Genomic DNA, 52,441 nt, shown 5'->3' with positions numbered 1-52,441 from the left:
AACGTTGGAATTAAATACCAAAAAGTACAAATAAACACAATGGACAAGAATAATGCTTTTATGGCAGACTGGGTGAAGACTTTTTTAAAGAAGATTACAAGTGAATAAAAGTTTAATATGCATCAGTAACATTTTTATTTTCATTCTTTTAAATAACTTCTGTATAGAGTAGTTTGAATGACAGAAAATGTAAGACCTTTATTATACAATTATTTGACAAATTAGTAGATGTTAACAGTTTCCAAGGACAGATTGGTTACAAACGCCTAATGTAGGGCTTTAAAAAGTGTATTTGGATGAATGCATTTTAGATATCTATAAAGTAATTTTGACTAGTAAGAATGTCCAGAACTAGTCCAGAAGACTATAATGAAATTCTTCCTAGTCGCCAAGCTAAATGAAGATATCTCCAAATAAAGTCAAAATCAGATTGAGATATTAAAAATTAAATTGCAGATTTCTTTAAAGGAGATTTCACTAGGAAGAATTCCAATCCAAGATATCTGTTATTAAGTTTTGCCTAGTCAAAAATATAATTCAAGATATCTTTAATTGTAATTTGTAATGGTAATCTTAGTAATAAATTACTTTCAGATATCTAAAAATGTATTTTGGATATCTTTAAAAATGATTCATTAAAGATATCTTAAATGTGATTATGACCAGTCAAACACCAGTTAGAGTTATCTTAAATTATTAATAATCCTGGTGATAATTCAGTTAGAGATATCTGTAATTGAATTAACACTAGTAACATTTCATTTAGAGATATCTCTAATTAGAATTATGCTTAGTACAAAATCAATAATAGATATATTTAATCGCAGTTTCTACAAGTCTACAAGATATCTGAAAATATTTTCCAATGGAGTTCAATGGAAGAATATGACTAGTCAAAACAGCTTTATAGATATCTCAAATGATAGACATCTTCATTGCCAATTATGACTAGTCATAATCAATCATGTTGTAGATATGGTAATTCCAATTATGACGATTTAAAATTGCAGAAGAGATATCTGATAATGGAATTTTAACTAATCAAACTAAATTATGACTTGTGCTCCCAGGGGAATTTTAAGTCAAAACGGCTTCCAAGTCTGTCCAAATGTCTTACGTCAACGTGCACTAAAGCTAAACCATCTTACCTCTTCAGAGCCCTCTTCACATCTCAGACCACTTCTTCATCACTTTCAACATGCTCCTTCCTACATGCACTACACCAACACCACCACCCATTCACTTTAGACGGAACCTTCGCTCTCTCTCCCCTAGCACACTCTCTGCCAGAGTGACATCCTCTCTTCCACTCAACTTTGCTTCTCTAGATGCTGACACTGCCACTCAACACTTACATCCTGTCTAGATAACCTCTGTCCTCTGTCCTCCAGACCGGCTCGTGCCACTCCCCGCTGCCCCTGGCTGTCTGACATCATCCGTGAACAACGTAGTACACTCAGGGCTGCTGAAAGGAAATGGCGCAAGACCAAGAACCCTGCTGACCTAGGGGACTACCAGTCACTACTCTCCTCTTTCTCTGCTAGTGTTACCACAGCAAAAATGTCTTTCTATACCACCAAGGTAAGCAATGCATCTAACACTCGACAGCTTTTCAGGACATTTAACTCTCTTCTTTGCCCCAGTCCTCCCCCGCCCACTTCATCATTGACTGCGGAAGACTTCGCTGTATTTTTCACTGACAAAACATCATCCATCAGCAAACACTTCAACCATCGAACTCTCCTCTTTCACCCCACTTAAGGACACTGAAGTCACCAGGCTTCTCTCCAGCCATCCCACCACCTGTCCCCTTGACCCTATCCCCTGCGATCTCCTTCAGGACATAACCAGCTCGCTCACACCTGCACTTACACACATCATCAACACCTCCCTGCTCACCGGCACTTTTCCATCCACATTCAAACAGGCCCAGGTCACGCCCCTACAGAAGAAACCAACATTGGACCCTTCTACTCCCGACAGTTACAGACCTGTCTCTCTCCTCCCATTTATAGCAAAAACACTTGAAAGGGCAGCTTTCAACCAGGTGTCTTTCTACCTATTCCAGAATAAACTGGATGACAAGCAATCTGGCTTCAAAACAAACCACTCCACTGAGACGGCACTGCTATCGGTCACAGAAGCACTACGGCTAGCCAAGGCATAATCTAAATCCTCGGTCCTGATTCTGCTAGACCTATCTGCAGCGTTTGACACTGTCAATCACCAGATACTGCTAGCAACCATGTCATCACTAGGAATCACAGGCTCTACCCTCCGCTGGTTCAAATCCTACCTCTCCGACAGATCCTTCAGGGTGTCATGGAGGGGCTCGCTGTCCACGGCTCACCACATAATCACTGGGGTCCCTCAGGGGTCGGTATTTGGACCGCTGTTTTTTTCTATCTACACGACATCACTGGGACCCATCATACAGGCACATGGCTTCTCATATCACTGTTATGCCGACGATACCCAGATCTACACCTCGTTTCACCCAGGCGATACCACTGTAGCAGCTCGCATTACAGCCTGACTCGAGGACATCTCAGCTTGGATGAAAGACCATCACCTCCAGCTGAACCCTGCCAAGACCGAACTACTCGTGTTTCCGGAGCACCCTACCGTCCAACACGATTTCACCATCCATCTTGGCAATACCACAATCACCCATTCCAAAACAGCCAGGAACCCTATGAGTCATATTTGATGAACAGCTGTCCTTCGATGATGACATTGCAAAGACAACACGGTAATGCCGATATGCCTTATTCAACATTAGAAAGATCAGACCATATCTCACGGAGCATGCGGCACAACTCCTTGTCCACGCCCTGGTAATCTCAAGGTTGGACTACTGTAATGCTCTCCTTGCTGGTCTTCCTGCAAAGGCTATCAAACCACTTCAGCTGGTTCAGAACGCAGCAGCACGCCTTGTCTTCCAACAGCCCAAAAGGGCTCACGTGACTCCCCTTTTCATCTCTCTTCACTGGCTACCGGTTGCAGCCCGTATCAGATTCAAGTCACTAATGCTTGGCTACAGGACTATCACTGGATCTGCACCGGCTTACTTCCACACTCTCCGGCAATCCTACACCCCATCAAGATCCCTGCGTTCAGTAAACCAGCAATGTCTTGTATTGCCTTCCCATAAGCGCAGTAAATCGCTCTCCCGCTCTTTCTCATTCACAACTCCTTCCTGGTGGAACATTCTTCCTAACTCTGTCCGTTCAACCACATCTCTCACAACATTTTAAAAACTACTTAAAACCCCTCTCTTCTGTGAATACTTGACAAACAAATGAGAAAAAAAAAAATTATTACTAAATGTAAATGTAAATGTAGTGTGTAGATGATACTCGTAGAAACTAGAAGAAACTCTTTCATTTGGACAATAATTGTTATACAAATAATTGACATTATTAGACATATATATGAATTTACTTATTTCATGTAGTTAATTATCTTCAGATGAAGAGATAGTTCAGCCATAATAAACTGTCATCATGTATGTATTTGACTTTCTACTGTGGACCACAAAAGGAGATACTTTGAGAAATGTGTCAATGGAAGTCAATGGTGTTCAGAGTTGTTTGGTTACAACATTCTTTAAAATATCTTTTGTGTCCTGCAAAGTCAGTCATACATGTTTAGAATGATATGAGAGTGAGTGAATTTTCATTATTGGGGAAAACTATCCCTTTAAAACACCAGAAAACATATTGATATAGTTTATATATATGTCGATAAAAATAGTTGATATATAATAATACAATAGAAAAATATATAAATAAGAGGGAAAATGGCATGTGATCAAAAAGTATAAATACACACACCCACTGGTATTCTGAAACGTGTTTTTACTTTCGACTTCAACTAGTGTACTTAAAAAACAAACCAAATGTGTTTTAAATAGAGTCCAGCGGGCTGAATAATAATACTGAAAACTTACATACTCAACTGTTACAACTGAAATGTTAAATTTATAATCTATATTGTGATCAGATACAGATTTAAATCCTATAGTTAATACTTCACTGAATCTATTTGTGTGATTAATGTCTTTTATCAAACGCTCTCATCATCACACGGTCTATGTCGCCCTCTGCTGGTGAAACACTGTAAACATCAGATCACAAACATCCTCACAGCAGATAAAAGCTGTGAAATGTAGACAGAAACAGACAAACATGAAGAATGAGTTTGTCGTTGGGTTCTCTGTTGGTTGTGCTCTTCTTCTCCTCTGGGCTCCTCTACTTCAGCATTTCTCTCTCTCTCTCTCTCTCTTTATGTTCTCCATCGCTCATGTGAGATCTCAAACGCTTCATTATACATTCAATACAATTCAACATTATTTATTATTTAATGTATTTATTCACCATAAAATCTCCCACATATTTATATTTATCCATCATAACTGCACTTATTTTTGTCAATTAACAAAAGACACATTTATTACATCTTATTACGTTAAACATTACATCCACCATGTTTTGAACAATGTACATGAAATAATCTGATGATATAAAATGACAGTTTATAATACATACAGATGCACGTAGAGTATACCATACATACACAATATACGCAATCAATAGAGTTGTTCAATTTAACTGTAGACTGTGTCATCTGTGATTATACTTCTGTTCACGGCCGTAGCCAGCTATGAGGTCACCGAGGTCCGAGGTCATTTTTTTATATTCAAAAATAAAATGTCAAGCTCTCTGAATGATTATTTTGCCATTTAAACCACCCCATATCATATGAGTGTTTGCAATTCATCATGTTGCTGCGAGAAGCTAGCGCAGTGAACGGGGCTTGAGAGCGCGTTGAGTGAGAGCGCGGGTATGCCTCCATTTGTTGCCAGATGCACCTATTATACGTGTTTTTTTACTCGATTTTCCAATTTATTGTGACACTTTGGGAGTCTTGGGACGTTTATAAAGAGTAAAGTTGAACGTTAGTGTTAGTGATATATTAATCTTATTCACAAAACACAAGCTTTGAACTTATTTCGGATATCTTTTTCTTTCTTTTTGAAATTGCTTGTTTTTCATAGCAATATCTGGCAACATTGTGCATTAATAAAAAAAAAAGCTTACAGACAAACTGTAACTTAATTGCTGACAGGAAGATACCACCATTGGTAAGACAAACGCAGTGATCATCTTTAATATCTGAAAGAAATGATTAACACCAACAAAAACAATAGCATAATACAAATATGTTTGTTACAGAATGAAATAGGCTATGCCATTGCCAAATAACGGCAATGTCTCATGCTCTTTAGTTAACCTTAAGTCATCAAAAAACATAAATTAAAGCAGCGTTTTCAACTGGTGGATCGCAAAAACGTTTTGAGTGGGTTGCGGATTGTGCATTCAAAGAAACAACAAACGTAATTCTGTTTTTTTCTGACGCTAGACTTTTATTTTGACAGACGTGCGTGAAAGCGGTTGACTATCAAAAACGCTTTTTCCTCATTCAGTACTTACGGTCAAATGAGATGTTGTCAAGTTTTATATCGGTGTCATTATTCTAACGTTTTTATATCTTGTTATAAAATAAAAATTCCCTCACCTAAAAAAAAACGAACTTTCCAGTCCTGTCAGTCATAGGCTACTGTGCTCGTTGCGCGCAAATGGTAACAGACCTTAACCCTCAAAATGCTACTTTATTTTCACTGTGTTTTTGTAATGTATTTCTAAATGACTGTGGTCTAGTCACACATACCAACTATTAACAAAAACTATTTTGGAACTGCTACCTTACCTAAGGTTACTTATACGGTACCTCATATTCATACAGTGTATCTATCTATCTATCTACTATATATATATATATATATATATATATATAAATGACTGAACTTAAATATACGAGCTTGATAAAAATGACCACTCTAGAAGAAATTTTCAGATGGCACACATATATATATATACACACACACACACACGTCTGTGAAATGTAAAACATTATTTTGAATAAAAAAACTTTCGCAATCATCAACATGTCTGTCTATTTTGAAGTTTAGGAGTGCATTTGTGGGTGTTATTATAGCACAATTCTTAACACCTTACTTTGGACCTCACTAATTTTCAAACCCTGGTTACGGCCTTGCTTCTGTTCTGAAGTGATGATCCATCTCTGATCATGTCAGTTTCATGGTTTGAACAGAAAGTCTGTTAAAGGGAAAATCTGCAAAAAAATGCAAATTCATGACAGAACAAGATCATGTGACTATCAGAGAGATGATCTTACTTTTGGAAGTAAATGTGTAGAGCTCATAAATTCTGTTTACATTCGTGACCATCTTGTAAAAGTGAAATAAAATAATAATAATGTTAATATGAAGTCATTACTTCAATGCTTTCAGGATTAAGACTCAAAGTTTCAATCTCTTTCTATTTCTGATCCTTCTTCAGATGTTGTGACACTTAAATTCATTTGTTTTATTGGTTGATAAAGTGAGTCACACACATGATGATCTTTACTGTACATCTCTGAACACACACACTAGATTTGCTCTATTTGATTCAAATCTACTGGAGTTTACACAACATCTGTGTGTGTTTACTGTCAATATTGTGTAACATCATTTTCTTTTGTTGAAGAAGTTTTTCAGTCACTTCATCAAGACTATCACAGGATTATGAAACTGAATGTGTGAATGATTGTTCCCCCTTCAGTCGGTCTCTCGACGTTGTATTGAGAGACAGACTGGGGTTTGATTCTGAGAACCTATCATCTCCGAGATAAAACTAAAACGCTAATGGGGATTGGCCAATGGCCCGCCCACGCCAGTCTCCGCCCCGTACATACGGGTATAAAAGGAAGATGGCGGCGGTCATTCATCACTCTTTGTTCTTCGGAACCTTCTCGGCATATGAGGTCGAGTTTATCTCTTCGAGTTCCTGCTGGATTTATGACGCAGAGCAGCGGACTTCTCCCTTCGGACAGCGGATCCCCCTCGGCGAGCGGTCTCTTTCCTGTCGACGGCGGATTTCTCCTCCGGAGCGCAGACTTCTCCTGCACGTCTCGGCAGCGAGCTGCAGATCTAAAAGAACAGGTCCTTTTCAGGACCAATATTCTCACAGTGTCCACTCTCATCCAGGGGGGAGGACGGACACAGCGGCTGCCCCGGATGTTGGGTTTCCAGCACGCTGGGGCGGCCGTTGTGGATCATTTCTGTCCGCACTGCAGGCGGTGTATGATTCAGACGTTGCGTCACGGGCGGCTGTGTTCCCACGGGACTCAGCCGCCAACTCCCTGCTTCCCGTTTCGTGACGGCATTGGCTGCGGCCTTGCCGTCCGTGGCGGGGAGGGGCGAGGGTGATGTGAGCATGTGAACGACTTCGTAAGCCACTGGCTGGCGGATCGTTCGCACCTCGCCTCGTCTGACCGTTCCCCAAGAGACGGTCCCACCGTCTTGATCCTACACCACGCGCCGGAAATGGTGTGTGGTGAGGATGAGATGCTGCAAGCTGTGTTCCTGGGTATGACAGACCCATCTTCGAGTCTGACGGGCACGACACCTGTACTGCGTATGGTTTGTCCTCAGGTGTGGCTGTCACAGCGGCTACGTTCTCCGGAATGTTGCCGCAACCCCGTCTGTTCCCTGTGAGTGACCGCCGCCACGGCGAGGTTAACGCTACGGCGAACGTCGGGGTGTGATCAGGGATTCCCTTGTTTGTTACTCCGCCAGCCTCGGCTCGCGGGTCATTCATGCCCCAACACGCTCACCTGGCTCGTCCCCGATTGGCGGTGGTGACCGTCCCATACGGGTAAGACTCGACAACGTGCTCTGTCATAACATCTGATAGCTACCTCCGGTCATCAGATGCGATGCCCCTTGGAGCCCCCGCCTTCGGGAGGTCGAGCCCAAGAGGAGGCAATGCAGAGATGACGGCCGTGCTTCACGGGCCGGAGATGCACGTTGAGCTCACTAGACGTGGAGTATGCCGTTCGCGACTTGCTCCTGTCTGATGCGAAGCCCCTTAGAGCTCCCGCCTCTGGGCGGTCGAGCTCAGGAGGCAACGCAAAGAAGTGAGGGCCGTGCGTCCCCGGACTTCCCCGGAGATCCACGTGGAGCTCATTAGACGTGGGGTATGCCGTCCGCGGCGTGCTCCTGTCTGAAGGGCTCAGGGAGCTATTACTTTCCTGGACAGTGAGGTAGCTAAGGGCTATGTTGACCACCCAGGTGGTCTAGCGGCCATGGTCCACCACGGATGCTGCCACTTGGAGGGGTCGACAGAGTCTCCCAAGCTGCTTTCACCCTCCACGCTATGGCGGTCAATAGGGTCCAAAACGTTATGGCGACCCATTGGGTCATATGCCAGAGCGTTTGGATCTGGTTGATGGGAAGGTCGACCCAACTGCGCACCGCCACAGGCCTCGCGACGAAGGTCAGGGTGTGTGCCCGGGGTTGGACGATGTCCACGATAGTGGTCCAAGGATCTGCAGCTCAACCTTGCGCGATGAAGCTCGGAAGGTCCGCCTTCTTTGGCAACGCGCAAGCTGGGCTGGATGGTGACACTGTGGAGATATTCTATGGTGAAGAAGCAGACTGTCCCGTGACCCGACCATCGTGGATTGCTGAGGTCCTGCGCACAGCCTGCCCTCCATCAGCCCCGCCTCCCCGCGGTGGCCCCTCTGATACTGGGCCCTCCAAGGATGGCCCGTCAGAGATGCGGAGCCTCGCAGGAGGAGGCCTCTACCCTGTTGGATAACCGCCTCAGAGCGGCCCGGACAGGAGAGCCGTCGGATGGTGAGTACACTCTATCTCTCCGGGCTTCCCCCCAGTGATATCGCTGCCTTCCGCAATCTCCATGTGACGTTGCGTCGGCCGGCGGTAACACTAAGCAGGTAAGTAGGCAGAGCAATCAACCTCTCTGGGGTCCCACCCTGTGTAGGTGACCGCTCTGTCAGCCACTAACCAGCCTCCCTGGCACGGTGAAGCAGATCATCCTCCGGTTTCGCTACCACGGCACCAGATCCATCTCGGTTATGCGATCCATTTTCGCCAGACACCCATGAGGTTGCTTCTGGCGGGAAGTGCGGTCGGACCTGTCCCTCTAACCGAGATGTCTTCCGGGCCGGACTTCATAGTGCCTTTAAGGGGGGGGAGGGTGCGCCCCTCTCTGTATCGAGCTGATACAGAAGCGCATCTTGGCGACAAGATTGGTTGTGGCAATCGACCCGTAGGTCCCTTACTCTTACGTCTCTTTCCTTCCTCGACAATTCGTGTTGAAGGAAGAACGTATTGGTACTAGGTCGGTCCCTGTCTCCACGGTCACGGGGACCTTGTGCTTCGGCACCTAGACCTTCTGGCCTACGGATTAACTGGGAAAGAGCAAGCTCTCCCCATAGAGTGGGAGCTCCTCTTATCTCGGTGTGGAACTAGACTCTGCCCTTATGCAGCATGCTCACCAGGAGTTTTCTGCAGTCGGTGTTGAACTGGATGAATCTGGTCAGCCGGACTCCGGGTCCCGCTGATCACTTCAGAGGCTCCTAGACACGTGGCATCCTTGACGGGTAATCCGCTTGAGTTGATGCACGTATAGCCATTTCAGCACTGGCATCAGAGTCAGGTTCCTGGGATGGTAGCACACCGGCACCAGGCGGATTGGGCTATGCCTCAGTGCCTACGCACCCCAGACCCTGGTCAGATCTGACCCTTCTCCGAGCTAGGCCCGCTCGGGCAGGTCCGAGGTGCGCCAGGCAGTATCTGGCAGTGACGGGTTCCCTACTGCCTAGAGTTTTTTGGCAGTCCCCTTGGCACTAGACCTCTAGTGCAGGACAAGCGTGCTAGTCCAGTCGGGCAGCACGACTGCCGTGGCGTACATCTATAGCATACGCTCACAGCAGATGCCACAACTCGCCCGATGCCTCCTCTTTCGGAGCCAGCAGGATTATCAATCCCTGCGGGCCAGTTTATCCATGGCAAACTGAACCAGACAGCTGTTGCGCTCTCTCGTCAGTTAACGCCTCGGAGAGTGGCCACTCCGTCCTCGCGCATTCCAGCTCTTAGGGGACTGGTGTGGCCAGGATCACATCCTTGCCCCCAGAACCCCCTTTTCCCCATTTGGTATCCCCTGACGGGTACCTTAGCGCACAGCTGGCCGCGGGACAAGCGGAAGCACGACTTCCCCCAGGAGCCTCCTTGCACAGGGCCTGTGCAAAGTCGGAGAAGAGTAGCTTCACGTACTGTTGTTGCGCCTTACTGGCCCAACCAGACTTGACTCTCAGACTCCTCAGTTCTGATGACAGCCCCCTCTGGCCGATTCCGCTGACGAAGCCTTCTCGCAGGGGAAGGGCACGGTTGGCACCCCAGGCCAGGCCTCTGGAATCTCCATGCTCCCGGATGGGACGAGGAGACCTAGAGTGGCTTGCAGAGACGGTCAGACCGTCCTGCCGAAGCCCCACCACTTGGCGTGTGCACGCTTAGGTGGCGCCTCTTCTCGCCCTAGTGTTCTCCCCACAGCGAGAACCCACAAAGTTGCTTGATCCGGTCAGTGTTGACCTTTCAGAGACTAGAGAGTAATCTCTCCCCATCCACGTTGAGAGTGTATGCAGCCGCTATTGCCGCTCATCACGATCGCCTGGAGGGTTAGTTTCTTGGTTAACATAACCTGGTCACTAGGTTTCTCAGGAGCGCGACTCCGGCCGCGCTCCGTACCCTCTTAAGACCGATAGGTCCTACATGGCCTTTGGGCCTGTGAGCCCCTCGGAGACGCCTCTCGTCCTTATTACGATGAGGGCCGCACTTGATGGCGCTTGCCTTTATAAGAGGGTAGGGACCTCCAGTATTCTTCGTGTCCCATGGGTGCCTTGAAATTGGGCAGTAGTCTCACTGAGATACCGGCCCAGTTACGTGCCCAAGGTTCCCACACTCCCTTCCGGGTTCAGGTGGTGAACCTGCAGGCGCTCTCCTCGGGGGAGAAAGACCCAACCTCCTACGTGATGTGTCCAGTGCACTGCGCTTCTTCTTGGACCGCACACAGAGCCTTAGCTCTGAGCAGCTCATGTCTGTTCAGAAGACAGCACCAGGGGAGGGCTGTCTCAGACAGAGGCTGGCGCATTGGATTGTGGGCGCCACGGCGTACCAATCCCTGGATCACCCGTCCACCGGAGTAGCTCCTCGTGGACACCGGCCCAAGGCACCCCTCTGGCAGACATATGTAGCTACAGGTTGGGCTACACCCAGTACCTTCGTGAGGCTTTACAACCTCCGAAAGGAACCAGTGTCCTACACCCTAGTATGTCGGACAGGCATCTGACCTGGGCGTACGCCTGCGAAAGTGCCTTCTTCCCTCTCTAGGTAAGTACAGTGCGCTATGTAGTCTCCCTACTTCCCCCCCCTTATTGGGTGAAGTATAGGCATTCCATCCATCACTAAGCAATCTGGTAACGGACTGGTGGCGGAGCGGTCTGTTAGAACCATGTCCAGTACTGGCAGTGTCGCCCCTACTTAAGTGGACCCCTATACTAGGACTATTGCCCCATACGTAGTGACTCCCCCACTGGGTAGTCCCGTATGTTGATTCCTCACTCCTGATTCCCCTGTTGGCGAATCTGTGACCTCCCTCCGGTGGCACACCCACCTTGGCTGGCCCCCTACGGCCGGGTATTTTTCGCATGTGATCTCCTTCGGGAGACCATGTCAGTTTTCCACATGTACGGCAGGATGTGGTCTCCGTAACACACTCTCCTAGGAGAGCAGTGTTCTTTCCCAGTGCGACGGCTCTGGACGGCTCCTCACTTACAAGGCGAACGCCCTGTCCGTGACGACTGTCAGTACAGGCATCGCAGTATGTCTACTACAGGCTTCGCAGTATGTCCACTACTATTCAGTGGAAGGTTACATCTCGCTGCACCGCTCATTGTGACTCGCTAGCCTAGTCAGTGTCGCTTAGGTCGAGGTCGTAATACGGCTCAGCGCTGTGGCGTGTTAAGATATATCTCCAGTCTGTCTTCATGCCACAACGCTTTGCCGATCCGCTGCAAGGAGCACCTCTCATGTTCCTCAGCACAAAGGGTGATGAATGACCGCCGCCATCTTCCTTTTGTACCCGTATGTACGGGGCGGACACTGGCGTGGGCGGGCCATTGGCCAATCCCCATTGGCGTTTTAGTTTTATCTCGGAGATGATAGGTTCTCAGAATCAAACCCCAGTCTGTCTCTCAACACAACGTCTCGTTCCCTCCATCAGGGAACGAAGGTTACAGACGTAACCGAGACGTTTTCAACAGTGTTATCAGTGTGAGGTGTTATTGTGTCTTCATTCTGTGTTGATTGTGTGTCTGTGATCTCATTATAGTGTCGTCTTCTTATTGTCCATCAGATGATACTGAAGATCACACACACACACACCTTTAAACACACACCTTACTGCCACCACCAAATCCTAAAAGAGAAACACAAAGACAGAAGTAATGTATCATCACTACACATATCAACAATAATAAACTCACTTTAATCTTCCTCTGTTGAACTTTTAACCTGTATTATATGCGTCATCTATCACTTTATTGTGTAGATGTTTTGTGTATATATTGTGTGTTGTTATTTCTACAGTCTGTCAGTATTCTGCAGTGTCTGAAGCACTCAAGACTTTCACTCACTGCACACGTGTGATGATGATGATGATGATTTGATCAATAATAATGATGAAGAGCATCAAATAAAAACATCTACCCATGTGTGCACAAACACTGAGGTGAACATCCATCAAACAAACAGCAGGAAATAAAAGAATAAAGCTCCACATCAATAATAATCATATGTTTAAGAAGAGTAAGATGACAGTATTAAATCCTGAAGTGAACAGACTCTTCATCACACTCATTGAATTGAATTCTTATTGTGCTGCACTTATAAAACATCAAGTGTGTTCATCTGTACACTTCACATTTACTCTTGTGTTTTATTATTCACAACTCATATGTGCTCCACAAACTGTTTTGAAAAATATCGTTTTTGTTTTCAGTTGGGCTAAAATCTCAGAAAAACACAAATGAAGTTTGAATAAACTAAGAAATATTTGTATTTTGACAAAAACTTAAACTAGTCAGAGGGGTAGAGATGGGTAGAAAGATTTTAACAAACAAATTATAAGGAAATAATAATGAGAAATGTCTTAAAACAGAAACACTGATCTTATAACAGCACCAGAGTCATTTACATTTATTTGAGTAAGTTTTTATAGTTGTTGAACTGATGAAACATTTATTTAAATGAGCTCTACTCACCACACTGTCTCTAGTTTATAATGTGGATCATCTCTCAGCTCAAAGAGAAGCTTCACTCCAGAATCTCTTAGTTTATAATTATCAGACAGATCCAGATGTCTCAGGTGTGAGGGGTTTGATCTCAGAGCTGAAGCCAGAGCAACACAACCTTCACTTGTGATCTCACACTGACACAACCTGTAGAGAACAATAACACACACTTCAGTCTCTCACTTCAGCAGAATGTCATGAATGAAACACATATTACACTGAATAACATTCATCATCATGTTAAATCTTCACCTCATCATTAAAATGCTGTTCTCACGCTCTCACACCACACATCTGTTTTCTTACACAGGACCGTACGCACCATTGTTTCTATAGTGTGTCATCAAATGTGTGTAATAATTGTGTAAAAGCTGAAGTGTATTTAATGCTCAAACATTTGATAACGTCTCAGTTGTCTAACAGCGCTCCTCAATGTCAAAATAAGTGAGGTGACCAATCAAATGAAAGAAGACGAGAGTTAGTGTTGACAGAGCCGAGCGCTTCTGTAAATAAAGTTTTTCATGTGCAGATGATCTGATGAGCTCAGAATATAAACACAACAAGTAAAGTTTCATGTTAAGCGTGTGTGAATGTCCCACATTAAACTGTTTCCTTATAATGGACTTCTATGGAGGAGAAAACACTTAACGTGACATTATTCACTTTATCTGTGGAATAACAACTCCTTCTGTTGACAGCAGCTTGTGTTTATTACAAGTAAGATTTGACAGAAATTGAGTTTTTTTCTGCTGGTTGTTTGGGTACGTTAAGTGCTTTTCACATTAAGCATTTTACAAAGTCCCAGTAAACTGTGTGGTGTTTAAAGTTTGTTTATTGGTTGTGTTTAATCTATTAAAATAAAAATCAGATTTCAAATACTTCAATGCATCATTTAACATAAATTCTAATACAAAAGCTCTTTTTCTTTATTTGTCTGTTTCTTTATTTCTGTAGTGTTTTTCTTTATGGCAAGATCTCATGTCTGATCTGTGCTCAACATATTGACAGCTGATAATGTCACCGGTACTGTGTGAGTTCAAGCATGAATATGATTTAGAAAATGAACTTGACCAAGCGGATTAATCAACTTTACCAGCAAAGCTTAACAGATCGGTAAGGTTTTATAAAAAATGTAATTAAAAAAACTATTAGGTGTAACAATGAACTAACTATATCTATGAACTCTATCTATACTTCTTGAGCTGCCTTTGATGCCGTGTCTCGACGCAAAGAGAACGAGGGGACATAGTTACTGAATATAATGACTTATATTTACTTTTTTGGTGTAGCATCACGCTAAGGGGAGAACAGAGGATACGAAGCTCCCAATGGATTCAGACTCATAAATATAAAACAATTTATGCATTTGTGATCGTAGGACCGACAAAAAGCTTTCGTTTGAATAGTCAGTTACAAATTCTTTAATAATGTAAATGTTCTTTCAGGCTGTGAGTGAGAAGCAGCAGATTGTCCTCACAAAGATGGATTTGCTCCATTTTTTAGAAACAGTCGTTGTGCACAACCAGGTGTTGATGTGCTGCACACACTCAGATTTTGGATTTGTGTTGTTTTGGAACAGTGTTGTTAATAAAACTTAACCACAGATTTATAATCATGTCCTCGTTTAAGAGACCCAACTAAGTAGCTTTTCTTTTGTAATAAAACACATGACGCAGCAACTTCAACTGCTTCTTCCTGTCGCTCACCGAACACAGTAATGTGCTCCTGCTCTTGTGTTTAACATTTATACAAACTCACCAGATTTATCACTACATGCTTTTATAATAAGACACAAAATCTAGAAACAAAGTAACTAAGCTGACAACACTGACTAGACGTCCTTCAGGACTGAGATAAGAAATGTTTTTAAGATTTATTTATAATTTGAAAGAGGATGAAATAAAATGTTTTATTAAATCTTACTCCAGTGTCTCCAGTTTACAGTGAGGATTCTCCAGTACAGTAGAGATCAGCTTCACTCCTGAATCTCCTACATTATTATCAGACAGATCCAGATGTCTCAGGTGTGAGGGGTTTGATCTCAGAGCTGAAGTCAGAGCAACACAACCTTCATCTGTGATCTTACACTCTCTCAACCTGTAGAGAAGAATAACACACACTTCAGTCTCTCACTTCATACACACAGATGTTTGTGTTGAGAGACGCGTTTAATTATAAAGAATAGAAAAAAAATGTAAATTAAGATTCTTTGGAATCTTAAACTTTGGATTAATTTAAGTAAAAAAATCGAAAGTATCGACAGTAGAAAACAATAACACACACTTCAGCAAAATGTCATTACTAAATAAACATTAGGGGTTTGTGATATTGTCAAAAAAGATATTTAGTGAAATTTTGCTGATAACAATACGTAGGCAATATTTTGCATTTTTTCAGATATTGCAATAGTCTTATGGTGTAGTAGCTTTAACTCACCCTCGTGTCATTTTAAACCTGTCTGATTACTTCTCCAGAGCTAAGAAGAAGATATTTGAAAGAACGCTGGTAAGCAAACAACATTGAACCCTATTGACTTTCATTATATGGACACAAAACCACGGAGACATTTCTCGAAACATCTTCTTAGTCATATAGAGGTTTTCAAAAATAAGCGTGAATGAATGATGTTGGAATAGATTTGAATGATAATAAATGATGATATGGTGGAGTGAACTTTCCCTTTAAGGAAAAAGTTCTTAAAGGGAATGTTTTTATGTGATTATGTGATTATGTTTTAGAGTCGAACGGCTTTCAGCTTTAAGTCTGTATGTTACTCATCAGAGCTGTCTATGTGGATTTGATCTTTTGAACTGAAAGTATTCATTAGGAAAACACTAAATAACTCCTCCATCGCGTAACACATCACGCCCTGAATGTGCAAACGCACTACTTGACTTCAGTATTCATGAACGCTGTTTTTTATTGGTGCTTGAAAGTAAGTGACATATGAACTCACACATCATTAAAACATCTTGGTTATGTATGTAACCTCAGTTCCCTGATGGAGGGAACGAGACGTTGTGTCGAGAACGACAGATAGGTTCGCCCTTGAGAACCAATCAACTCTGACTACTATAGAAAAGGCCAATGAAATTTGGCGAATTAAATTTGCATGCCGGTCTCAAGCCCCCGGATGTCCGGTATAAAAGGATTTCATTTACCTCTTGTTCTGAAGAGCCTGAGAGCCTCTCACGACTGCAGCAAATTACGATACATGTTTGTGGCATAAGGCACACAATGTCTCGTTCCCTTCATCAGGGAACTGAGGTTACATACGTAACCAAGACGTTCCCTTTCTGTCTGTCTCTCAACGTTGTGTCGAGAACGACAGATGGGGTTGCCTATGGAAAACGCCACAATGCTGTATCGCGTCACAATCTCTAGCGAAGCGACGGTAACAGGCCTGGGCGCGTCGGCTCGAATTTTTCGCGAAACTGTAACCTTCCAGTGTGGTGGTCGGGGGGTTCCAGAGCTTTCTAGGAGAGAGATGGGTACAGCCCTGACCGGTAACCTTTCCGGCTCGCACAACTCTTAATCAGGGATGCGCTGCAGAGGCCACCTCCTACCAGCAAGGAGGAATATGGTGGATATAGGTATGGTCTCGTCCTTCGAGGAGAACGCACGGAACGTGCGGACTGAATGGTTAACCGCGAGGTGGAGGCCCACCTGGGGAAGCTCATGGGTTACCAAGAGTGGGAACCATTCTCATGATGATATATCATATGGAACAACCCACGTGGGGGTGTTGCAGCATCCGGCAGCACTAGGTCCGGTTAGAGCTATCTGTGATAGGTCTCATGGTGTCCCGGCCTAAGGGGGAAGGCTGCACCCCCAGGGAGTGCTTGCTTAGTCATGGATGGAATGCCTGTTTTTAATCAATGTCTGGGTAAGAAGGAAGGTTGGTGAGGTACCAGTTTCTTAGCCATGGGTTTTGGGGAAGAAAAAAGGTAGATAGCAGACTGACCCAACCTCTTGGAGGGTGGGAAGGTGCTTTCCGAGGCATACGCCCCCCCCGGATGCCAGTCCTACATGTTCACCAGGAATGAGGAACACTGACAGGTCAAAGTGTTTTAAACATGAGCTGACCCGGTCTCTATCTATCTGGCCCTCAGATGTTTTTACCGCCTGATTTTTTGAACTTCAAGCACTGACTGATCACTTGATGTCGAGCCAAACAACTGAATTTAATGGAGTGTTTACAGTATTATTTATTTTTGTTTTAAAAGTACACACTGATAAACATGAATGAATGTTGTGTGATCAGTGTGTGTGACTATCAGAGAGATGATCCTACTTCAGTGTCTCCAGTTTACAGTGAGGATTCTCCAGTACATCACAGATCTGCTTCACTTCTGAATCTCTTAGAGTCTGAGTTGAAGTCAGAGCAACACAACCTTCATCTGAGATTGTGATCTCACACCAGTTCAACCTGTAGAGAACAATAACACACACTTCAGTCTCTCACTTCAGTAGGAATGTCATTATTAAATAAACATGTTCAATAAATGACAATCATCGTTTTCTTTTACAGAGATTTTATTCTCATCATTAAATTACTAGAAAAACCTTATTATTGTGTTGTTTAAACATGAATATGAACTTGTTTTGAAGAAATAGTCAATATGGAAAACAATTTTTTTTATTTTACTTAAACATCTACCCATAAAAACTGAAAACAGTTTTGAAATGGTCTGTTATTTTCCACGTCTGTAGGAAATGATTTACTAAGACTCAGTACATGTGTGACTATCAGAGAGATGATCTTACTTCAGTGTCTTCAGTTTACAGTGAGGATTCTCCAGTACAGTAGAGATCAGCTTCACGCCTGAATCTCCTAGATCTATCCCAGACAGATCCAGTTGTCTCCGGTGTGAGGGCTTTGATCTTAAGGCTGAACTCTGAGAAACACAATCTTCATCTGTCATTTTACAATCGCACAACCTGTTGAGAAATGAAGAAAAGTCTTGTGGGAAACATTGAACACACTGAACACCTGTGGAAACTTCATCTTTGACTGCGGAAGACTTCACTGTATTTTTCACTGACAAAACATCATCCATCAGAAATCAGTTCTCAGCACCTCAGACCTCGGTACACACCTCCCTCACTTCAACCATCGAACTCTCCTCTTTCACCCCACTGACGGACACTGAATTCACCAGACGTCACTCACCCCACCACCTGTCCGCTTGACCAAATACCCTCCCATCTCCTTCAGGCCATATCAAGCACACTCACACCTGCACTCACACACATCATCAACACCTCACTGCTCAGCGGCACTTTTCCATCCACATTCAAACAGGCCCAGGTCACGCAACTACTGAAGAAATGCACATTGGACCCATCTACTCCCGACAGTTACAGACCAGTCTCTCTCCTCCCATTTATTGCAAAAACACTGGAAAGGGCAGCTTTCAACCAGGTGTCTTCCTACCTATCCCAGAAAAAACTACTGGATGACAAGCAGTCTGGCTTCAAAACAAACCACTCCACTGAGACTACACTGCTATAGGTCACAGAAGCACTACGGCAAGCCAAGACGAAATCTAAATCCTCGGTCCTGATTCTGCTAGACCTGTCTGCAGTGTTTGACACTGTCAATCACCAGATACTATTGCTAGCGACCCTGTCATTGCTAGGAATCTCAGGCTCTCCTCTCCGCTGGTTCAAATCCTACCCCTTCTGGCAGATACTTCAGGGTGTCATGGAGGGCCTCGCTGCCAACTGCTTGTCACATAATCAGTGGGGTCCCTCAGGGATCGGTGCTTGGACCAATGTAGCAGCTTGCATTACAGCCTGCCTCAAGGACATCTCAGCTTGGATGAAAGGGCATCACCTCCAGCTGAACCCTGCCAAGATAGAACTACTTGTGTTTCTGGCTCACCCCACGGTGCAACACGATCTCACCATCCATGTTGGTGTAACCGGCAGAGTAATCACTGTCTGATTGAAGTTTGTCCCTCGGCAGTTATGGTAGCCCTCTGACGTCACCCAGCTCACCGAGAGTGGCTAAACAGCTCATTTGAGGCTAGGCTGGTTTCTATATAACCGTCTTTACTTTTGGACTCGGAGCGATTCACTGGTGTCCAGATTATTCCAGTCTTGTTACGGCTTTGGATCGGTGTCACTGTGTATGTCAACATTGAGGTAAAAGAAAAGGGTTTTTAGGAGATGTTTGGATGCAATGTGATTATGTATGTGTATATTAAGCACTAATGTTAATGATTTTGTCTGCAGGCAGATTGCTCCTGCTGCTTTGCCTTGCCTAAATTAAGTTTTCTTCCTAGATATAAATTTTCTTTTCTTTATTATGGTTAATTCACCGGGTATTGGCTGTTCAAGTAGTGTATAATTTTATATTCTTATCGATAATAACTTTTTTTGTCCTTTCTTGTAGCTGCCCACAAGGGAGGTTCCTGGTTCGGTTCTTACACATTGCTCCACGCGTTGTAGTGGTAAACTGCACTTCACCATATTGATTGAATTATTAGCTTGTAGTGGTTGTGCCTGTGTGTGTGTGTGTGTGGGGGTGTGCGCGCATGCATGCGATTGTGGGCCCTAGAGTCCAAAGCACGGGTGGTGAACGTCGTGGGTATTCCGGACAGGTAACTTGCCTTGATAGTGAGCCAGTATTTCTTTTGTTAATTTGTTAATTGTATTGTTTCTTGAACAGCCAATGCCAGGTCAGTTTTCTTTCTAGTCCAATCATTGTTGTTTGTACCTACTGTGCCTCTAGTGTGATGCCACCACTCTTTTAAATCATTTTTAATGTACAATAAAGTATTATTGTTTTTCTATTGAAAGCACGTCTCTGTTTAGTTCATCCTTGGTGCATTTCTATGAACCTACTTGCCTTAGATGATGTCTCAAGCAGTTGAGACTCAGAGTATATCCTGGTGTGAGAGGCACCAGGTGGCGTAGTCAAGAACCATTTAACCTAGATCCGGTTAGCGATCCCATCCTCGTCGCCAGGTCACATTGGCAACACAACAATCACTCCTTTCAAAACAGCCAGGAACCTAGGAGTCATATTTGATGAACAGCTGTCCTTCAATGATCACATTGCAAAGACAACGCGGTCATCCTAAACCCCATCAAGATCCCTGCATTCAGAAAACCAGCGGCGTCTTGTATTGCCTTCCCATTAGAGCAGTAAATGGCTTGCCCAATCATTCTCATTCACAACTCCTTTCTGGTGAAACATTCTTCCTAACTCGGTCCGATCAACCACATCTCTCACAACATTAAAAAAACTACTTAAAACCCATCTGTTACAAACGCTGTTCTGTGTAATTGTGTTTGCAATGTATAGTTGCGTGTGTGCGTGTCTGTACTCTGTTTCAGATTTGGAAATCTATTGGATGATCCGTCTGTCAAGCTGCGGGCATGGTGTTCTGATGTCAGAGATCGCTCCACAAATTGCCAGTCACAGAGCGGCTTACGAGTGGTTTTTAAAACGGATGGCAGCAGAGGGAAAACAGACTCTGGTTTGGGCAGAGTGCATGCTCTTTGAGGACTTTCTCATTGGAGACTTGTCTGAGAGATTGTTCCGTGCTCTGGGATTTAATGTTTTTACTGTTTGTAGTCGGATCACTGCTCTCTTGTTTTGTTGTTCGTGGTGGTGTTTGTTTGTGTGCTCGTGTGTTTGACATTTACGCCATGGATATATGCGTGGAAGCTTCAGCCGTTGTCCCGGCTCTAAATCAACTATCTTGGCAGGAGAGATTGGTAAGCAAGTCGCGACCTACATTTATGCACGTAGATTATGTAATCATATATTAGACACACCAGAAGTAGGAGTGGTGCTAATTATGTATTTTCTGTTTTGTTAGTGAGCTTAATTTTAGTTTTAGCGTCTTGTACGCTGAAGATGTTTCTTTTTACATGTTCTATTGTTAATCAGTAAGATCCTTAACATAAGTTAGCTTACTTTTGGGTATATTTTTATCTTTGATCTAAGCATCACTCTTGTACTCCATCCTCTCCACCACATTGTTTATTGATTGAAAACTAATATAATCATTATCTTCTTTACTTTGTACATATAGTATATATCAACTTTATCATTCTATTACTTTATCTTACGATCTGTAATGAAATTAAATCCTTGAAACTGTCTTTTTCCTTTGCCTTTTTTGTTACTACCATTACACACACATACAACTATGTTAATTTTGTGTTGTGTCTAATAAAAATCCTAGACAAATAAAATCTAAATAACGAGAGACGTAACATCATCTCTTCTGTGTGTACTTGACAGACAAATGAAAAAAAAAAAAAATCACACTAATTGATAATTGAAACACACTAATAATCACACCAGTAACTTTGAATTGGCCCCTACTGTATTATTGTTCCTGTTTCACATATCGTTTACTGCTCCCTGAACTCTTTGTAAGTCGCTTTGGATTAAAGGGTCTGTTAAATGATAAATGTAAATGAACACTAAACTCGGTTTGACATCTGCAGTACTGAAGATCTGTGAGACTTTTCTTAATGAATAATGTTTAAAGAGTGAAGTGACTGTTCACACTTACTGAACTGATCTGGATTCATGAATCACAGGCAGCAGATACTTAATAACCTTCTTTCTGTCATCTTTGTTTCCTCCACTAACAAAATCACTCAGTTTAAACTCCTTCAGCTCGTGTTCTGATGTCAACAACACAAAAGCTACAGCTGACCACTGAGATGAAGACAGTTTGGTTTGACTTAATGTTCCAGATTTCAGATGATGTTGGATTTCCTCCAATAATGAATCATCACCCAGTTCATTCAGACAGTGAAACAGATTGATGGATTTCTCTGGAGAGCGAGTGCTGCTGATCTTCTTCTTGATATACTCGACTGTTTTCTCATTGCTGTGAGAGCTTCTTACTGTCTGTGTCATCAAACCTCCTAGAAGATTCTGATTAGACTCCAGAGACAAACCCAGAAGAAAACGAAGAAAAAGATCCAGATGTCCATTTTTACTCTGTAGAGACTCGTCTACAGCTCTCTGATGCAGCTCAGATATTGACGTCTTTACTTGATATGATCTTCTAGATTTATTAAACACATTTCTCTTGTTCAATGTGATGGAGAAGTGAGCATAAAGAGCTGCGAGATGTTCCTGAATGCTCAGATGAACAAAGCAGTAAACTTTCCCCTGATACAAGCCAAACTCCTCTCTGAAGATCTGAGTGCACAATCCTGAGTACACTGATGCTTCTGCTACATCAATGCCACACTCTCTCAGGTCCTCATCATCAGGGCCGCATTAAGAGCTCACTGGGCCCCGGGGCTATGAGTTACTGCAGGCCCCCCCCACCACTTTAGGTCACCAACTACAGAGAAAGAGAAAAAAAACCCTGCTTTTTTCTAAAACACTGCTGAAGTTGTTTTACATAAATATAATCTCAGTTCATTATTATTTGCATCAACTTCAACCGAAACGTTATCTCCTAGCTCAGTCTCATTATCTCCAGCAGCAGATGTCGATGTTTCATGTTTCTGGTGATCTGGTTAGGATAATCATGAAACACATTTTTACACATGCTGTTAGATTAACACTAACCTGTCAACATGTCTTCTTGCTAATAGAGAATATATAGGGGTGAGCGATGAGCTAAATGTTAGCCTATATCATCATACGGAGTCATTTTATCGAACAATATACTTCACAGTCAAGTTATATTAATTTTAATATTTTTATCATATCAAAAGTAAATGGCACTAAAATTTCATAATTATTGTGTTAATTTTCAATATTACAAAAAATAATAGTAGCTTAAGAAATGGATATCAAGCTTACTGATGACAAGAATCACAAATAATAATAGAACAAAGGCACATAAGAAATCGACCTACTTGAAAAACCTTAAGCACTGAATAATATTGTATAAAGTAATCAAATATTCAATACATAGCTTTCAATATAAATTCAACATCCATTCTTATGTATTTTACTAAAGTGATTCAGTCAAGGACAGTAAATTACGTTCGGTTGTTTGATTAACATTATTGACACAATGGCGACAGCAGCTTTATTAGCAGCTTCTGTCACTTTAAGACCAAGTGCGCTGTGCAAACCGTCTCAAGTTCACCATGGTATCAAAACGAGCATTTACAAAATGAATCCTCTCCTGCTGCTTATTGTGCCTGAGCAGTTTAAAATAATTTGTATCTATACCACAATGCTTAAATACGTGTTTAAACTATAAACTTACATCATGATGATGGCGCAGCACAATTGACATATTTCATTAGCACTATCAAGCAAATTCAAACATTAGCACTATCGCCACTGCCAGTACTTTAGGCGAATAGTTTGATCAAACACAAAAGCAATATCATACATCCATCAAGTTAATAATCAAACTTAACAGTTAACGTTACCTGAAATATGTGGGGTCGATGATGACGCTGTGTCTTTATCATCAGCTCCAACATCCACCACTCCGTGATCATCAGCTTTAGTAAAATAACCCGATAGTTTTGGGATTTTACTGAGTAGCTCATGTTTCCTCTGCTGTTTAGCTTTTAAAAAAATCATTTTTTGAGCCCCACTCGCACATTTTTTTTTTTAAGATGACATTTTTAGCTGTCGAAGACTGTTTTTTGCGTGGCAATTTTAAGAATAGTCAAGAATGAAGTGAAGAGTGGAGGCGATTGATTGGTTGATGCGTAGGCTATATTCTAATAAGGCGCAGGCAGCCATCGCCTGATAGGCCTAAGCTGAATTGTTGTATATAAAATAAATGCATTTGATTTGGTATATCAAATTCAAACGTGATGTTTCAATTCACCGTGCCCTGCTGCCCACGGGGGTTTGATTGACATGCGACCTGACCAATCATAACGCGAATGCATGGAATATACGGCAAAGTGCTAGTAAATAACAGGGCTAATTTGTGGGGGGGCGTGGTAAGGCTTTGGCAATCAGATGGCTAGTAGTAATCAATCTGCTCCTCAGCCAATCACGGGCCCCCTCCTTGCTCGGGCCCCGGGGCTTTAGCCCCGCCTAGCCCTATTGTTAATGCGGCCATGCTCATCATAGAAGATCAGGTTCCCTTTCACAAGCTGCTCAAAAGCCAGTTTGGCCAGTTTGAAGATCATGTCTTCATAATTCTTCACTTTCTTCTCATAGTCCTTCTGATGTTTGATGTTTGTCTGAATGATCAGGAAGTGTGTGTACATTTGAGTGAGAGTCTTGGGGATCTCTCCTTCACTCTCTGCTTCACTCAACATTCTCTCTAGAACAGTGGCTGAAATCCAGCAGAACACTGGGATGTGACACATGATGTAGAGGCTCCTGGATGACTTCAGGTGTGAGATGATTCTGTTGTTCAGACTCTCATCACTGATTCTCTTGCTGAAGTATTCCTCCTTCTGTTTGTCAGTGAAGCCTCGTACCTCTGTGACTCGATCAACACACTCAGAGGGGATGAGATCAGCTGCTGCTGGTCTGGAGGTGATCCAGATGAGAGCAGAGGGAAGCAGATTCCCCTTCATGAGGTTTGTCAGGATCACGTCCACTGAGGCTGATTCACTGACATCACACAACCTCACACTGCTGTGAAAATCCAGAGACACACGACACTCATCCAAACCATCAAAGATGAACAACACTTTATATTCACCGCTGGAGATTTCCATTTCTTTTGTCTCTGGGAAGAAAAGATGAAGAAGATGTAAAAGACTGAGTGTTTGGTTCTTCATCAGATTGATCTCTCTGAAAGGAAGTGGAAATATGAGGTGGACGTCCTGATTCTCTTTCCCTTCAGCCCAGTCCAGAATGAACTTCTGCACAGAGACTGTTTTTCCAATGCCAGCGACTCCCTTTGTCAGCACACTTCTGATGGGTTTGTCTTGTGCAGGTAAAGCTTTAAAGATGTCATTGCATTTGATTGGTGTGTCCTCTGTTGCTGTTCTCCTGGATTGTGTCTCAATCTGTCTCACCTCATGTTCATTACAGATCTCTCCACTTTCACTCTCTGTGATGTAGAGCTCTGTGTAGATCTCATTCAGCAGTGTTGGGTTTCTCTCATCTGATGTTCCTTCACACAAACACTCAAACTTCTTCCTCAGGTTTGATTTAAATGTTCTCAAGACTTCAGGAGGTTCAGAGTCATTGCTGTAAAGTAAAAATAAAAATAATTCCTCAAGATAGAAAACTAAATGCCCGGAGCAAGACTTCTGCTGTGTATTTGTTTCATAATCTTTAAAAGATTTATGTTTTAGAGGAATTGTTCACTCATTCTCTCATGATAACTCTTCCTTAGATCATCTCAGATGTATATTACTTTGTACAAATTCAGATAAATTGTTTACCACTGTCGTCATTTTAACATCTTATGTAGTTGATGTTGTTGATGTTCCGAAAATAACATGAACCCATTATATTAGTCCAATGCAAAGCACAGTGGGTTTGAATTTTTTTGTATGTTTTGTGAGAAACAATAAGATCATGTTTTGGCACTCAAAGTTTTGACTTTATTCTCAAAATATTACAATCGTCTCTTTTTATCATAAAACTAAATGCTGTTGTAGGGCCATATGAAGTGACAGATATTTCTTTATAAAAATATTTTAAGTTTAGTTCAAAATGAATGGAACGTCATGAGGATTAATAAATGACAGAATATGTATTTTTAGCATGAAGTAATGTGGTGAGTGATGATTAATATGATTTACCTGAAACCAGAAACCATGTTTTCATTGAAGTTTTGTGGTTGATTCTTCAACAGATCAATCTTCCCTCTCTTACAGACGGGCTCTGTTATGACTCGTCTGGATGACACAGTTGAAAAGCAAGAATCAGACACTTGCAAATGAATGAAATGCCCACCCCTACCAGAGCAGCTGAATCCAGCTCCACCGTTTTCAAGAAATATCTGAAGACTTTCCTCTTTCATCAACAACTGACTCATTAACACAAGCACTTACTTTCTGTTCTGTCCATTCTTCAAAATGTAAGAAAATAATATACTGTTTTCTAGCTAATTTTGTCATGTTTTTAAATGCATTTGTACATTTTGTTCTTTTGCTGTCATGATTGCTTTCATTCTTCCTCATTTTGTGTGACACTTTAAACAAAAGCGTCTGCTGAAGGACTAAATGTAATGCAAATGTAAACAAACACTCACAAGAAACAATCTCTCATTAAATGAAATGTCAAATAATCTTCTTAAGAGATATTTGTTGTGTCTTAGGGAACAGTCCCTCGGGAATGGTAACAGGATAGAACACGGCGAGAGACAATACATTCAGCAGAAAGATGTTTATTTTTGACAGCAGTTAAACACGTGTGGCCATACTCTCTACCACCGGAGCACCCACGTTCTAACAGACTCTTTTCTATTTCCGGTTTTACAGAGGGGCGGAACATCCCATACTGCTCCAATAAGACACCTTGACATAACTTTGAACCAATTACGTTTACGTCTGATACTGACATACAATTGCATAGTTGCAATCTTATTTTACTCTTGGTGTACAACACCACAATATTTTATACCCAGGATTAGGTCTCATCAATCTCGTTTACAAGATAAATCATCTAATAATATGTTAAGGTATAATCATGTTTTATTAATAGTTTTTACCTGACATCAGGTCTTGTGTCTCCACTCTTAAAGTTGTTTGGCAGCTCCATAGACCAGTCACTCTTCATAGACACACAGCTGAACTCTGGATCTGATCTCTTCTGATCATCTGATCTATAACACACAACACATTACTGTTAATCATGAACTGAATTACTGTTTTCAACAAGTTAACACATACAATATCTTACCTATCTATTCTGTTAATATAAAAAATAGACTTATTATTATGTATTTAAATAGTATTATTATGTATTTGTCTCACAGAGTAAATTATACAGCACTCATTGTTTTTCTGTGTAAGCATGTGTTTATAATCATGAAAATAACATTTCCCACCCAAAAAATCATCAAATATGTCAAGATATTAACATGTTTTTTTATATTTTATTCCTGAGATCAGGCCGTGTCTAATCATATTTATTTTATTTATTATCTGATAAACTTTTCATTTAAAGATCTTAACAAATGTCTTCAACAAAATTCAGAGACATTGGTCACAAAATAAGGAGACGTTGAACACTGCGGGCTGTAATCTGAAGCGTTACCACAAGATCAAAAGGAAAATCAATGCAGCTTTATTTTACAGCCTTCTTTGCTCATATTTACCAAGAGTGCCAATATTCAGGTCACTGTAGATCCTCATCTACTCTGATCTCTTTTCATGGCAGAAACACAAAAGTGATATCTGAACAGCAGAAGGAATCCTCTCAGTCTCTTGCTCATGTCGTCACAGTGTGAGTTGATGTTTTATTAGTGTTGGTGCTTGACAGAGATGATGACACAACACATGACGTGATACCAACACATTAAAGTCATGTGTGTTTTACAATCATAACATGTGTGTTTACACTGTCAATGGTTTCAATCTCTGCACAAATATCACTGTCTCATTAATACTTATGGTCACTAATATCATAATTTTAAGTGCTGTCTGGAGCCCAGTTTAGATACAAAACTTGTGTGTTACCTAAAGGATCTTCTGTTGAATGTCCGCCTTCTTTGATTTGATTGGACAGTACCTCACACCTTCTTTGATTTGATTGGACTGTACCTCACGCCTTCTTTGATTTGATTGGACAGTACCTTCTTTGATTTGATTGGACTGTACCTCAAGCCTTCTTTGATTTGATTGGACAGTACCTCACGCCTTCTTTGATTTGATTGGACAGTACCTTCTTTGATTTGATTGGACTGTACCTCAAGCCTTCTTTGATTTGATTGGACAGTACCTCACGCCTTCTTTGATTTGATTGGACAGTACCTCACGACTTCTTTGATCTGATTGGACAGTAGCTCACGTCTTCTTTGATCTGATTGGACAGTACCTCACGCCTTCTTTGATTTGATTGGACAGTACCTCACGACTTCTTTGATCTGATTGGACAGTAGCTCACGCCTTCTTTGATTTGATTGGACAGTACCTCACGCCTTCTTTGATTTGATTGGACAGTACCTCACGCCTTCTTTGATTTGATTGGACAGTACCTCAAGCCTTCTTTGATTTGATTGGACAGTACCTCACGCCTTCTTTGATTTGATTGGACAGTACCTCACGCCTTCTTTGATCTGATTGGACAGTACCTCAAGCCTTCTTTGATTTGATTGGACAGTACCTCACGCCTTCTTTGATTTGATTGGACAGTACCTCACGACTTCTTTGATCTGATTGGACAGTAGCTCACGCCTTCTTTGATCTGATTGGACAGTACCTCACGCCTTCTTTGATCTGATTGGACAGTACCTCACGCCTTCTTTGATTTGATTGGACAGTACCTCACGCCTTCTGTGATCTGATTGGACACTACCTCACGCCTTCTTTGATTTGATTGGACAGTACCTCACGCCTCCTGTGATTTGATTGGACAGTACCTCAAGCCTTCTTTGATTTGATTGGACAGTACCTCACGCCTTCTTTGATTTGATTGGACAGTACCTCACGCCTTCTTTGATCTGATTGGACAGTACCTCACGACTTCTTTGATCTGATTGGACAGTAGCTCACGCCTTCTTTGATCTGATTGGACAGTACCTCACGCCTTCTTTGATTTGATTGGACAGTACCTCACGCCTTCTTTGATTGGATTGGACAGTACCTCAAGCCTTCTTTGATCTGATTGGACAGTACCTCAAGCCTTCTTTGATCGGATTGGACAGTACCTCAAGCCTTCTTTGATCTGATTGGACAGTACCTCACGCCTTCTTTGATTTGATTGGACAGTACCTCACGCCTTCTTTGATCTGATTAGACAGTACCTCAGGCCTTCTTTGATTTGATTAGACAGTACCTCACGCCTTCTTTGATTTGATTGGACAGTACCTCACGCCTTCTTTGATTTGATTGGACAGTACCTCACGCCTTCTTTGATTTGATTGGACAGTACCTCACACCTTCTTTGATTTGATTGGACAGTACCTCACGCCTTCTTTGATTGGATTGGACAGTACCTCAAGCCTTCTTTGATCTGATTGGACAGTACCTCAAGCCTTCTTTGATCGGATTGGACAGTACCTCAAGCCTTCTTTGATCTGATTGGACAGTACCTCACGCCTTCTTTGATTTGATTGGACAGTACCTCACGCCTTCTTTGATCTGATTGGACAGTACCTCAGGCCTTCTTTGATTTGATTAGACAGTACCTCACGCCTTCTTTGATCTGATTGGACAGTACCTCACGCCTTCCTTGATTTGATTAGACAGTACCTCACGCCTTCTTTGATCTGATTGGACAGTACCTCACGCCTTCTTTGATTTGATTGGACAGTACCTCACGCCTTCTTTGATTTGATTGGACAGTACCTCACACCTTCTTTGATTTGATTGGACAGTACCTCACGCCTTCTTTGATTTGATTGGACAGTACCTCACACCTTCTTTGATTTGATTGGACACTACCTCACACCTTCTTTGATTTGATTGGACAGTACCTCAAGCCTTCTTTGATTTGATTGGACAGTACCTCACTCCTTCTTTGATTTGATTGGACAGTACCTCAAGCCTTCTTTGATTTGATTGGACAGTACCTCACGCCTTCTTTGATTTGATTGGACAGTACCTCACGCCTTCTGTGATTTGATTGGACAGTACCTCACGCCTTCATTGATTTGATTGGACAGTACCTCAAGCCTTCTTTGATTTGATTTGACAGTACCTCACGCCTTCTTTGATTTGATTGGACAGTACCTCACGCCTTCATTGATTTGATTGGACAGTACCTCAAGCCTTCTGTGATTTGATTGGACAGTACCTCACGCCTTCATTGATTTGATTGGACAGTACCTCAAGCCTTCTTTGATTTGATTGGACAGTACCTCACGCCTTCTTTGATTTGATTGGACAGTACCTCACGCCTTCATTGATTTGATTGGACAGTACCTCAAGCCTTCTTTGATTTGATTGGACAGTACCTCACGCCTTCTTTGATTTGATTGGACAGTACCTCACGCCTTCTGTGATTTGATTGGAAAGTACCTCACGCCTTCTTTGATTTGATTGGACAGTACCTCACGCCTTCTTTGATTTGATTGGACAGTACCTCATGCCTTCTTTGATTTGATTGGACAGTACCTCACGCCTTCTTTGATTTGATTGGAAAGTACCTCACGCCTTCTTTGATTTGATTGGACAGTACCTCAAGCCTTCTTTGATTTGATTGGACGGTACCTCACGCCTTCTTTGATTTGATTGGACAGTACCTCACGCCTTCTGTGATTTGATTGGAAAGTACCTCACGCCTTCTTTGATTTGATTGGACAGTACCTCACGCCTTCTTTGATTTGATTGGACAGTACCTCATGCCTTCTTTGATTTGATTGGACAGTACCTCACGCCTTCTTTGATTTGATTGGAAAGTACCTCACGCCTTCTTTGATTTGATTGGACAGTACCTCACGCCTTCATTTTGTTGATTGGCCATCTCAATTATTTTTAACATTGACGAGCAGATCACCCTAAAATGCAACTTACGACTTGTCATCCTAGCAACATTGAGGTGAGGACTAACAGTGTTGAAGATAAAGTTCTTTACAAATCTAAGATATTCTTTATGGGAAATCATAAGATAAAACATGTTTCGATGAATGTATTTTCTATATAAATCTTTGAATTGATTTCATGATAATTGATCATTCATTAAAGGGACAGTTCACCCAAATAAGAATGATCACGCATTTATTCCTACTTTGGGATTCAATGGGGTCCAAGAACATTCATCCTATTTACCTATTTCTTTCTCTGTGTTCAGTCAAACAAAGAAATGTATACAGATGTGTGACAACTCGAGCGTGAGTAAATGATGACAGAATTAAAATAATTGTGTGAAGTATCACTTTTAGATGGGCAGTCGTGCAATAATGGTTAGAGAGTCGGACTTGTGACCAGAAGGTTGAAGCTCCCCGAGCGGGTGTACGTGTGTTCATGACTTAATGTGTGTTTTTTCATGACTTAATGTGATTGTGTTCATGACTTAATGTGTGTGTGTTCATGACTGAATGTGTTTGTGTTCACTTCTCTCTGATGGGTTAAATGCAGACGTCACATTTTGGGGATGTGTCACCATACCTGACAAACAGGTCACTTTCACTTTAAATATCACCTGATATTCTCTGAGTACTTTCACTAAAGTTCTTTAACACCAGTGCTTTGACTTGTAAATTAACAAAATTTCATCAATGTAACAGAATTTGTTCTTAAGTCGAAATTTCCTGTAATCTTTCATCTCTGATGAGTTCTTATAGTTTCTGCAAAGGGTTCTTTTGAGAAAAGGGGCATCAAATGAGTCAAATTCATTGAGATTTGACTGACTGGATCAATGAAAGCGTGCTAAAGTGTTTCTGTGTGACATTACACTGGTCATGTATTGAAAATCAACACAGATACACAATCTCTCCAGACACTCAAAGCGGATCAGTTCTGGCATTTTGAGCATCACTGATCTGAGTTTGACATCATGTAACAAGTCTTAGTGAAAATTTAACTCTGTGGAAAACTGAGAGAATTTCTGAATCTGCCACAAATATTGCAGAGTTTGTCTGATTTTGCGTTAAAATCTACAACAAAACTGAAAAATCCTGGAGGGACTGATGGGGGTCGTGACAAGACAAGGAACTCTTCTACCATCAGAGCTAGTTGATCGCTGTTTGATCCGTGGCCCATTCAAGTCGTACAGACTTTGTTTTGCTAATCGAGAAGGCTTGTTCCAGCAACCGTAAGTGCATTTAAACTGCTTGCTTACTCCAGTAACTAAGGAGAAGCGAACAAGTCATCACAAGTCTGTTGTAGTGTGTGAGTCTGCTATTTACCCCGTTACTTTGTATAAACTGTTGAACTGGACTGTTGCCTGTTGTTAGTTAAGATTATTTGAGCTCGTTTATTTAATGATTCATTGACTGATTGCTAAGTTGTTAGCGCTTTTTGTTGCGTTTGTACTGAATTTAATTTGCCATTAGTCGCTCGTTACGGCTTGACATTACAAGTTTGCACTTAAAAGGACCGAGCTAGTTGTTTGATCCGTGGCCCATTCAAGTCGTACAGACTCTGTTTTGCTAATCGAGAAGGCGTGTTCCAGCTGTATTCTGTTCGCGCTAATCTCAACACATACTTAAGCAGTGCCTCTGCGCTGTCGCGGTAAGCGTCAGCTGTAGCGTCAGCCCTCGTGTGAAGATCGAAGAGTGTAAAGACCTGCGACTCTACCTGCGCGACTCCACCGAGCAAAGACAACGGCAAGGCACATCAGTATATTTAACATACCTTTGCTTTCATTTAATTGTCTACTAACATGTGTTTCGAGTTTATTCCTGTATTCTACCGTAGACCGCGTTCTCACCCAAGACGCAAGGCACGACGCACACACTCTCAAGCGCGTCCCATTCACATCTCCCCTTTTACACCTCTGTCTCTCTCTATGGGTCTCTGGAACTGCCAGTAAGCTGTGAACAAGACTGACTTCATCCATGCGTTTGCCAGCCAGTCTGACATTCACATTCTTGGTCAGATACTGCTAGCAACCCTGTCATCACTAGGAATTACAGGCTCTACCCTCCGCTGGTTCAAATCCTACCTCTCCGACAGATCCTTCAGGGTGTCATGGAGGGGCTCGCTGTCCACGGTTCACCACATAATCACTGGGGTCCCTCAGGGGTCGGTGCTTGGACCGCTGTTTTTTTCCATCTACACGACATCACTGGGACCCATCATACAGGCACATGGCTTCTCATATCACTGTTATGCTGACGATACCTAGATCTACATCTCGTTTCACCCAGGCGATTCCACTGTAACAGCTCGCATTACAGCCTGCCTCGAGGACATCTCAGCTTGGATGAAAGAACATCACCTCCAGCTGAACCCTGCCAAGACCGAACTACTCGTGTTTCCGGCACACCCTACGGTCCAACACGATTTCAACATCCATCTTGGCAATACCACAATCACCCATTCCAAAACAGCCAGGAACCTCGGAGTCATATTTGATGAACAGCTGTCCTTCAATGATCACATTGAATAGACAACACGGTCATGCCGGTATGCCTTATTCAACATTAGAAAGATCAGACCATATCTCACAGAGCATGCGGCACAACTCCTTGTCCAGGCCCTGGTAATCTCAATGTTGGACTACTGCAATGCTCTCCTTGCTGGTCTTCCTGCAAAGGCTATCAAATCACTTCAGCTGGTTCAGAACGCAGCAGCACGCCTTGTCTTCCAACAGCCCAAAAGGGCTCACGTGACTCCCCTTTTCATCTCTCTTCACTGGCTACCAGTTGCAGCCCGTATCAGATTCAAGTCACTAATGCTTGCCTACAGGACTATCACTGGATCTGCACCGGCTTACTTCCACACTCTCCTGCACTCCTACACCCCATCAACCTGCTTTCAGTAAACCAGCGGCGGCTTGTATTGCCTTCTCATAAGGGCAGTAAATCGCTCTCCCGCTCTTTCTCATTCACAACTCCTTCCTGGTGGAACATTCTTCCTAACTCTGTCCGTTCAACCATATCTCTCACAACATTTAAAAAACTACTTAAAACCCCTCTCTTCTGTGAATACTTGACAAACAAATGAAAAATAAAATACACTAACCCTTTCTCTCAACAGGTAGTGTCTAGCTTTTGTTGAAACCAGTAACTTTATATTGGCACCTAATGTATTATGGTTCCTGTATGAACTATCGCTTATTGCTCCTAAACTCTTTGTAAATCGCTTTGGATAAAAGCCTCTGCTAAATGTCTAAATGTAAATGTAAATGTAGACCAATTCAAGCCACACTTTTAGTCGAGTGATTTTAATACGAGACAAAGAATCACCCGAGACGAAGTGGTGGACATTAAAAATCCTTGAAATAAATAAATAAACATCATAAAGAACAGAATGTAACATTATTAATATATTTATACAGAAACTGATTACCTGAAGAGAGGTTTCATGTCTGCGCCTTTAAAATCTCTTATAGGATCCATAGACGTGTCACTCTTCATGGACACACAGCTGAACTCTGGCGAGTCTGATCTCCTCTTCGTTGTAAATGTCTCTCTGTAACAACACATTTAAAGGGTCATCTGATAGAGTTTCATGTTTTTCATTCTCTTCAGTGTGTCATAAAGCTGTTGGTGCATGTGTACAGATCTTTACGTTACAAAGCTCAAAGTCTCACACAAGATGAGAGAAGTCTGACTCAGACCTACAAGTGTGGGATCAGAATTGTTGCATTATTCTGAATAAATAAACTACATCCCACATATAAATAGAGAGTTTCACAAACATCTTTTAAATCCACATGTGCACAAAAAGTGAATCATAAATATATGTTTGACGTTCCACAAAAAGAAATGGAATTCACAAATAAATACACAGATTAAATATATTTACAAATTTATTTATGTCATTTATTTGATGGCTCTAATTTGTGGATTTTCAAACATTTCTAATGTCAAGACGTGCGCACAATACTCAAATGGGTGGACTCCGCCCACTATCTACGCAAGCCAATCGGCACGTTCAAATTTCTTTGACTCGTAAATTTCAGCCAATCACGTTTTGCTCTGCAGTAAGATTCACTAAGAAATGAGAATGTCCTCTTCTTTATATTACTCAGTAATGATCGCTTGTGTTTATATACATTGTCCATATGTTAGTAACAAACGACAGAAAGGTTTATGACTTGATAACCGCGTGCCTCGCTGGACAATCCTGGTTTATTGTCTTTTTATACCAAAGTGATAAATTCCGATTTTGTCAACCGATCAAATATAATGTGTTTCACCGATACTGCATGTGTAAGCATCTGATCGCGCGCACACTCAGCGCGTGCCTCCTTTAAGATGCGCAGCGTCTGCGCTACAATGCGCACTGCAGCTGTCGGTGTACCAGTATAATGATGCAGAATTAATGTGGAGGAAATCATCAGCTCTGTCAATCTCTGTCATTCATTATTCACAATAAAACATCATTTAACCGTCGTCTCGGTTTATCTCATTCCTGAATGATCTCTGCTGCTGTGGCCAGGGGCACCGCCAGGAATTTTGGGCCCCATGACAAAAAATCTAATTGGGCCCCCTCTGCGCAGTTGTTGTCACCACATCTCTAAGACCAAACTGTCCCATCAATACCTTTACATAACTCTAATTAAATATGCAAGTCTAGTATGTAGTTCCCTATTTGAAGCTAGATTGAAGCTAGATTAAAAGCAACCATAAAAAATGTGCTGAAGGCTATCTTTTATGGTCTCAATGTATTTTTATTGTAAAATTTGACAAAATGGAAAATTCTCTTAACAGGATTAGTATTAATTATTATTATAATTATTAATGAAAGATTTAAAAACGACAACGAATGAACGAATAAACTAAAAAAAGTTAACGTCATCCTCTCAAAACAATGAAAGCGGCAGATATTTCTTACTTAGCTGCTCATATACGCCAGCAAGAAAATAAAGTGGACATGTAAAAAAGAATTTCCACACCAGGGTTATTATCGTGCTAAACGTTTCCCTGCGCTGATTAAATGCTAATTAAATGTAGGCTAACACTAGTCTGTTGCTAGCTAGCTTATTTCACTATAGACATTAAGCCATCAGGTTAATACCACTCACAGACTATAGGCCAGTGGTTCTCTCTGGGCCGCGAGATCCATTTTCCTGCAGAGTTTATCCCCAACTCTGATATATAACACCTGAACAAGCTAATCAGCGTCTTTACAAGAGATGCGTTCAACTTAATGCGGCTCTGCGCAAATCTATCGTCTTATAACATTAAGTATTGCAAAAGAGATTCAAGTTCAGATTGCTCGATAGGCATTTTAATCGCTTTCGCGGTACTTTAATGCGATATACCAAACAATCTGCGCTGCCCAACATTAAGTTGAACGCAACTTTTCCTGAAGTCACTGATTAGCCTCTGCAGGTGTTTTATCAGAGTTGGTGCTAAACTCGACAGGAAAGTGGATCTCGCAGCTCTGAGTTGAGAAACACTGCCATAGGCTGATTTTGATTAGACAACATTGTGGTCACTGTAGTTTTGGCACATCTACTGACTGCAACTAAACATCGTCACTGAGAGCGCTAAGGCAGGACCAAACCATTTCATGCAGATACAGGGGGGTAGTCGGTCAATATGGATGTTTACTTTTTAGTCAATGCGGTTTATTTACTTTTACTGGCAAAAACAAAGATATCATTAATTGTATTATTATATAAATATATATTATGAATGATGATGGTTTGATAATGTTATATTAGTTTATACCTATTTTGGGGGCCCTGTCAGTCACGGGCCCTTGGAATTGTCCTAACTTTTCCCCCCTATACGGCGCCCGTGGCTGTGGCTAAACTGTTGTGTTTACTGTCTCACTCTTTACCATGATGACACAACTATATGATCACTGTAAGAAACACTACACATGACATTAACAATAGTAAGAGTTGTCTTTATAGTGGTAACAATGTAAGTATATTGCAAGATGACCATATGGGACAATACTGTCCACAATTCCCCACATAGAAATATGAGTATAAGTGAGTAGTTTAGCACATATTTCACATTTTAATATTTCATGAGGATAACTTGAGGTCAGTCTGCACAAGATCAACATGTTTGTTTGCTTTTCGTCCCTTTAAATAAAGTTTACAAGACCAAGAATTCGATCGTCTCACTGGCAGAAAAAGTTAATTATAATCCATTCAAACAATATTCTTTATAACTTTACTGTCATCGTCAGAGTATCACAAGAAAACATGTCATGACAATGAACTCTTTTAAAGTGTCACTAAAACAACTAAACTTCTATGTTTAGAATGATTGAGAGTGAGTAAATAATTGAGTTTATATATGATACAAAAAAAGACAAATAAATAAATAAGAGGAAAAACACATGTAATAAAAAGTGAAGTATAAATAAAAACACTCAGAAGCAGCTTTACAAAATCTATACTAATGTAATTTCAGGCCGGAAATTGACAGAATTATAACATTAAAGTTTAAAATATCGTTAGAATGTCGCAAAAAGTATTCAACAAATACATGATTAAACATTATTAAATACAATTCTTATTAAATACATTATTAAACATGTAAGAAAATCCAAAACTAAATACATTCAGTCTAATGAGACCGTTATCTCGACGCGTGACCGATAACAAAACTATGAAACAATTCTGAACGCAGATTTCAAACACAACTCTTCTTTTCAACACAAATAATGTTTGTTTATGAAATAAAAACTTCGCTCATGTCTTTAAAGATAATAAATGATGAATTATTATACTTACTTCGTCTCTTAATAGTTCATGAAACAAGCGCATCCTGAAATGTGTTTTCACTTTCACTTCAACTTCGACAAAATGTGGTTTCCGGTGTTTTCAGTAAAGTTCAGAGGTCTGAATAATAATACTGAAAACTTACACACTTATCAACTATTACAACTGAAATGTTAAGTTTATATTTATATTGTGATCAGATACAGATTTAAATCTTATAGTTAATACTTCACTGAATGTATTTGTGTGATTAATGTCTTTTATCAAACGCTCTCATCATCACACAGTCTATGTCGCCCTCTGCTGGTGAAACACTGTAAACATCAGATCACAAACATCCTCACAGCAGATGAAACACTCAAGTCTGAATTAACTTCATTTTGCTTCTGTGAATAAATCACCTTTTTAATAATAAATAATTGCTCTCAGTCACCTCTCAGGTCTGATATTTAATCAATAAAAGTATTAAAAGACTTGTGACTAAACCTGTTAACTGTAAAACCTCATATAAGTCCACAGCGTCTCTATTGTGACTGAAGTGCTGAACACATTCTGCTCTACTCAACAATTATCTCTAAAGCCTTTATTATAGAAACACTAATGTTTTGTTGCACATTTACTCAAAACACATTCAAGAGTTGATGGATGTCAGTCAGTTTGTCTAAATAATGTAAATGGTAGAAGAAGAGCCATGCGTTCTGACACATGTTCTTGTATTGATCTTACTTTAGTTTCTAATAATCTGGCAAATTGTTAGCAAGTGTGCACCTGTGCAAGTGGATGGAGAACATCTCAATATTTCCTTCAACACAGACGTTTATTTGCACATGAGTGCTTTCAGAAAAGGACGTTCTACAATGATGCTGTTGTGAATGTAAATAATGAGAAAACCTTTCAAATGAAACAATTCATGAACACGAATAATCTTTGATCTTGAAAAAGCTTACGAGTGGAGTGAAGGGTTATGAATGAAACTAAATAAGACTGAAATAAGAGGTATGTGCTGTAATTGGGTTTTAGATGTTTTATCAGAAAGAAGATTTTGAGTTAAAGTGGATCAGAAGCGTCTGAGGAATTGAGATTATTAATGGAGTCCAGTGCTGTTTAATGTTATGATTGATGATATTATTATGAGTTTGGACATATGGGTAAGAGGACGAGATCTCAGGTGTGATGAGTCAAATCAAGGAAGCAAAAGGAAAAGTAGAACAATGGTCATACAATTGAAGCTTTAAGATTTCTCCAAGTAAATCATGTCTTGTGTTATTTAACAGGAATAAAGACAAACACAACTTGAAGTTATATGGTCACGATATGGAAACAGTCGACTGTTTTAAATATTTGTGTATGTGGTTAAATCAAAAGAGTTCATGAAAGTACATCTGGAAAAGGTGGAATCAAAATGTAAGAAAGTTATAAAGTGAATGAGAGCATTAGTTGGGAAAGACTGGAGCAGATAAACAATCATTGATGTAGATTTATAGAGCTGGAATGAGCTCAACAATAGATGACGGATGCTTTGTGTACAGAAAACACATTGAATGAAAACAGATGGAGTTATTAATAAAGCTTTGAGGATTTGTTCTGCTGCGATGAGATCAACACCAACTAAGACAATCCAGGTAGAGTTAAGAGACGTGTCCTCAGACCTGAGAAGAGATAAACTCATGCTCACATACTGGTGTCGCTGACGTGATGAAAAGCCCAATAGTGTTATTAAAGAATGATGGGAGTAGAACTCTGGTCAAGGTCATGGCTTTGGATGGGTAACAAAGACCAAATCAGAGGAATATAGATCAGACAGAATCTGTTTTAACACTCCTACTGATGTAGTAATATCACTGTAGGGTTGTTTCCAAAAACTGAGGTGGATTTAAATATAATAAAACTAAAGGACACATGAGAAGAGAGTGAGAAAGGACACATGGCGAGTCACTACATAGAAAGAAAATCTGACAGTTATTTAGATATTTATACACATGGATCCAAAGATGAAGAAAATAGGGCAGACAGGAATATACAAACTGACATTGAATGAAAGTATAGAAAATATCAGCTGATGGTAAAGGAGAAGCTATAAGGCAATAATTATAAAAGAAATGATGAAGAAATGTGAGGACAGATGGGACATGGATAATAGTGGAAGGAAATATTATAGTATAGAGAAATGAATCAATGCACAGGGTGTGAATGAAGGAATAGAAGGAGGAGTCAGTTTGAACCAGACTGAGATTTGACCACACATGGTTCAAGAAAACATTGTTTCTGTGCTAAAAGTAAATCTGATGAATGTAAAATCACAGAAAATGAAGTTTAGAGAAGATAGGATTAGATTAAAGCAGAAGATCAGTCAGACAGGAAAAAAATGGATCCTTGAGGGTGTTTTGGGATCAACAGGAGAAAAGATGTACAGGATGCTGTGGTGAATATGTGAAGGATACAGGAGTATATTACAGGATTCAGACAGTTTCTCCAGAAGATTCAGTGAGATGTGATTCATGCTGCATACAGTAGGTGGCGCTATGTACCTAATAAATGATGGTTGATATCCTCCATAAAACTAAGAAGAAGAAGAAGAAGAAGAAGAGGAATAGGAAGACAAAGAAGAAGCAGAAGAAGACTCAGGCGAGGAGACTGAAGTGAATCATCTGAGCAGATCTGAGCTCCTTTGTGTCTTATTTTGTTACCTCATTCATTTATTTTCACACCGTTGTGTTTATATTTTGTTATTTAAATAACAGCCGTCTTTCTCTGCTTTAGTCGCTCTTATTCCCTCTTTACCTGAAGGGAGGAGACATTTAGAGGATTACTGAGGGTCATCCAACACAACATTTACAAAACTTTATTACTTTACATCATTCATAAACATGATTTCTCATTCACGTCTGATTGATTATTAGTGGAGGAGTTAAAGATGAAAGTCCTCATCAATCGACGCTTCGCTGTTGATGTTGTTTTGAACATATCTGTTCTGAATGTGTGCCCTCTAGCGGAGGATTATACAAACTGCACCTTTAATATAAACATTATTCTCCTGATGATCATTTCAAACCATGTTTTAAATAAATGTGACTTTACTCACAAACAGATAAAGCTCAGAATATAATAAACAATAACTGTTGTCACATCTCTTAACGTTTAACAGAAGAACTGTCTATAAAACCCCAGCGTCACACATACACAGTCAGGTCAGATGAGTGTAGTAAAAATGACAGCGCAAACACACTCACACACACACACAGTCTCATGACCCACTGTACACAATTTATTTTCTACCGTGGATCACGATGAACTATCTAAACTCATTAGATCATCTAAATCAACAACATGCACGCTGGACTCTATACCTACACATCTACTGAAAGAGATGCTCCCAGACAGGACAGATGCTCTTCTCAGCATTATTAACTCATCTGTGACACTAGGACATGTGCCTAAAGTGTATAAGGTGGGTGTTATAAGAAAAAACCAACGCCACCCTAGAGCAGTGGTTCCCAAAGTGGGGGTCGCGACCCCCCGGGGGGTCGCGTAGTGGGGGGCGGGGGGTCGCGAGATGATTTACAGAAACTTAATTAAAAAAAAATAATTGTATATGTAAAAAAAGGTAGTAATGATGCGAGTATAAATTTAGGATAATTAAAATAAACTGGAAATAAAACTTCCCGACCAATATGACTGGATAAAGTCACCATTTAATGTAACCACGGAAAATAATCTGGCGTCAGATATGGAAGATGCGCTGATAGAACTGTTCGAGTTCTGGGTTTCTGTTGCGCTGGAATATCCACAGTCGTCGAAAGCCGCGTTGGATGTACTCATGCAATTTGGCTCAACGTATTTATGCGAAAAGACATTCTCCGCGCTGACATTAAGAATAAACACAGTTCACGGTTTAACGTGGAATATGATCTGCGGGTGGAATATGATCTGTATGGAAAGCCGTTTGGGTCATATTTCGCCATCAACCAGACGCCTGGTGTTCAGAAGACGCCTGCTTTTACGGCGTTTAAGACATACAGACGCCTGCTTTTACGGCGTTTAAGACATGCAGACGCCGTAAATTACGGCGTTTAAGACATACAGACGCTTGGTGTTCAGAAGACGCCGTAAATTACGGCGTTTCAGACATACAGACGGCTGCTTTTACGGCGTTTAAGACATACAGACGCCTGCTTTTACGGCGTTTTAAATGCAATGTGAAACGCCGTTCATTTCGGCGTTTGAACTTCCATAGTACGCCGTAAATTACGGCGCTTCCGTGTAACAAAGACGCCGTAAAAAGCGGCGTTTTCTATAATATTAAAATCAGCCCCGCCTTTTCTACACAGTCCCGCCCCTCCACTGAACAGAAAGACATGTGTAGTAGAATGTCGATCTGAATAACGTTTCCTGTTTTTAACTTTATTGCGAATAATGCTTAGACTTTCATAATGTGATATTTTTCCATTGGACGCGTTTATCCTCCTTTTCGTTTATCATATGTGTACGAGCGGCATACTTCAGAGCGAGTACGTTCATGACACTTCGTGCGTTTATGTTTGTGAAATCAATTGACTTCGTGCGCGTTGTTGTCATCCTCGGTGGCGTAGTGGACAGCGTGCTCAGCAGCGGAACTTCATCTCTTTCAACGATTGGAGTTCGACTCCGCGATCCGACAATATTCTTCATTCCTTTTGAATTGTTCTATTGAGTCATGTCTTTAAATGTTGGAACACTACCTGTTGATGGCAACTTATTAAATGACAAGAAACGCTTATTACAAGCCAACGGTCTAAGGCCTTAATGCATGCAACAGCTGCGGGCTAAGTCTGCTTACTGTACTGTGGCTGTTGTGAGTATGTTTTTATTGATTAAAAATGATTTCCCATCTACGAACCCGTTTGTATTTCCATTTACATATAGACTGCACATGCTGCATGCATTTAGTATAAACCCCTATAAGCATTTGACGATCAAAAATCTAAAAATGGAGGAGACTGTTCACATACAGAAACAATAAGGGAAATTCTGACCAAAAAACATATTGTTTGGCTTTTATTTTATAGCAATTTTTAAAGGAAAATATGGGCCTGTTTTATAACTTACTTATTGGTAAATACAGAACAACAAGCAAAAAATGTGCAATAACGAAAGTTATAGCCTACGCATAGCCATCTTAAGCTAAATTGTCAAACAAAAATTAAAGCCAATTGATTAGGCTGTTTAATGCACATTTACGGATTCTCAATTACAAAAAACTAGAAATTAAATTAAAAAAAATGTACACACAGTCGCCTAACTGCAGAACGTAAAAGGTATGCAACACAAAAGCACTGGATATTTAGGTTATAATATACGCTCCATCCACATCGAGCTGAGTTTCTTTATTGAAAAAATAGGTGCTTTGACGAGTAAAATAAATCATATCTAAATTAAAGTTTGTTTCTCATTCTCAGTCTGTTGTTGTCGGCTGCGGAGAAACGGCTGACTACATAAATACTGCCTTCTTTTAGAGGTTGCTAAGCGATCATGTTTGGTAAAACGTTTTGTATTTTGGGATGGCTATTTTGACGAGGCAGTCGACGCCGCGTTCACTTATCTTAGATTTCGTGTGGGATTTATGCATAACTGCATTATGTAAGTGATTTTTATTCATTTTCACGAATAATAAATAACTCCCTTAACTCTTATTTGCTTTACCAAATTATTTAGCCTTAATTATGCGTGCGTGTTGTTCTTTTCAGGAGGGTCATGGGCTTTATTATATTTATATGGGCTATTTTATAATAGATGGTAATGTATTAATATGATCAATTTATAAATGATTGCAAAATTTAGATGTTTAATTCAAGATGTTTGGTGTCAAACCAAGAGTTAGAAAACTTGTTCATCATCTCCAGCAGGGTGGATCCATGTATGGACTGCTCACTGGCCCTCCCCAAAAGATCATCAGACAGCTGCAGCTGAAACAGAACGCTGCTGCTAGGATTCTGAATAGAAAATCTGAGCACGTCAGCCCAATCGACAGGTCACTATATTCCGGTTACATTTAGAATCATTTTTTAAGGTATTTTTAGGCTACTTGACTATACGTCACTCAATGTCCAATAGAACCCAAATGCATTGCAGATATGCGCATTATAAAATAACCAACAGACTACTCAGATCATTAGAATCAAGTCAGTTAGAGATAACAAAAGTTGACTCAAAACAAGGTACGTCAGCGTTAAGAAACTATATGCCACCTGAACCCGCAGGCATCAGATGCTCTTCAATATTAGCTACTTTTTCATCCAGATTAATTAATTGAATTAAACATCTTAATTTTGCAATCATTTATAAATTGATTATATTAATACATTACCATCAATTATAAAATAGCCTATATAAATATAATAAAGCCCATGACCCTCCTGAAAAGAACAACACGCACGCATAATTAAGGCTAAATAATTTGGTAAAGCAAATAAGAGTTAATGGAGTTATTTATTATTCGTGAAAATGAATAAAAATCACTTACATAATGCAGTTATGCATAAGTCCCACACGAAATCTAAGATAAGTGAACGCGGCGTCGACTGCCTCGTCAAAATAGCCATCCCAAAATACAAAACGTTTTACCAAACATGATCGCTTAGCAACCTCTAAAAGAAGGCAGTATTTATGTAGTCAGCCGTTTCTCCGCAGCCGACATCAACAGACTGAGAATGAGAAACAAACTTTAATTTAGATATGATTTATTTTACTCGTCAAAGCACCTATTTTTTCAATAAAGAAACTCAGCTCGATGTGGATGGAGCGTATATTATAACCTAAATATCCAGTGCTTTTGTGTTGCATACCTTTTACGTTCTGCAGTTAGGCGACTGTGTGTACATTTTTTTTAATTTAATTTCTAGTTTTTTGTAATTGAGAATCCGTAAATGTGCATTAAACAGCCTAATCAATTGGCTTTAATTTTTGTTTGACAATTTAGCTTAAGATGGCTATGCGTAGGCTATAACTTTCGTTATTGCACATTTTTTGCTTGTTGTTCTGTATTTACCAATAAGTAAGTTATAAAACAGGGCCATATTTTCCTTTAAAAATTGCTATAAAATAATAACCCAACAATATATTTTTTGGTCAGAATTTCCCTTATTGTTTCTGTATGTGAACAGTCTCCTCCATTTTTAGATTTTTGATCGTCAAATTTTTATAGGGGTTTATACTAAATGCATGCAGCATGTGCAGTCTATATGTAAATGGAAATACAAACGGGTTCGTAGAAGGGAAATCATTTTTAATCAATAAAAACATGCTCACAACAGCCCCAGTACAGTAAGCAGACTTAGCCCGCAGCTGTTGCATGCATTAAGGCCTTAGACCGTTGGCTTGTAATAAGCGTTTCTTGTCATTTAATAAGTTGCCATCAACAGGTAGTGTTCCAACATTTAAAGACATGACTCAATAGAACAATTCAAAAGGAATGAAGAACATTGTCGGATCGCGGAGTCGAACTCCAATCGTTGAAAGAGATGAAGTTCCGCTGCTGAGCACGCTGTCCACTACGCCACCGAGGATGACAACAACACGCACGAAGTCAATTGATTTCACAAACATAAACGCACTAAGTGTCATAAACGTACTCGCTCTGAAGTATGCCGCTCGTACACATATGATAAACGAAAAGGAGGATAAACGCGTCCAATGGAAAAATATCACATTATGAAAGTCTAAGCATTATTCGCAATAAAGTTAAAAACAGGAAACGTTATTCAGATCGACATTCTACTACACATGTCTTTCTGTTCAGTGGAGGGGCGGGACTGTGTAGAAAAGGCGGGGCTGATTTTAATATTATAGAAAACGCCGCTTTTTACGGCGTCTTTGTTACACGGAAGCGCCGTAATTTACGGCGTACTATGGAAGTTCAAACGCCGAAATGAACGGCGTTTCACATTGCATTTAAAACGCCGTAAAAGCAGGCGTCTGTATGTCTTAAACGCCGTAAAAGCAGCCGTCTGTATGTCTTAAACGCCGTAAAAGCAGCCGTCTGTATGTCTTAAACGCCGTAATTTACGGCGTTTTCTGAACACCAGGCGTCTGTATGTATTAAACGCCGTAATTTACGGCGTCTGCATGTCTTAAACGCCGTAAAAGCAGGCGTCTGTATGTCTTAAACGCCGTAAAAGCAGGCGTCTTCTGAACACCAGGCGTCTGGTTGATGGCGAAATATGACCCAAACGGCTTTCCATAGATCTGCGGGTGGCGATCTGCTTTGCTCCACGCACAGCGCCCATCCATCACATTAGGCGTTTTTTTCTGAATACAAAGTTATTGTTGTATGCGTGTTACAGGCAGCTTGTTCGTATTCTGTCTTTATTTCACAGTTATGGGATGTATTTGTTTTTGTCCGTAATTTGTTAATAAAATAGCCTGGCTTAGAGATTGTGTTCCTTTTTGTTTTAGCTCTGTCAGTATGTAACCAAATCGCAAATCCTTACAAGCTGTCGGAGGAAAATGCAAAGATGAGAAAGGAGGGGGAGGGGGGGGGGGTCGCGGGTCGTCAGCAGTCTAATATTGGGGGTCGTGGTCTGAAAAATTTGGGAACCCCTGCCCTAGAGAACTAGTGAACTACAGACCTATATCCCATCTACCTTTTCATATCATATCTATCTATCTCCTGTCTAATGCAATGAGTTCCTGGCTGGACTTCCAGCTTGTACATGCAGATGATCCAGAATGCAGAGCAAGAGTGATCTTCAACGAGCCGAAGAGAGCGCATGTCACTCCTCTCTTCATTAGGTTACACTGGCTCCCTATAGTCGCTCACATCCAGTTCATATCTCTGCTTTTGACCTACAAAAGCAGCACTTGTACCCGCCCAATCCCTGCGCTCTGAGATCCAACAACGTCTCGTGTTGCCATCCCACAAAGGAAAAAATCACTCTCACACACTTTCTCAGGATGAGTTCTGAAACCATCTTTCTCTTGCCACAGATTCTGTAGTTGTCTTTAAAGATGACGTATCACACACAGTTTCTGTCAATCTCATATTGATGTGGTTTGGTGCTTATTGTGACCTTTAGATCAAAGGATAGATGTTGTGTTTAAGAGGTTCAAGTAACAGAACTGATATAAGCATGTGTAGCCTATACCTGAATATATGGTAGTATAGTGGGTTAAACCACTGAACTGGTAAATCAAAGGTTGCTGGTTCGATCCGAGCAGCCACCACCAGTGTGTCCTTGAGCAAGACACTTTACTCCATGTTGCTCCAGGGGGATTGTCCCTGTAATAAGTGCACTGTAAGTCACTTTGGATAAAAGCGTCCGCCAAATGACTAAATGTAAATGTAAACATTCACAAAAGATGACACGTTTCTCTAATAATATGAAATAAACGACTAAAATGTGACATTTTCTTCTAATACAAAAGGTTTAGTTTTTCTTGTATTGCAACAGTATGTATTATTATTTAGTGAATTAAATATCTTATTTTTTTAACTTAATCTTGTAATCTATTAGCTATAAGATATAATACTAAAATAAACAATGATACTGAAAGCTACTAAAATAATACATATTATATTGTAAAAAATGATCTTTGATCTTTTTGAATCATTGACCCTTTAAAACTCTTATAATGTCTTGATTTTAGACTAAATAAAATAAAATTCAAGTTCTATATTTTCAATGACTGAACCAAAATCTAAATGACATTCTTGTCCCTGAAAACACTTGTCAAATAACAGCACGTTTTATTAAACCTAGACAAACTATGTAAGAAAAACAGTTGTAAAAAGTGTTAAAGCGTTTGGATAATAAACTTTAAAGATATAAGAAAATTTCAGTTATATTTTTTTATAAATCGCCATGGCAACACTGCTATTCAAAATTCATTTGCAGTTTATCATCAGTATCTTGGCATCATGTTGACAAATTTTGGAGTGACTTGGATCATTTTCCTCAGAGAACACGACATCTGAGACCAACTATCTAATCCACATCATGTGTGATAATAACATACAATTACGTGTTTCTGTTGTTTAATTCTAATTAAAGTCATTTATTATTGTTTTGAAGCTGATAAGTGTTTCCCTACATTATTTATTTACCTTTTTCACGTGACTTTTCTAAAGATATTTTGGTATCATTTCATTAATGATTAATAAGTCATTTACAAATGTATAATAAAGCAGTTATAACCACATGAATAAAAAGACGGATTATAACGAAATACCTGCCAAATAGTGAGAAGATATAAGAAACACAACAAAAGTGTCCAGTCTGACAGACTATATTCCAAATAAAATCACATTTCAGTTTTCTAATATCATTAATATAATAATACTTATAATCAAGCTTTATACATATATGTTCACAACATGACAAGTGCTGCTTATTGAACACTAAGACTTTATGAATTTAAACATGTATTAAATGGTTCATTAATTTATCAGAAAGAATCTATCTGAGCTCATTCATCATATTGATGACATCTGTAAACTAGAAAGCTTCAAATAAAACGACTGACTCCTGAACAATGTGGTTAAATGACTAAATGTTTTTCTGAGGTTAAAGTGTTCCACATTATGACCAACAGAGGGCGATGTTGACTTTTCAAAGAAAGATTTTCATATATTTTTGTCAACACTTGTGTCACAGAGATTTTACGTGAAACAATTTACACCCAAAAGACTTGAGAACACTTTTAAGATGTGAAATGAATGAAATATAATGTTTAAATTGTGTAAATTAAATGAAGTTAATCTGAGTAACTCGAGTAAATTATAATTGACCACAAATATTAAGTGTATATCAAAAATATGATTTGTTAATTAAATACTTAGTATACTATAATATAAGTGAATTTTAGAGAAATTAACTGTTGGATTTTTAAACTATTTTTAATATATTCCACTGAAAAATCATCTAAATTATTTAATTAAGTTAATATGACTGTTTATTATTGTATATATTTACAAAGCCACATGAATTATATTGAATTTGAGAACGTGAAGAATAAATACATGTGTGATAAGATTACACTTACAGTCTCTGTGTAAACCTGTAAATATAACAATCTGAAGCACTCGTGGACAATAATCCCACTGTGTTCTGAATCTGACAAATAATCTCACAAACTCTTCTTCTCTTATTGTTATCTAACTGACCTGGGGCCTGTACCATGATGGTAGTTGAACAAACTCTGGGTTACAGGATTGGTTCTGAGTCGACTAAACCAAATCGATGCAATCAGGCTTAATTGGTAACATGACGCAGCTCATGAACTTTCTCTGTCAACTCAAGCTTTGATCCTTAAACTATGATTACTCCACGCGCGCGTGCACATAAAACAGTGACGTCGGCACTGAACAACCAATCGCATTCAATATGGATAGAGCGAGAGCGATATATTTTTCCGCGCAGGAGCAAGAGATTATTCTTCAGAAATATGAAGAATATAGAAGTGTTTTAAAAGCACGCAGTAACACTTTGCTGCCAAAGCAAGAGAACAATCTTGGAGGAAGATTTCTGATTGCGTTAATGCGTAAATTAAACAATTAATGTAAAATTAATTAGGCTATATAAAAAATATATTAAATGCTAAAATGAAAATATGTGTATTCGTGTCGATACATGCATACATACATGCATAGTCTACATACATACATAAATACGTATGTATGTAAAATGTGAATGTATAGGCTAAGCTATTACATCAAGAAAGATTGATATTCATTGATTTTTAAATGCAACCCCAACTCCAAACGTTCCTGGCAGCAGATCAAGACAAAATACAAGAATATAATTCAAAGTGGTGAGTATTTACCACAACCTTTTATTATTTTTGCGAACACAAACGCTTGTTTGCAGCAAACAGAAAAAAGTGTGAAATGAGGAAAACTGGGGGAGGGCCACCTCCTCAAGATTACTGTGGCGGAGGAGTTGGCGCTGAGTAATAATAAGGGGCGGCCGATTATGGATGGGATTGCAAGTGCTGTACAGTCTGACCCTGGTGCTGGCTCCTCTAAGCAAGTGACACTGGGTATGTGTGTGCAATGCATTACTAATGTTTTAAAAAGAGTTAAATATGGCTGACTCTGTTCTGCAGTAGAGGGAAATACAGTGTCTCTGTTGAAGCCAGCACACATGCACACAGTCTCCTGCACAGAGTATACAGTAAATAATTGTCCTATCTGTTACTATTTATTTAAAGATTGATCTCAATGCAAATAAAAATAATTTCACATAGGCTTTATAGTACCCCTCCCTGAACATTAAGGCTGTGAAAGGACTTTCTGTTCACATAATCTGCTTCATGTTCTCCTAGCGCTGTGGAGAATGCAACATGTGTGCCCTCTATTGCTCCTATGACTCTAGGGAAACCTATCAAAGGAAAGAAAAATATATATTTAAAACCACTTCTAACAGGTAGCTATCGCATACTATTGTATAATAGATTATCTGAGTGTGAAATATATTATCCTTTATTTGCACAGTCCATTGAGCGGACCTGTCCTGACCTCCATTTCACTGCTGATTATACCCTGTATAATTATGATTAAAGCGCATTAATGAATTCCTTTATAAATAGTGGAATTTCAAAATCTATTTCAAAATGCGATTTAAAAAGAGGAATAAATAATTGGATTTACAAATTAAACTAGAAATAAAAGTTTTAATCCGTCATTTAAAAGACTACTTCTTTTAGCATTTGCATTTCCATTTCCCCTCTGCATTTCCTTATCCGATTTGCTATTCGATTTGCCAAATCATTTATCTTTTCCATTTAGCCTCTCTATTTACCATTTCCGTGACACTCTGGGGCCTTGCATGCTCAAACGAGGTAAAACAATGCAAATTAGCCGCGGTGAGACAGATGTAACAAGCTCTCTGATTGGCTAGTTCATTTTACGTCATGTTCAGAGGTGTGTCAGATGAGCAATGGAGAAGAGAGGATAGTCTGTTGTTCACTACACGTGTAACCAGCGAGTTATCAGCGCCTGCTTATTCTCTAACACAAATCATAGAAAATGAAACTTATTGTTAGAACAGGTTAAAACATTCATACTGCACGTGGAAGCAGCAGTGCTGCGCTCATTTTCGCGTCGAGTCTATTTATGATGCGATGCTTACGCGGAGTCAACGTGACATAAGTTACGGTGCTTATGGCCCAAATGCTTATAGATTCACGCGAAATGTAACAGTTTTACCATTAAAGCATGTAACTGATGTCAGCTGTGTTTTAATCCGCCAATATCTACTCTTTATGAAACCGCAAACACACACCATATGCATATAGTAGATGCAGTGCCGGTGTTACAAATGTTCTGTTACCCGTGATATTTTGAGACCGCAGTAGGCGCTGTTGTCACTGTCGACAATTCTCTACGCAAAGAGCGTAAATTCGGGCGAGGATGCGCTTTGTGCTCGTGCGCAGCTTTTTAATCTTGGGCAATAACGCGCTTTGTTCTCGTGCAAGTGTCTGTGAGCGGGCTTTTCGGAAAGTCTCTTAAGAGTGCTGACGTGACGTGAGTGGCTGAAGACGCAGATTGAACTGTACAAAGCAGGATCATTTAATTCCTCTACTGATTGTGTTTGGAATTATTGTGATTGCCATGGTAGTTGTTTTATAGCCAACATGTGAGTGTGTGTGTGTGTATTTGCACACGCACGCACACCTGCTCCAGGCGGGCTTCGTACCGGTTCGGTTCTGCACGGGAGTCGTGCGCTCTAGCGAGGAGGCTAAAGACTGCCTTGAGGCAGAGGAGTGAGGTTTACATACTTGCTCAGCACTTCACTTGCTTGACTCTGTTACATATATATATATATATATATGTGTGTGTGTGTGTGTGTGAGTGCATATTCACTTTTACCCAAATAATAGAACAGCAATCACGACAATTCTAAACGTTGTCCATTTAAGAAACATGAACATAAATGAGCTTTGTGTTATACATGCATACATCCATTATAGGCTGTAAAATGTACAAAATGTACAAGAACATTCCATTCCATTTTCTACCGCTTATCCGAACTACCTCGGGTCACGGGGAGCCTGCGCCTATCTCAGGAGTCCTCGGGCATCAAGGCAGGATACACCCTGGATGGAGTGCCAACCCATCGCATGGCACACACCTTCATTCACTCATTCACTCATTCACTCACGCACTACGGAGAATTTTTTCCAGAGATGCCAATCAACCTACCATGCATGTCTTTGGACCAGGGGAGGAAACCGGAGTACCCGGAGGAAACCCCCGAGGCACGGGGAGAACATGCAAACTCCACACACAAGTCGGAAGCGGGAATCGAAGCCCCAACCCTGGAGGTGTGAGGCCACCGTGCCCCCCTACATAAGAACATAATATTATAAAATGATGTTTATCATGTACAGAGTAACCTTGTAGTCAGCAGGTCACCATATTTCACGATGCACGGTAACAGGCTAAAAAAATCTGTTACCTTCCCCTGTTATACACAGAATATCCTTATTGTTCTTCATATTCACTCTTTTGACATCTAATGCCTTCTGTGTCTTATCCTGAAGAGCATTTAGCTGTGATGAGAACAGTGACTGTGGTACAGCAGGTCACCATATCTCACGATGCACGGTAAAGGCCTAAAAAAATCTGTTACCTTACCTTGTTTTATAATATATGGGTAAACTTTCTGAAATGAGTGACAAAAAATATTGACCTTGTCACTGTTCTCATCACAGCTAAATGCTCTTCAGAATAAGACATAGTAGGCATTATATGTCAAAAGAGTGAAAACGGAGAACAATGAGGCTATTTTGTGTAAAACAGGGGAAGGTAACAGATTTTTTTTAGGCCTTGTTTATTGTGTTGAA

At 40.5% G+C, this 52,441-nt stretch overlaps 1 protein-coding gene across 1 annotated transcript; it reads right to left on the bottom strand.

Moving 5' to 3' along the window:
* Window positions 1–12,149: 12,149 nt before the first annotated feature.
* LOC130428800 (NACHT, LRR and PYD domains-containing protein 3-like) lies at window positions 12,150–37,702 on the bottom strand. The gene is made up of 11 exons (XM_056757054.1): window positions 37,634–37,702; window positions 34,279–34,401; window positions 26,871–26,984; window positions 25,960–26,055; window positions 24,321–25,399; window positions 21,822–22,533; window positions 18,049–18,222; window positions 17,576–17,710; window positions 15,205–15,378; window positions 13,252–13,428; window positions 12,150–12,407 (listed from the first exon to the last, which is right to left on the bottom strand). Exons 2-11 carry the CDS (start codon window positions 34,344–34,346, stop codon window positions 12,389–12,391), a joined length of 2,748 nt encoding a protein of 915 aa, XP_056613032.1. The 5' UTR covers window positions 34,347–34,401; window positions 37,634–37,702; the 3' UTR covers window positions 12,150–12,388.
* Between the last annotated feature and the right edge of the window lie 14,739 nt (window positions 37,703–52,441).

This window comes from Triplophysa dalaica, chromosome 9, assembly GCF_015846415.1.
Source record: "Triplophysa dalaica isolate WHDGS20190420 chromosome 9, ASM1584641v1, whole genome shotgun sequence".
NCBI classification, from domain to species: domain Eukaryota; kingdom Metazoa; phylum Chordata; class Actinopteri; order Cypriniformes; family Nemacheilidae; genus Triplophysa; species Triplophysa dalaica.
This window is presented reverse-complemented; position numbering and strand designations above follow the sequence as displayed.

Excerpts from the sequence above, each read along its gene's own strand:
- LOC130428800 (XM_056757054.1), bottom strand. The coding sequence starts at position 34,346 with ATGAAGAGTGACACGTCTATGGATCCTATAAGAGATTTTAAAGGCGCA. Across the intron at positions 18,223-21,821 it reads CATGAATCCAGATCAGTTCA|GTTGTGCGATTGTAAAATGA; the intron begins GTAAGTGTGAAC and ends ATTTCTCAACAG. Across the intron at positions 15,379-17,575 it reads TGTAAACTGGAGACACTGAA|GTTGAGAGAGTGTAAGATCA; the intron begins GTAGGATCATCT and ends TCTTCTCTACAG.